Source organism: Balaenoptera borealis (assembly GCF_965194805.1).
Source record: "Balaenoptera borealis genome assembly, chromosome: 15".
Classification (NCBI taxonomy): domain Eukaryota; kingdom Metazoa; phylum Chordata; class Mammalia; order Artiodactyla; family Balaenopteridae; genus Balaenoptera; species Balaenoptera borealis.
The window spans coordinates 47,066,198-47,138,286 of NC_138871.1; the positions used below are offsets into that span (position 1 = coordinate 47,066,198).

At 38.6% G+C, this 72,089-nt stretch overlaps 1 pseudogene across 1 annotated transcript; it reads left to right on the forward strand.

The window, feature by feature from the left end:
- Window positions 1–14,510: 14,510 nt before the first annotated feature.
- LOC309612397 (microspherule protein 1 pseudogene) lies at window positions 14,511–58,088 on the forward strand (annotated as a pseudogene). Its single transcript, XR_014249766.1, has 2 exons — window positions 14,511–24,262; window positions 52,461–58,088. The product of XR_014249766.1 is annotated as a microspherule protein 1 pseudogene (transcript).
- The last annotated feature ends 14,001 nt before the right edge of the window (window positions 58,089–72,089 follow it).

The window sequence follows — 72,089 nt, forward strand, 5'->3', positions numbered from 1 at the left end:
TCCATGCTCTTTTCAGTTCCTTTCAGAAAGCTTGAATGGCTCCTAGACATTTTCTTGATATATGATACTCATTTCCCAATATGGATATAACAATGACTAGAGCATCCAAATCCTTTGCAGATAATTATTTAGTTTCTGTCATTTTAGTTACTAATGCATATATGTTTATAATCTATAGGAATATTAAGCATAGTATCAGCAATAAGTAGCTAATAATAGTACATTAATTAGTTCATTTTGACCATTCTGTAGCTTTTTAGAATGAATTACTAATAAAATTGGGACACAATTAGAATTTTGGGCATTGAGTCCACGCTGAACATTTAGAAACTACTATGTTCTCCTCTGACTGGTTTGCCTGAACATTATCCTATCTGAGACCTCAATTTGTTCTCTAATGAATACCTCTATAAAAGGAGAAATTATATAGACTAACTTTCTTTGTATGCTTCCAGCTTAGTTGTACAACTATATTGTTACAAATTGACTGAAACAGCCTATTTCAGTTTTTTCCCTTCCATAACCAGCTCTGAATAGATGAACAGAAATAGCTCTCTTCATGTCAGAAACTTTAATTAAACCATTCTGAAAATAAGCATGTGGAAGTACTGGCAGGACCTTAATTTAATCACATTTCCTGCTCAACTATTCCTGTTGCTTCCTTGAAGGGTTGGAGGTTAGGCTCAGCTGTGACCCCGCTGTTGGCATGGACAGCCAAAGTCTGCAGGATTCAGAAGATTGTGACCTTCGATATTTTGGACTCCCACACTAAATTAAAATCAGGGCCAGAGGAAGGCATATGGCTGATGGAATGTTCTAAGAGGTATTCATGTGACTGAGTCACATGAAATTAATTGATGATCCTTATTTACATACACATCTCATAAATCTTTTTTCTTTGATTTCATTTTATTGTTTAATAAAAATTTATGGCATCATATATTTGCAAGGGACTGCTTTAAACACTTATAAAAGTTACTCCTTTATTCCTTATAACAATCCTGTGGGATAGATCCTCTCATTATTCCCATTTTACATGTGGAGACTTAAGTAACTTTCTTGAGATCATTGCAGCTGGGTTTGAACCCAAAAAGCCAGCCTCCAGAATCTGGGTTGGTCAATACTATTTCTTTCATCAAGGTTTAGGAGTGCCTATTTGGAAGGAACCAGATTCTTCTTCATGTTTTTGCATATTACCCCAGCATCCTGCCTTCAAATAAAATCTCTCCGATGCGATTGTTCCAACTCATCCCACTGGCTGCACATGTGCTCATCTCCAGATTGCATGCAACATTCAGCTTTTCTGTGTATTTCATCCAGAATTGTCTAACTTTCCTGACTTTTTAAAAAATTGTTTTTTTTTTTCTGCTTCTTAACTCTTGGGCTTCTCTGCCCTTTTCTTCCCCACTCTCCAGCAGTCAGTTCTTCTGGAATGATATAACTGAGCCCTTTCACAAGTCATTCAGGTAGGAGAATACAGGTAGAAGTGAAATAGAAAAAAAAAAAAAGCATACTAATACTGTATTAAAGGATTATTTTGTTTTTAATCCCCACCCTGCCCCCTCCCATACACATAAATAGCTTTCTAGCAAGAGATACTGTATTCTCATCCACATATACATTGGGTGTTAGGCGACATGTAGTTCTGAGATTTTACATTTTTCAATTAGAGAAAAATAATGACATCTACATGGTGGGATCGATACTTCCATTAGAAATATAATCAATATTAAAGAATTTGTAATATGATGTTAAAATCAAATGCAGTGAAAATCCAGGGAGAAAAAGTTTTTCAATATAACTGAATTTAATTAGCTTATAAACTGTCCTACTGGCACACGAAAGCTTGTTCACAGAGCGATACTAAAATAAAACTACTGTAGGTGTCAGATATACATTGATAAAGATCAGAATCCTCACAGCTTTATTGAATTACAGAGGTCCCTCTACTCTTCTGTTCCCATCTATTCCCAGTGAATGTGAAGTTAGTTCAAATCAGAGGGTCATGAGACCATCGAATCCACTTTTTAAGATAGTTTGCTGGATTTTTCTGAAAACACCTTTTGTTAGGAACGATTCATTTATATGGCTCTGCAAGTCTAGGCCATTCATCTTCTTTTTCCTTAACCATCTGTGGTTATTTCACAAGCATTCAGTTGAGCCACTTCCTTAGGCATCTTTAAAAGAAAAGGTATGATGAGTTGCTTACAAAGAGTCTAAATTTCTGGAAGAGGTTTTGGCTATTAAAAGCCCTACCTTTAAGTAACTATTGATCAACATGTCTTTAAAAAAGATGTTAGAGAAGGTTTGACAGCATTGAATTAATTTTCTCACTTATCTTAGAATAATGGGGGAAAAACCCATTTTGATTTGCATTTCTCTAATAATTGGATATGTTGAGCATCTTTTCATGTGCTTGTTAGCCATCTGCATGTCTTACAACTGTCTTTTAATGTTGGGAATTTTAAGTAGCTTCTTACATGTTGGGGTCTTCATTTCTCTGATTTTTTGTCCATTAGGGTACGTATTTGCAAGGAGACATTAGTACGGTCATACTGGTTGTTAAGATATGGAAATCAGTCCTTATTTGGTGGTAAATAGCCATTGTCTTGAGCTTCCTAAGTGATGCCCATCATCTGTGGTCATCCTGACCTTTCCCCTGCCCACCTCCCCAGAGCTAAACAGCTGGAGGAAGAGCAGGGTGGTCCCCAGAACCGAGCTTGGGTGCTTCGGTCAACGTCCCCTCTGACTAATTGCTGCCTCGTACTATACTGGGTGTTAACAATTTTGAATCTTAACCCTGCAGATAGGAAGCTAACTTCAGGTGGAATTGGCTTTGGGCTGAACCAATCAGTGATCAGTGCAGATAGACACAAATATTTTGAAGACCAAACTGTAGTGAAAGTTATATGACTTACACATATTCTAAGAAGCAGTGTGAGAGTAACGACAAACTTCATAGCAGTCTTCTGGAGAGAGGAATTAATCATGAGACATTTATTTGAAAGAGACTAGGCTGCCCAAAACACTCTTCTCAATTGTCAGGTCTGTCTTTATTCTCTCATACTGTGTGAAAGTAGGGAAAGTTCTGTCCTGAATATAGATTATAATGAAGCATTAACAGTTTATGTCTTTTTTTTTAAAGAAATCTCCGTTTTAATTTATTTATTTATTTATGGCTGTGTTGGGTCTTCATTTCTGTGTGAGGGCTTTCTCTAGTTGCGGCAAGTGGGGGACACTCCTCATCGCGGTGCACGGGCCTCTCACTATTGCGGCCTCTCTTGTTGCGGAGCACAGGCTCCAGACGCGCAGGCTCAGTAGTTGTGGCTCACGGGCCCAGCCGCTCCGTGGCATGTGGGATTTTCCCAGACCAGGGCTCGAACCCGTGTCCCCTGCATTGGCAGGCAGATTCTCAACCACTGCGCCACCAGGGAAGCCCCAGCAGTTTATGTCTTAAAGAGATTCTTACTGATGAGTAGGTAGCTGGTGATTCAGAATGCGGCCTTGTCTTAATCACAAAATAGTACGTCAAATTCACGGCAGGTTGGAAGTTTTCAAAGAGAATTGCTATACTTCAGATACAGAGATTACTTAAGATGATGTTATATATCCACCTATAAGAGCCTGAATATAGTGTATAACACTCATATTTATACCTTTAATATATGACAGACAAATTTTTTTCATAAATTAATTAATTAATTTATGGCTGCGTTGGGTCTTCATTGTGTGCTGGCTTTCTTTAGTTGCGGCAAATGGGGGCTCCTCTTCGTTGCAGTGCACGGGCTTCTCATTGTGGTGGCTTCTCTTGTTGTGGAGCACAGGCTCTAGGTGCGCAGGCTTCAGTAGTTGTGGCATGTGGGCTCAGTAGTTGTGGCTTGCGGGCTCTAGAGCGCGGGCTTAGTTGCTCTGCAGCCTGTGGGATCTTCCCGGACCAGGAACTCATGTTCCTCAAACCCATGTCCCCTGCATTGGCAGGTGTATTCTTAAGCACTGCACTACCAGGGAAGTCCAACAGACAAATTTTGATTTAGACACAAATTTGAGGAAAGATGTTTTTATTAGCTTGCTAGTTATACGGGGAAAGCTTGAGGTTCAAGTCAACGATTTAAATTACGTATCACATACAGCCCAACTACTGTTGCGGATATTTTCATATTCTCTCATTGATATTTCCAATAGCATTGTGTAGCTGGTATTGTTAATTTAATTTTAGAGATGAAGCTCAGAGAGGTTATGTGATTAGGCATTCAAAGGCCTTTACACAGCAAATGTCTCGAAGCATCTTCTGTGTGTGTATCTATGTGCATCCATGTTGTAAAGATGAGTAAGTCCCATCCTCTGCTCTTAGGAAACTTCTGTCTTAACTCCTCTTACACCTTTGGTCTTTCTTTGATATTAAATGGATGTCTCAGCTCTATGAAAGGCAGAAATGTTTGCTAAAGTGATCTGCAGTAATGTATATTGCACAGGATTAGGAGGAGATGAGGAGCAGATTCAAGATGTGAAGGATAATGAAGTCAGGAGGTTGCCCTTCTCTAGGTCAAAAGAAATTCCTTGGCTTCTTACAGGTTGAAAGTTTAGAGCAGAAAGATTTAGATTTAAAAATCTTTATTGAATGAATGCTCACTGTTGTTAGGTTCCTTTACATGCAATTTCCTATCCAATCCTCAAAAGAACTCTATGAGAAAGCTGTTAAGCTTGTTTTCCTGATGAGGTGCCTGAAGATGTGTGATGTGTAAATTACATGGATAGAATTGGAAGAGATAGGGGTCCAGTTTCAAAACTGCAGCCTATTGCAGCATTTCTATGGAATGTTTCACTTTTACAGATATTAAAAACTAAGGAGCCAGTTTTGACTGGGAACCTGTTCTCCTTTCTAGTTTCCAATTAAGTTTAGTTTAGTACTGAGAGACGAATATTGGATTTCTAAATATTAATAGTTCATTTCACTGAAGGCAGTAAGCAACTATGGTGCCAAGGTGTTTATCATATTTTAAAGGTCTCTTACAATATGAATACATTGTCAACATTTCTAATGCTGGAGAGACGTATGTTAAGATAAAGCAATTGAAAAATAATTGAAGCAGTTATTAAGCACAGAGCCCTATGTCTGTGAGATAATATGCTAAGAAAAAATACTCTACAAATTAAAATTTTCATTTATAAATAAATTACAATTGTATAAGTTTAATAGTTAGACAAGTAATTTTTTCAACTCATTCTAGACCAAGCTCCTAGTAAACATAGCTTATCGCATTGACTGCACATAAGCAGCTGATTTATGTAAACCACTGACTCTGACAGGAACTTTCAAGCAGTTCTAATTCAGAGGTTGCCCCTGCAAGGTGATTCATTAGCTCCTTAATCATACAAATATGGCCAAAGCCACACTCCCCTGATACACATAATGGATATGGCAAACATGTTCTGTATGCACCACTGTTGCTGACCTTTGAAAGAACTCTACTATCCTTGAGGAGTGAAGCTCCTTTTTTTTTTTTTTTCTGTACCGCTGATGACCTTTACCCCCAAGGTGATACCTCCACTAAATACTGCTTTTATTCTAGTGGCTTAGTGTTGAGTTGTAGGCATTAGAAACAAACAGATGAGTCTTGCAAATTATTTTTAAAAGATTGGAAAATGTGATGGAGCCTGCAGAATTTACATGGGCCTTGCCGACACTTCTACTTTCTCAGCTTTCATGGAGTCATAGCTCTCATTGGCTAGAGAAACAGGAAATTCACACTGTCTCTCTTTTAAAAGAATTATAGACCCATGATGAGTAGGGCCCATGAGCCTACTGTATCCTCTTGCATGTAGCCATGGAGATACACCCAAGCCTGCACATGGCCACAAAGAACAGGGGAAGTGGGGCGCTGTTCCCTATTCTAACTGGTCAAAGGGACATGCCTCTTTGTTACTAAAAACACTTGAAATTCAGGAATTGATAATACTTCTACTGAGTATTCTCTCAGTGGTTTTCCATACTAATAGCATCTGTCCATTTGCATCTCCTTTTCTGTTCTCTGTGAATTTTCTTTAACTACTGTCTCTTCCTTTGTTAGATAATAGAAATATTGAGAAGAGTTGGAAAAAAGTTATCAGAGTTTCAAGGTTAAGAGGAATAACAGAACAATGGCAGTCCTGTCCCTCCTCCAAATAAGCATGTCTGCTGTATCAATACATCTGCTATATGACGGGGGTTAAGCATAGAGTTGTGGTCAGAAAACAATGTGACATGAGTATTGTAGAGGTGGCATTAGCCTCATTAACAGCAAGCCGTAGAAGGCAATGCAAGAGGCCTGAGCATAGAGGTTATGGGATTCTTCTTTCCACAAAGCATTCAGAGTTATAATCTGAACTCTGTACAAAATAAAATAGGAGGGGCTGCCTGTTTTCCACTTCTCTGAGGTCTGCTCCCAGAGTTTAATAACTCTGTACACTGAGGGTTGTCTTTCTGGGACACAGGAGCACAGAACTTGTCATTTGTAGGTGATGTCTGTCCAAAAGAAGTTATGCATTCTTTACTGTAGAAGTAAAAGGCAAAGTCAGGAGCATTCTTTTGCAGAAGGCCAGCAAACAGTCCTGTTTTCCGGCAAAAACCAAGGGAGTAAACATAGAAGTATGTTTTGCTTAGGATTATCTTTGATGGTTTAATGAGTCTTTATGAAATTTCAGGTGTATTCCCAATTCTCAGATTTGCCCACAACTGCATGTTTTAATTACTCTGGAGCATAGAGGGAGATTTTGTTAATCCTTAGCTATAAGACGCTTGAATGATTTGAATACTTCAGCCCCTCGGTCAATAGCATGCGTATTCTACGGAGACCACATTAACTATGCAAAGGGCCACATGAGGACCTGTGAGAATGGTGTTCAAAACATGGTCTCAGCAGAAGGGATGTATTATTGTTAAGACAAAACACCTTCACAAACTCTCAACGAAACCCACAGCCTCCTATAACCTCAAACCAAATATTTATGGCTAAGTCTCTCAGGATGTAAGCATCGTTACTAACAAGTTTTGAGGCATATTTGTTATTAAGTTTATTTCCTTAAAAATTTAAGAAAGAGACTGATGTAAATTTACTGTAGAGTAGAGGTGTCATTCACTGGGGTCTTTTATCTGTGAAAGATCAAAGTTTACATCATGAATCCAATTAAAAACTTTATCTTGGCATTCAAATGTCCTGAAATATGTTTTGGTGACCCTTTATCTGTCCCCATCATTATTTTTGCTTGGATTTGAAAGGCTATTCATATTAGTAGGGGATGAAGGTGAGAATGATTAGAAAGGGAGTTTAGAAATTAACATTAAGCTATTTGCAAAAACGATTGTATATACCCAATTCACGCTGTCTTCTAGCAGAGTTAGTTTGGGAATCCATGTTCCAAGTCCAGTGATGCTGCCGGAGCTAACATATTTCTGGAAGTCTCCCTTGGAAATGTCTGTAAATGTCAGTTTATAAGCCCCACAAGACTTCCTCATCTATTTATTTATATTAACTCCTTTTTGAAAAATTCTATTATTTACCAAATTTTATTTCAAATAATGTTTGGCTATTTATTTTTTTTATTTTTTAAATTTATTTATTTATTTATGGCTGTGTTAGGTCTTCGTTTCTGTGCGAGGGCTTTCTCCAGTTGCGGCAAGCGGGGGCCACTCTTCATCGCGGTGCGCGGGCCTCTCACTATCGCGGCCTCTCCTGTTGCGGAGCACAGGCTCCAGACGCGCAGGCTCAGTAATTGTGGCTCACGGGCCTAGTCGCTCCACGGCATGTGGGATCTTCCCAGACCAGGGCTCGAACCCGTGTCCCCTGCATTGGCAGGCAGATTCTCAACCACTGCGCCACCAGGGAAGCCCGTTTGGCTATTTAAAAAAGACAAACTTGGAAGAGAAAAAAGGTATTAGGAAAAACTGAAGAAATCTAAATAAACTATGGATTTTGTTCCATAATAATGTGTTGGTTCATTACTTGTGACAAATGTATTATACTAGTGGAGGATATTGATAACAGGGGAAACTGGGTGTAGGGCGTATGGAAATTCTCTGTAGTAACTTTGTCATAATTCTGTAAATGTAAACCTATTCCAAAATAAAAAAATTTTCAGAAAAGGACAAATCTTATACCTGAGATATGTTGCCTTTTTCTAATACCTCTCATTGACTGAGAAAAGAAAAGGAAATGAGGAATAAAAGAATAAAGAAACTAACCTTTTCTGAGTATCTATTATGTTCCAGAATCTTATGTATATGTTCTCATTTACTTCTCATAATAATCCAATGACAGTAATTATTATTTCAATCTTATAAAAAAAGAAAAAGACTCCTCAGAAAGGTAAATGATTTGGCCGAGGACAAATAGCTAATATGTGTTAAACATGAGAATTCAAGCCCATTTTTACGTAGGTCTTAATTCTCTCCACCGCATAATCATATTTCTGCCCTAAAAATTTGTCATAGGCTTTGAAACTAATGTCCAAAGAGCAGTTTCTAAAACAATGTCAAGTACAAATTTCCCAATACTAACCACCATGAACAGGGTAACACTAGATACGAAATTCCTGGTATATGTACTCTTCAAAGTTAGTTATTTTATAATTCAAGGTATTAATTTTCTGATAGAGTCCATAAGGATGACAGATCTTTCCCCTTTGTGGTAATTGAGTTTTCACTTCAGGGACAGTGGATCTCTTGGACCAAGTCCCATTCTGAACTTGTCATCATGCCAAAACATCCATTTGGTAGAAAGGCCTAAAGGGTGAAAATGAGGTTGGCTCTAGGAAATGTAGGCCCAAATAAATGCTTCTGTGTTGATGGAAGACCCAGGGCTTTTGCCAACATTATGGCTTATTCAGGTTACCATGGAGAAATAGAGGGACCGGCCGATGAGGCCAAAGAATGACCTGCTGCCAGTGGGTTTTCACACCTGTGGGGCACTGCCCAGATCCTCCACTCTTGCAGTTGCTGGGAGTGTTGACTGCTGGCAACTCACACGTGGGTGCCTTCCCAGGAACTGCCCTCTGATGGAGGGAGCTGCCTCACCCAAGTTTTGCACCTCCCTTTGGACTGCAGGCATCTAACGATGAATAGATGTTGAGGTTACAAAGGCCTGGTCTCCTTGCCTCAATATGGGGCATCTTTGAAGGACCTCCCCAGCTTCAGAGCTCCCTTTGGGATCAGCTGAGGTCTCTCTTGCAGCTGCCTCACACTTCCAACCTCACCCTTTGCTCATTTCTGCTTCCCTTACTCGCTTACAAGTATTGATCCAAGAGGGCTCCTCAGGGAAACATCCATATGCAAATCTCAGAGCGACTTTCCTGGGGAGAACAATCTATGCCACTATCTCAATATGCTACTGCCCTCTCCCCTTATGGGAAGAATCTAGTACTTTAAAATGCTGTCTTAAAAGTGTAGACATCACTCTTTCCAGGAGGCCTCCTTTGACTAGGTTAGTGCCCTCTTAGGAAGCCCCTCAATCTTAGTTAAGTACCTTCCCCAGTAGAGCATTTATGTCACCAAACTGTAATTGAATTGTACATAAATATGCCAAATTAGTCAAGCCCCTTTAAAGGATTTTTATTTATATTGGTTTTGCTCCAAAGATATTTTGTCATATAACCATAAACATTGATGGGGTTATCCTGGAAACTTTATTTCTTGTTTTTCAATGCCAGTTGATTAAAAAAAAATGGGCAAAGGACTGAAAGGATTGACATCCTGAAGAAAGAAATCCTGAAAACAGATTTGCCTATAGATAATTTTTTTTCCTATATTGTATGTGATTCTGAAACAGAGATGTACATACTACAGAATATTGATTCAGAATTCATGTTTCCTTCCAACCAAGAAATGTCTACTTAAAACTGGAGGAAATCTTACTATGCTCCAAACTATTTTTACAGATGATGGAATTGTCACATATGAGTAAATGTTCATAATGGCATCTTCTCAGATTCCTCCAGCTTATGATACCATTCCTTTTTTCTGACTCTCCATTGTCTGTTTGCGCCATCTATTAAGAGTTAACCATGGATGGGCATTGAGTACATTTGCAGACAGGCTCTTGGGGAGTCTCTGGCCATAGGCACCTTGAACAAAGGACCAACTCAAGCTAGATCCATGAGACTCTCCAACCAGAAAACATCTCTATGGTTTCCCACATAGAAGCAAAGCCTAAGTAAAGATGCAGACTTCATAGGCCCGTAAGGCCTTAATTTATAAGCTTTCCAGCTGCTTCCTACCATGGTCAGTGGGCTTGGAGTGAATCCCTTATATCTGTATTGTTTTTCTCTCATGATAGGTGTTTTATCTTGCCTCCTCCCTGTGAGAGCACTCTTATTTCTCATTTATTTAATGTCCCAATTTTGCTTACTACTTTACTTACTGATCTAGATTTTGCTGTGGTTTTTCTCTCTATAATGACCCTACAACCCAAGTGGAAGGGGAGAACTTACTCTGGAATGATGGACTGCAGCTGCACAGTCAATTGCTCTTGAAGATTTCACCTGGTTTGAGAGCTAGGTAGATCTTGTTGAAGTTGTGGGTCTGCTTTAATCCTGGAGAGTCTTAAATCCCCACTCAACCCTTTATACTAGCAGTGCTCTCTTCATTACGGGAATAGTTTGAGCTAACAAAGAGAAGCAAGTAGTTTGTGTCTTACCTAACACAAAGCCAATTTCCTCACTGCTAATCATTCTCATGAAACTTTATATTCAGTCCCATAACCAGTGGTCTCTTGTATTGAACACCAATGACCCTCTTTTATTGAAGTTTAACTCCTCACATATGTCTCTTCTTAGAATAAGTGCTCACTGAGGGAAAGATTCTTGCCTTGAATATTTTTTAATCTTTCAAGAAGCTTAGGATACTGCTTTGCACAGAAACTGCTGGGCTAAATATGCTTTATTACACTTAGCGTTCACTTTCACTTCCTTTTTATCCCTCCAACCAATTCATGTAAAAGGGGCTAGAAGGCTAAAAATGACATTTCTTGGACCTTTTTAGCTTTTTGATGGATGTGATTTACAATGCAATGTGATTTTCATGCAAAATGAGATGTAAATGCATGAGATTGCAAGGGAGGTAGAGGATGTCTTTCTACAGAGGTGTCAGCTGACATGCAAACTCCTAAGGATGGAGAGGTTTTCAGCATCCAGATGCCACGTTCCACTCTCTGGACATCAGCTTGTGAGTGTGGGGCACACAGGTGGTCACAGAAGTAGTTCAGTAACCTCTGGGTCACAGCTGAGGGAGCGTGATTTTTTTTTTTTTAATTAATTAATTAATTAATTAATTTTTGGCTGTGTTGGGTCTTCGTTTCTGTGCGAGGGCTTTCTCTAGTTGTGGCAAGCGGGGGCCACTCTTCATCGTGGTGTGCGGGCCTCTCACCATCGTGGCCTCTCTTGTTGTGGAGCACAGGCTCCAGACGCGCAGGCTCAGTAGTTGTGGCTCATGGGCCCAGCTGCTCCGCGGCATGTGGGATCTTCCCAGACCAGGGCTCGAACCCGTGTCCCCTGCATTGGCAGGCAGATTCTCAACCACTGCACCACCAGGGAAGCCCAGGGAGCGTGATTTTGAAGCGAAACAAAACAAAATCCAGGCTGTGGCAGCTCCCTGACTTTTCTGCTTCTCCAGCCCTTCCAACAATTTTGAAAATATCAAATTCCCTATTAAATCCCCTTCTTATAGAAACACTTAGAGAGTTCTCTATTTCTTGTATTGAACCCTGACCGACACAATTGCTCAACATCATTTGTTGGTGTGGTAAAAATATCTCATGCCCATCCGGATTATACACAAAATGGTTTCATATTATAGTTTTCTTTACTTTTATGTTTCTGATTTCTGATGAACTATGAGGGCTTTAAAAATGCTAAGGATTCACCTATATTCCTTCAGTCATTTTAAAGGTGGGAGAATGAGCCCCTGCATTCTTCAAAACAAGTGCAAACATGTTCAGTTTGTCAGTAACAAAGAATTACAGCAAATAGGATATTAAAGATAGTAGAAGTTTTGAGTTAAAAAAAACTCTATTATTTATTGGTAGGTGAACCTTTTCAGACTCCGCAATTATTTACTCAACACCCCAGTTTAACAGTGAACAATTTATTTCATTAGTCACTAGTTTTATTTAAGTCTTAACTAAATCTCACATGAGTGCTTTTGATTGTGTGGTACAAATCCACATTCTGAGGTTGAATATTGTGGACTATTTAATTTTCTGAATGTAATTTTGCATATAATAGGCTTATCTTGGGAAGAGCTCAAAACACATTGAAATATGAGGATTAATGAGGCATGAGTCATAAATCATTTGGCTCTCCCCAGATTACACTTCTGGTTGTGGAGTTAGGACCACATCCTAGCTGTCTTGATTCTAGTACACTGTGCTCTCCACTGGCCTTCATTTTGTCTGTGGTCTTTTGGGTCTGTGATTAACTGAATCCTTTAATTTGAGCTTTCTGCCATTCTTTCTCATGCATGTTTTCCCTTTGGGTCTGTAAATGAGAACTACATCCACTGGCTTGGCAACCTCAGCTCTTGTGAGTATAATGATGGCTGCTAATATTAACATGGCACTTTATAAATATCTTTCACAAATTTTAGTTATTTGAGCCTCTCAGAACCTTATGAGTAAGTAAGACAGGTATTATTATATTATTCTTAGTTTATAGACAGGGAGAGAAATAGCTGAGAAAGATACAAATATTTTTAAATGAAGGCTGGAATCAGTTTGGATTAAAACAAAAACTACTTCTGTAGTTTAAAAATATTTGCTAGAAACTTGAGCCATTGTGTCCAAAAATTTAAAGTCAATAGTTTTAAAATGCCTAAGCCTCAAGCTCATCTGTGGTAACGAGTGATGTGGTCTTTCACCACCTGACTTTTGCAAGTTAGCATAGTTTATAAGCCAGAGAGAAGGTAAGAAAGATACTTTGCAGGAGAACTTGTGAGCTTTTGGCAATGTTAGCAATGTTGATTTTGATTCCAAGGCAAAGGGGTTCTTCCAGTCTCTAGTTTCCTGGACTATTCTGGTCCTCTAGCTATGAATGACTCAAGGGCAAAAAGATCATGCCTTATTCAATTGTAAACCAAATTCCTTGAACAGTGCAGAGAACATAGTCAAATGTCCACTAAGCTATTCTAGTGGCTCTTATTCCAAAGTTCCTCTGAATTAATACATTTTCTTTTGAAGTACTGTGTTGAATGCATAACCTCAAATGCTAATGTGAATCTCCAGTCCTTCATTTGATAGTCTTTCCTAGTATAAAGCAATCAATTTTTCTTGTCATGATGGCTTTTTATAAATGTTTGCTGTTTATTGCATCTGCTTCCATTATTCTCTCTCCTTACACATTTAATTCACTCTTATACTTTATTTTCCTTTTGTTAGATGCCATGGGTAAATCAGAAAGTACAGATAGAATGTGAGTGGAACCTTTTGTCCCTCTGTTCTAGACAAATGCTCTTTAACCAGAGCATTGTAAACATTGAATTGAGCTGAATAGATGGAACACTGAGTCATTCCCCAGGGCTTTGAGAAAACCTGGTGCTGTGGCAAGGGCTCAGCTTTGCCCTCCACACCTGTCACGCTTGTGCTCACACTGGGGTATAACAGGGTACTGACTACATTGGCTCTTCCAGTGAACTAGAATAGTTGACAACTGGTTGACAATTCTTTTGTGAGAATTTTCAAGGGACAAGGGTATCTGAGGTTGGCTCTATCATCTTCCTGTTGGTGTTCCATTTTCATGTGTCCTCTTCTTTTCAAAGAAAAAAAAACTTTTTTCAAGAGTTTCACCCAGAATAGAATCCCTTTTTGGTACCTAAGTTTTGAGTATTTTTAAAAAAATCTCCTACTGCCACATCCTCCCAAAGTCTAAGAGGAACTGACTTGACAGTAAGTGTAGCATTTATTTGCTTCTTCCTTTACTAAGAAATTCCCAGAGGATCCTTTCCTCAGAAATACAAGCTTGAATTGTGCCCGGTCCTTGCTACTAACGCTCACTAAGAGAGATGGCGACACTAAAACAAGCAGCTGTTAGCAATGGCATTTGGGCTGTGAGTGGTTTGTAGATGTTGAGAGTGAAATATTTCAAAATGGAACTGAATGGAAAAGCCAAATTCAAATTGATAAAGGGGCTGTACATGTGCTTCATTTAACTTCAGACAGACTTTTTTTTAAAATAAATAACTGGATGGATACAGATGAATGAAATGGATGGCTAAATGGGTTTTTATTTATTTATTTTTGGCTGTGTTGGGTCTTCATTTCTGTGCGAGGGCTTTCTCTAGTTGTGGCGAGTGGGGGCCACTCTTCATCGCGGTGCGCGGGCCTCTCACTGTTGCGGCCTCTCTTGTTGCGGAGCGCAGGCTCAGTAGTTGTGGCTCACGGGCCCAGTTGCTCCGCGGCATGTGGGATCTTCCCAGACCAGGGCTCGAACCCGTGTCCCCTGCATTGGCAGGCAGATTCTCAACCACTGCGCCACCAGGGAAGCCCCAGACAGACTTTTGACTACTTGTGTCATATACAAATGTGTACAACAAAGCTTGAAATTGTATTTCCATTTTACTTAATTAGATTAGTGCAAGACCTGCATAATAATCAACAGTTAGTAGCCTCACTACTACTGGGGTTCAGAATCTCAAAATAATTGCTGCTTTTGAAGTTTGGTATGGCGTCTGGAATGAGGTCAATTGGTTGATTTTTGGTGTCACTAAGGTTGGTTTTACTTGTATTTGTGTGGTCCAACTAAAAGACCTCAATTTTCTTTAACTAGAGTAGGTAGACATAAAAATAGAATGTATTTTTAAAATTCTGAAGAAGTAATTAAGGATTTTTTTTTTAATTAAAGACTGCCCGCTTTAAGAAAAATAAGTTCAAGTACTATTTTTTTCCAAGTTTTAAAAGAAATGGGTAATGAAACCTCACTGCATGTTTTCTCTCCAACATGAATAATAGGAATTTGAAATCCATTATAATTACAATTAGGGTGTTTTCTCTCCAGGTTTTAGATATCTACAGTGTGTGGCCTGCAAAGAGAACAGCTTTACATAATTACAAAAGACAAGGAAGATTGGTTTCAGAAAAGCCAATAGTGGAACAGACTATTACACATAAAATTCTGGGCAAGAAGACAGTGACAATACCAAGAGAGAGAGCGCTCAAGAGAGCAATACTAAGAACCCATTCAGAAATCAAGAAAACCCAAATAGCATTTATCCAAGCAGAGAGCAGCTCTGCAGTTTTCTGTTAAGCAAAAGGAAGGCAGATGTTCCATTTTGTCCCTGTTGGGAAGATTTTCATTTGCAGCTGGGTGATGTTTTAAAATAAGACTTTTGTAAGTACTGCTTTGTAGAAGGAAGTCAAATTTCATGACAGCCAAGAGGAGTTTTGGGCCACTCTTGTAGCTCTCAGATGTGCAGTTCAGACTTTGACTTGAAAGGAACATGTAGGAATGGAAAAAGTTCAAGCCTTAGAGTTAAGGCCCTTATGCCTGCCTTGGCCATTAAGTCAGGCTATCTACCTTTTCACGCTCCAGTTTCTTCATTGGCTGAGCAGATTATAATAACACACTGTGTGAAAATGTTTGGTACACCTCTTAACTTCCCTGAATCTCGGTAGTTTTATCTGTAAAGTGAGATCGTTTGTGACTTTTGAGAATGTCTAGGTAAGGGGCCTTCATATTTCTTGTAAGCTAATTCTCAATTAACTCCATATTTCTCATATTCTATGGCCCTGCTATTTGCCTTTTATGTTTCATGGAGTGTTTATGAAGATGAAATAAGACCATGTACAGGTCAGTGCTTTAAAGGATATAAAGGGCTACCTAAAAATCAAAGTGGGACCCTTATTGTTAATACAACATCGGATTTTGAAACAAGTTCCAGTTTTTTGTTTATATGTTTATAAATCTTATATCCAATCTGGGGTAGAATCATTGGGGGAAATTTCTTACCCTAAAATTAGTAAACATACGAGATAGAATTTGGACCCAGGTCAGTCTGATCAAGGTCTATGTGTCTGATGATTACCTGTATTGGTAGGTAGATGACCACTGTTAAAAGATAAACTGAGGCATATTAAAAATTTTAAGTCTATTTGAGCAAGAATGGATTTGAATCAGGCAGCATCCAATCTAGCAGATACAAAGGAGCTCTGAATAGCTTTACAAAATGAATGACTTTTATAGCCAGAAAGGAATGGGAATGAGGAAGTTATACTAGGCAAAAAAAAAAAAAAAAGGTTAGTTATTGCAAGGTTACTTTCCTTTAGGGGATGACAGGGGTCTATCAGGCAGACTACCTAACTGTTGATTAGGTGATTGCTGGTTGACTGGCTTAAGATTCCATTTATGAGAGCTGTAAGTGTAATTCAGTCTTGGTTTGGTGATGTGGGTCTTGGCATAAAGAACTCTATTTTGGGCCTGTTGTCTTTTTTGTTTTTTTTAAACATTATCTATAATGGTGAGAATGCCCACTACTCAAACTGGTTTAGAGGGAATGCTGATAAAGGGGTTTGAAACTTCTTCACCCATTTTCTTTGGGTTCTTTCCATCAAGGGTAAAAAGTCCAAAAAAACACGTCCTTGCTTCTCTCAATAGGCCTCTGTTAACATCAAGAGAGAGGTGCTCTGAAATGTTTTGCTTTCACTGAGGGGTCTGATGAGTTACAGCTCTTATGATTAGGTTATTGATATTGGAAATATGCATTTTCCCTTACTGGTTATGTAAGATTTATGTAACTTGAGTTTTTTTTATTTAACAGGGCTGGGAGTCTAAATGTATTGTTAAAAGTCTGTGAATGGCTGAGGTTTTCTTAAATTTTATAGCCTAAATTATTGGTAATGTAGCTCATAAAATCTCAGGAAGGTAAGACTCTATGAAAATATAAACTTTATTATTAAAGACTTGAAGTGTTTATATGAGCTGTGAATTGTGGTGGTATGTGTGTGTGTGTGTGTGTGTGTGTGTGTGTGTGTGTGCTGTTCCCTGGCAGCCGACAAACACAGTGAGGTCATCAGCATGTGCTAAGATCCTGAGAGTCAGACTCATGTCTGTGCTCAGGATCAAGAAGCACCATGTATATAAAAGGGGGAATGTCTTGCTGTGCAACAGACTGGGTGTGGAATGGAAGGAAGTGGAGGGAGCCTGAGACGTAACAAAGGTTTCCAGATTGGGTGACTGAGATGGTGGGGACAGGAAGAGAAGCAGGCTTGACAAGAAACGTGATGAGTTCACATTTGGACCTATTGTCTGTGAGGTGGGTGTGAAATAGCCAGCTACAAATAACAATAGGCTCTCAACAGTACAGATGTGTACCTCAAAAGAGGGATCTGGACTTGATATGCAGAATTGAGATTAAGCAGCTTTGAGAGGATGGGATCACCTGTGGGAAGAGATGGACCCGGGCAAGGGGTGTGCCATGAGATTCCCTTCTCTGAGCTGGTTTTAAACAGAGGCAGGTACAGAATGAAAAGGAGAAAATGGTACTAGCAAATCCATTGGGGGGCAACATAACCTACTCCTACTCCAGGGCTTTAGCACATTTCGCACTCATTGTCTAAAAAATTCTCTCCCCATCTAACTCTGTGGGTCATTGCCTCATCCTTTTCAGAACTTGGCTGAAATGTCACCTTCTCAGTGAAGCCTTCAATGACTGCTGCATTTAAAACTGCAATCTCTCCCATGCTCAGCATTCTCCATCCCCCTGCCTTACATCATTTTTTTTCTAAAGCACATATCCCTGTATGCCATAATCTAAGTTTAACTGAATGGTTTGTTTGACGTTGGTCTCCATCCACTAAAATGACCAGCTTCAGGAGGTCAGGGACTCTTGTTTACTTTGCATCTCTGGAATCACTGAGATTGCCTGGCACATAGTAGGAGCTCCAAAAATACTTGTTGAAAGAACAAGTAGGCTCATAGGGACCTAAAGGCCCAGCTCTCATGTGATCATTAGCCTTGGAAATGCAGGAGGACCCAATTTTGGTGGGAGAGTGAAAAAAAGATTATACACTAAGACTTGATAGCAGGAAACTTGAGGCCACATTTTGTGACTAGAAAATGTATAAAGAAGACAGATAGCAAAGCAATTTGTCTTCCAGCGAGGATAATTCAGAATATTAATGGGGCTGCTGATAAATTCGTTGAGAAAATTAAGGATGCACTCGCAGTGTGTGTGCAGGTGGAGATTGATGACAAGAGAGCTGGTTTGGAGGGACGTCAGTGTGTCTGAAAATCAGGCAGGCTGTGATTTGGTTTGGGTGGGCATAATGATCTCTCCTGTATACTCAAGGTGGTTATAAGTGGTAGGTCAGTCTTGGTTTCTTAAAGTGCTTTTTAAAAATGATCTCTATAATTCAGAGAAGTTAAGGATTAGAACAGAGAAATTACCTGAGTTGATAAAATGAAGAGAATGAATATGCTGGATTCACTAGAACTTGAAATTAAGTTGTTGTAGAGAAAATGCAATTTTCAGAATGACATAACTTAATTTTTAAAAAATGATTTAAGGATACATTGAAATATATGGAAAACTCAGTTTAATGTGAAATTTTTTATCGCAGAGTTGTAAAAGGATGCAACCCAGTTGTGGGTCAGACCTTACAAGTTTCCCTCTTGGATTTTCAGAAGGTCTGGTTGGCTCATGGACTTCCTGGAAGTGTAACTTTGCACACTGGGAAGTGAAGTGAATGTCCAGGACCCCATCTGAGGTGGCCATTGCATGGTCCTAGGAAAAGACCTGTATGTGGTGTGAAGTCCAGGAGGCAAAGCTTGATTTAATTCTGTTCAAATGATGAGCTGACCAACATAATCTGTATTTAAAAGCTTATTTTCTAAGCACCAATGACTGCATACTGCTTGCATACATTCATTTACTTCTTTTTCTGGAAGGAGAGTTTGGATAATTGTACCTTCTCAACAGGAGTAATACCTGTCTTATCTTTCCATGGGCTTATCATTTTCCATGTTGCTTTCATTTCTGGGTCTTGTCAGTAACACAATTTGGTCAGTGAAGCTGACACGGGGCTGTTCCTTTCTTCCCTGGAGATGATCTTCCACTCTTCTCCCCTCCCTATTTTCTAAAAAAGAAATATCTGATTTGTCTAGCTTGGTTAAGGGAAGATAGGACCTCTGATCCAGTGGGGAGAGGTAATTCTCCCCAAAGAAATCAAGAATGTGAAATAGATAGTGGGCAATGAAAAAGTAGCCAATATCCAAAAACTGATGGATTAAGAGAGCACTAAAATGTAAGTAAACTGCTGTGCCCCTGTATGTGGCCATAGCAGTTTAATTTCTGTGCCTGACATTTAATTTTGGATACTTCTAGCCCCTTGATGTTTTCTTCCATAGTTTATCAGAGTGCTGGTAGACAATTAGTTGACTTTTTTCTTTGCTGTCTCATGTGATGAGATTATTGGCTCTATAAATCTCCTGTCTGCTAACCTGTATCCAGTAGGTGAATGAAAATAGGATTTGGAGTAAAACTATTTAGGTAGCAAGTTATTAAACAATATTCTAGAATTACCACTTCCAGTATGTTGTAGCTTTATTGGCGTATTTTCATCATGATACTTCCCAGTGGGAGATCTGTTTTCAGCTTGATCCGTATTTAGGAAGAGATGTCCTACCATAAGGTTTTTTATTGTTGTTGTTACTTTTGCTGTAATAATGCTGTGTAACAAATAACTCCCCAAATCGCAGTGGCTAGCAACATTTATTTCTCACTCATTGGTCTGAAGATCCAGTGACTCTGATGGGCTCTGCTGTGCTTGGTTGAGCTTAGATGGGATAGACTGTAAGAAGATGGACAAAGGTAGTATGAGGCTGGCGAGCTCCCCAAATGCTCAGGTGCCAAGCATTTGCTGATTCCACCCCGTGCCTGGCACGTGTGTCTTTCGGTCCTGGCTGGGCATTGCCACCTCCCCCTGGGCCAGCACCACCCACGTACATCTTGGCAGAGGCCACAATTGATTGACTTGCTGTTGAGCTCCCACTCTTTGGCATGGCTGCATTTTGATGGCAGAGGGAGCAGTTATGCCCAGAGCCCGGTGTGTCGGCATCACCAGTCTGACCTGAGCACCATGTGCTGCACGACATGACACGTGGCACAGGGAGAACTGCCCAGCATGGAAGATTCTCAGGGGCTGCTAGAGTCACCCCTGATGGCATCAGGCCTGCCAGCCGCTCAGAGGATGAGGAGTCACTGGCAGGGCAGAAGCGGGCCTCCTCACAGGCTTTGGGCACCATCCCTAAACGGAGAAGCTCCTCCAGGTTCATCAAGAGAAAGAAGTTTGACGATGAGCTGGTGGAGAGCAGCCAGGCTAAGTCCTCTACCCGGGCGAAGGGGGCCAGTGGGGTGGAACCAGGGTGCTGTTCGGGGAGTGAACCCTCCTCCAGTGGGAAGCAGGTGTCTAAGGCCCCCAGCACCCCTGTGTCACCCAGCCCAGCCCCAGCCCCTGGACTCACCAAGCATGTGAAGAAGAACAAACAGCCTCTCCAGGTGACCAAGGCTCTGGGCTGCTGGAAGCCTGCACATGACCTCCTGCTCATCAATGCCGTACTGCAGACCAATGACCTGAGATCTGTCCACCTGGTTGTGAAGTTCAGATGCCGCTTCACCCTGCGGGAAGTCCAGGAGCACTGGTCCGCCCTGCTCTACGATCCTGTCATCTCCAAGCTGGCCTGCCAGGCCATGAGACAGCTGCACCCAGAGGCCATTGCCGCCATCCAGAGCAAGACCCTGTTTAGCAAGGCTGAAGAGCAGCTGCTGAGCAAAGTGGGATCAACCAGCCAGCCGACCTTGGAGACCTTCCAGGACCTGCTGCACAGACACCCCGATGCCTTCTACCTGGCCCGTACTGCCAAGGCTCTGCAGGCCCAGTGGCAGCTCATGAAGCCGTATTACCTGTTGGAGAACCAGACAGCCGCTGCCCAAGGGGGACCAAGTGCTGAACTTCTCCATCGCAGAGGACTTGATTGATGACAGTAAGCTGAGTGACATGCGAGATGAAGTCCTAGAATATGAGCTGACAGTGGCCGACTGACGCCAGAAACAAGAGATTCGGCAGCGGGAACAGGAACTGCATAAGTGGCTGCTAGTAGATAACATAGCAGGCATGAGCTCTCCGGACTTTGACAACCAGACCCTGGCAGTGCTGCGGGGCCGCGTGGTGCGATGTACTTGAGAAAGATCACCCTAGGCAGAGCAACCGAGGATAACCAGATTGACGCAGGCCTGTCTCTGGAGGGTCCGGCCTGGAAGATCTCCCAGAAGCAAGGTGTCATCAAGCTGAAAAACAACGGTGATTTCTTCATTGCCATTGAGGCCTGGTGGCCCATCTACATCAATGGACGGCCTGTGCTGTGTGTTTCCAAATGGCGCCTTAGCAACAGCTCCATGGTGGAGATTGCCAGCCTGTAATTCGTCTTCCTCATCTACAAGGACCTCATTGCCCTTATTCAGGCCGAGGCTGCCAAGATCACGCCACAGTGAGAAGTGGTGGCAGGACCCATGGGCTCTCTCTGGCCTCAGTTTCCCCTGCCATCCCAGACCCCTGGAGCTGGGAACTCAGGCTCCTGGAAAAACCAGAGGGGGCTGAGGGAGATTCAGCTCCTGGCCCCTTGATCTGAGCCTCTGTGGGAGGGCGGAGCTGGCCCTGGGGAAGCCCCTAGAGGCTGGGACCCTCAGGCTTCCTTAGTGCCAGAGCCCCTCCCCTTCTCTCTCTGCAGAGGACCCTACCCTTTCCCCCAGATTCCCACCTTTGCCCCATGTCTCCAGCTGATTAGCTTCAGAATTTTCCTTTATTAATTTTCTTTTGTAAATACAAAGCACTGAGTTCTGAAGTAAAAAAACAAAACAAAACAAAAGGATACATTGAGAGTGATAATCCATACTCCAGAATATGGTTACATGTAAAACAAACATATAAAATACATATATATTATATTATTCACATATAAAATAAGCGAGATCACATATATAATAAACTGATATTTTGTGGCTCTAATATCTACCTTCCAACTTTGTAATGCAGTGAACGAAGAAAGTCCCACCAGGTGGGAATTGTCTCACTTCTAGGCTTGTCCAGACCGTCACTTTCATTGTCTTGGTTCTGTATGTGGACTGATCAGCACTTGATTCTTAGTGACCGTCCATAGTATTCAGTCTCTGCATTGGCAAGGTTGCCTCCTTATACATTAAGATTCTTATACTCAACGTAGATAATTCTCAATATATCTGTCTATAGTTTAAGGACATAAAGAGTTTACATCAGCTGTATTCTTTTTCTCTCTTGCTATCCTTGAATGGCATTTTACTCAGACATATTTCTTGAATGCCTATGCAGGGTAGTGTGCAAGCTAGTGGATGAATAAGATAGATATGGTTCTTGCACTTGTCACATTCACAACTCCTCCATAAATAAAGGCCCTGCTGGAACAGAATGCACGTTGGTCTTCTTCAATATGCCACCTTCTAAATGCCTGAGAATCACTTGAGAAATGATCTCTCTGTGCATTGGTGTCTCTTCTCTGCTTGTAGGGGGCTTGGGATGGGGAAATATTCCTCCCTTCCTAAGATAGTTTGTGTGGGACATTAATGATATTCCTTTGGTTTGTTTGAGATAGGTGATTGTTTATAGTTTAAATATTTCTTATGTGCCTATGTAGAATAGAATTCCTCTTTCTTCTCTGAACTTCAAACGCTGTTAATAAGTGGACTCCATAGAAAGGAAGATGACTTTTTGAAAAGCAGTTGATCCTTGAACAATGTAGGGATTAAGAGTGCCCACCCTCCCCACAGTTGAAAAACCACAGATAATTTATAGTCCCTTTCTGTATATAGTATGTGGTTCTTCCATATCTGTGGTTCTGCATCTGCTGATTCAACGAACCAACTATTGTGTAGTACTGAAGTATTTACTATTGAAAAAAAAATCTGCATATAAGTGGAACTGCATATAAGTACAGTTCAAACCTGTGTTGCTCAAGAGTCAATGTACTATGTCCTAGGTTGTCAATTATAGCTTGGCTTTCTCCTCTGTGCTAGAGTACAAATTACCAGGTGGAAGAAGGGTAGAGTAGTTCATTGAAATTCTTTTAAAGGAAAATAAAGCCCATGTGCAACCACTAGACTATTAAAATGTGTTCTTATTAAGAAAGGAGCATTTGAATAAAAATTCAACTTGTTTTTTTTAAAAAGCCAAATTTGAAAAATTGAAGGTAAAATGGAAGAGTATCTTCAAAAGTGTTCTGGAAGTTTCTAGTTGTATTATTCCAAACTGGTGATGTTAATATTTTAAAATAATAATACCTGCATGGTTTATTATTCTCCAGGGATACTCTGATCATTGGAGTTGTGCTATTTATTTATTAGATAGTGTTGGAAGTGAATTGAGAGGTACTGAGAGAAAATTCAAGAGTTGCTGAATTCTCCCTGAGGTTTCCAAGTTTGTGCATACATAATGGTTTTAGTCACTTATTCATTTTTCTCCCTACCTTACTGCCAATGCCTACTTTGTGTTTATACAAATTTTTGTTTCTCAAGGAAAAAAATCTATTTCTGAACAATATCATATTGTATCTCCAAACTTCTCTTAATGCTTTTTTGCTTAATTTTCAGTATGCATAATTTCACTTCTCTTTTTTCACTGCCAATGTCTTAATTAAAATTTTAATACTCTCTTAGTTTTTCACTGTTCATCAGTTTATTGTCCTAAAAAACATGGATTCGATCCCTGGTGCTCTACAGAAACTACAATTGATTCTTCCATTGCCTCAAACAAAACGTGGCTTTTTCTTTCAACAGTATTGTATTAATTGTCTATTGTTACACAGTAAATTATCACAAACTTAGTGGCTTAAAACAACACACAATTTATTATCCAACCGTTTCTGTGGGCCAGGAATTTTGAGCACTGCTGAAACGTGGTCTTTGCTTCAGGATGTCTCAGAAGGCGGCAGTGAAATCATTGGTCAAGGTTGGGATCTCATCTGAAGGTTCAACTGAGTTTGCATACTTATTGGCAGGATTCAGTTTCTTGAGGCTGTTGATCCAGAGGCCTCAGCTCTTTGCTGGGCTGTTGACCACTTTCTTTTTTTTTTAACATCTTTATTGTAGTATAATTGCTTTACAATGGTGTGTTAGTTTCTGCTTTATAACAAAGTGAATCAGTTATACATATACATATATCTGATATCTCTTCCCTCTTGCATCTCCCTCCCTCCCACCATCCCTATCCCAGTCCTCCAGGTGGTCACAAAGCACCGAGCTGATCTCCCTGTGCTATGCGGCTGCTTCCCACTAGCTATCTATTTTACATTTGGTAGAGTATGTATGTCCATGCCACTCTCTCATTTTGTCCCAGTTTACCCTTCCCCCTCCCCGTGTCCTCAAGTCCGTTCTCTAGTAGGTCTGCATCTTTATTCCCATCTTGAGCCTAGGTTCTTCATGACCATTTTTTTTTTTTTTAGATTCCATATATATGTGTTAGCATACGGTATTTGTTCTTCTCTTTCTGACTTACTTCATTATGTATGACAGACTCTGGGTCCATCCACCTCACTACAGATAACTCAATTTTGTTTCTTTTTATGGCTGAGTAATATTCCATTGTATATATGTGCCACATCTTCTTTATCCATTCATCTGTTGATGGACACTTAGGTTGCTTCCATATCCTGGGTATTGTAAATAATGCTTCAATGAACACTGTGGTATATGACTCTTTGAATTATGGTTTTCTCAGGGTATATGCCCAGTAGTGGGGTTAGTGGGTGGTATGGTAGTTCTATTTTTAGTTTTTTTTTTTTTTTTTTTTAAGAAATTCACGTTCTTTTATTTATTTATTTATTTATTTATGACTGTGTTGAGTCTTCGTTTCTGTGCGAGGGCTTTCTCTAGTTGCGGCAAGTGGGGACCACTCTTCATCGTGGTGCGCAGGCCTCTCACCATTGCGGCCTCTCTTGTTGCGGAGCACAGGCTCCAGACGCTCAGGCTCAGTAATTGTGGCTCACGGGCCCAGTTGCTCCGCGGCATGTGGGATCTTCCCAGACCAGGGCTCGAACCCGTGTCCCCTGCATTGGCAGGCAGATTCTCAACCACTGCGCCACCAGGGAAGCCCTATTTTTAGTTTTTTAAGGAACATCCATCCTGTTCTCCATAGTGTCTGTATCAATTTATATTCCCACCAACAGTGCAAGAGGGTTCCCTTTTCTCCACACCCTTTCCAGCATTTACTGTTTGTAGATTTTTTGATGCTGGCCATTCTGACTGGTGTGAGATGATATCTCATTGTAGTTTTGATTTGCATTTCTCTAATGATTAACGATGTTGAGCATTCTTTCATGTGTTTGTTGGAAATCTGTATACCTTCTTTGGAGAAATGTCTATTTAGGTCTTCTGCCCATTTTTGGATTGGGTTGTTTGTTGTTTTGATATTGAGCTGCATGAGCTGCTTGTAAATTTTGGAGATTAAACCTTTGTCAGTTGCTTCATTTGCAAATATTTTCTCCCATTCTGAGGGTTGTCTTTTGGTCTTGTTTATGGTTTCCTTTGCTGTGCAAAAGCGTTTACATTTCATTAGGTCCCATTTGTTTATTTTTGTTTTTATTTCCATTTCTCTAGGAGGTGGGTCAAAAAGGATCTTGCTGTGATTTATGTCAGAGTGTTCTGCCTATGTTTTCCTCTAAGAGTTTCATAGTGTCTGGCCTTACATTTAGGTCTTTAATCCATTTTGAGTTTATTTTTGTGTATGGTGTTAGGAAGTGTTCTAATTTCATTCTTTTACATGTAGCTGTCCAGTTTTCCCAGCACCACTTATTGAAGAGGGTGTCTTTTCTCCGTTGTATATTCTTGCATCCTTCACCAAAGATAAGGTGACCATAGGTGCATGGGTTTATCTCTGGGCTTTCTATCCTGTTCCATTGATCTATATTTCTGGTTTTGTGCCAGTACCATACTGTCTTGATTACTGTAGCTTTGTAGTATAGTCTGAAGTCCGGGAGCCAGATTCCTCCAGCTCCGTTTTTCTTTCTCAAGATTGCTTTGGCTATTTGGGGTCTTTTGTGTTTCCATACAATTTGTGAAATTTTTTCTTCTAGTTGTGTGAAAAATGCCATTGGCAGTTTGATAGGGATTGCATTGACTCTGTAGATTGCTTTGGGTAGTATAGGCATTTCCACAAGGTTGATTCTTCCAATGCAAGAACATGGTATATCTCTCCATCTATTTGTATCATCTTTAATTTCTTCCATCAGGGTTTTATAGTTTTCTGCATACAGGTCTTTTGTTTCCTTAGGTACGTTTATTCCTGGGTATTTTATTCTTTTTGTTGCAATGGTAAATGGGAGTGTTTCTTTAATTTCATTTTCAGATTTTTCATCATTAGTGTATAGGAATGCAAGAGATTTCTGTGCATTAATTTTGTATCCTGCAACTTTACCAAATTCATTGATTAGCTCTAGTAGTTTTCTGGTAGCACCTTTAGGATTCTCTATGTATATTATCATGTCATCCACAAATAGTGACAGCTTTATTTCTTCTTTTCCGATTTGTATTCCTTTTATTTCTTTTTCTTCTCTGACTGCTGTGGCTAACACTTCCAAAACTATGTTGAATAATAGTGGTGAGAGTGGGCAACCTTGTCTTGTTCCTGATCTTAGTGGAAATGGTTTCAGTTTTTCACCATTGAGGACAATGTTGGCTGTGGGTTTGTCATATATGGCCTTTATTATGTTGAGGTAAGTTCCCTCTATGTGTACTTTCTGGAGAGTTTTTATAATAAATTGGTGTTGAATTTTGTTGAAAGCTTTTTCTGCATCTATTGAGATGATCATATGGTTTTTATCCTTCACTTTGTTAATATGGTGTATTACATTAATTGATTTGCATATATTGAAGAATCCTTGCATTCCTGGGATAAACCCCAGTTGATCATAGTGTATGATCCGTTTAATTTGCTGTTGGATTCTGTTTGCTAGTATTTTGTTGAGGATTTTTGCATCTATGTTCATCAGTGATATTGGCCTGTAGTTTTCTTTCTTTGTGACATCTTTGTCTGGTTTTGGTATCAGGGTGATGGTGGCCTCATTGAATGAGTTTGGGAGTGTTCCTCCCTCTGCTGTATTTTGGAAGAGTTTGAGAAAGATAGGTGTGTTAGGTCTTCTCTAAATGTTTGACAGAATTCGCCTGTGAAGCCATCTGGTCCTGGGCTTTTGTTTGTTGGAAGATTTTTAATCACAGTTTCAATTTCAGTGCTTGTGATTGGTCTGTTTATATTTTCTATTTCTTCCTGGTTCAGTCTTAGAAGGTTGTGCTTTTCATAAATTTGTCCATTTCTTCCAGGTTGTCCATTTTATTGGCATAGAGTTGCTTGTAGTAATCTCCCATGATCCTTTATATTTCTGCAATATGAGTTGTTACTTCTCCTTTTTCATTTCTAATTCTATTGATTTGAGTCTTCTCCTTTTTTTTCTTGATGAATCTGGCTAATGGTTTATCAATTTTCTTTATCTTCACAAAGACCCAGATTTTAGTTTTATTGATCTTTGCTATGGTTTCCTTCATTTCTTTTTCATTTATTTCTGATCTGATATTTATGATTTCTTTCCTTCTGCTAACTCTGGGGTTTTTTTGTTCTTTTTTCTCTAATTGCTTTAAGTGTAAGGTTAGGTTGTTTATTTGAGATGTTTTTTTTTTCTTGAGGTAGGATTGTATTGCTCTAAACTTCCCTCTTAGAACTGCTTTTGCTGCATCCCATTGGTTTTGGGTCATCGTGTTTTCATTGTCATTTGTTTTTGGGTATATTTTGATTTCCTCTTTGATTTCTTCGGTGACCTCTTGGTTACTAAGTAGTGTATTGTTTAGCCTCCATGTGTTTGTATGTTTTACAGACTTTTTCCTGTAATTGATATCTAATCTCATAGCATTGTGGTCAGAAAAGATACTTGATATGATTTCATTTTTCTTAAATTTACCAAGGCTTGATTTGTGACCCAAGGTATGATCTATCCTGGAGAATGTTCTATGAGCACTTGAGAAGAAAGTGTATTCTGGTTTTTTTGGACGGAAGGTCCTATAAATATCAATTAAGTCCATCTTGTTTAAGGTATCATTTAAAGCTTGTGTTTCCTTATTTATTTTCATTTTGGATGATGTGTCCATAAGTGAAAGTGGGGTGTCAAAGTTCCCTAGTATGATTGTGTTACTGTTGATTTCCCCTTTTATGGCTGTTAACATTTGCCTTATGTATTGTGGTGCTCCTATGTTGGGTGCATAAATATTCACAATTGTTATATCTTCTTCTTGGATTGATCCCTGATCATTATGTAGTGTCCTTCTTTGTCTGTTGTAATAGTCTTTGTTTTAAAATCTATTTTGTCTGAAATGAGAATTGCTGCTCCAGCTTTCTTTTGATTTCCATTTGCATGGAATATCTTTTTCCATCCCCTCACTTTCAGTCTGTATGTGTCCCTAGGTCTGAAGTGGGTCTCTTGTAGACAGTGTATATCCAGGTCTTGTTTTTGTATCCATGCAGCCAGTCTATGTCTTTTGGTTAGAGCATTTCATCCATTTACACTTAAGGTAATTATCGACATGTATGTTCCTATTACCATTTTCTTAATTGTTTTGGGTTTGTTACTGTAGGTGTTTTCCTTCTCTTGTGTTTCCTGCCTAGAGAAATTCCTTCAGCATGTGTTGTAAAGCTGGTTTGGTGGTGCTGAACTCTCTCAGCTTTTGCTTGTCTGTAAAGGTTTTAATTTCTCCATCACATCTGAATGAGATCCTTGCTGGGTAGAGTAATCTTGGTTGTAGGTTTTTCTTCTTCATCACTTTGAGTATATCCTGCCACTCCCTTCTGGCTTGCAGAGTTTCTGCTGAAAGATCAGTTGTTAACCTTATGGGGATTCCCGTGTGTGTTATTTGTTGTTTTTCCCTTGCTGCTTTTAATATTTTTTCTTTGTATTTAATTTTTGGTAGTTTGATTAATATGTGTCTTGGCGTGTTTCTCCTTGGATTTATCCTGTATCGGGCTCTCTATGTTTTCTGGACTTGATTAACTATTTCCTTTTCCATATTAGGGAAGTTTTCAACTATAATCTCTTCCAATATTTTCTCAGTCCCTTTCTTTTTCTCTTCTTCTTCTGGGAACCCTATAATTCGAATGTTGGTACATTTAACGTTGTCCCAGAGGTCTCTGAGACTGTCCTCAGTTCTTTTCATTGTTTTTGTTTATTCTGCTTTGCAGTAGTTATTTCCACTATTTTATCTTCCAAGTCATTTATGCGTTCTTCTGCCTCAGTTATTCTGCTATTGATTCTTTCTAGAAAATTTTTAATTTCATGTATTGTGTTGTTTATCATTGTTTGTTTGCTCTTTAGTTCTTCTAGGTCCTTGTTAAACGTTTCTTGTATTTTCTCCATTCGATTTCCAAGATTTTGGATCATCTTTACTATCATTGTTCTTAATTCTTTTTCAGGTAGACTGCCTACTTCCTCTTCATTTGTTTGGTCTGGTGGGTTTTTACCTTACTCCTTCATCTGCTGTGTGTTTCTCTGTCTTCTCATTTTGCTTAGCTTACTGTGTTTGGGGTCTCCTTCTCACAGGCTGCAGGTTCATAGTTCCCTTTGTTTTTGGTGTCTGTTCCCAGTGGCTAAGGTTCGTCAGTGGGTTGTGTAGGCTTCCTGGTGGAGGGGACTAGTGCCTGTGTTCTGGAGGATGAGGCTGGATCTTGTCTTTCTGGTGGTTTGGTCCGCATCTAGTGGTGTGTTTTGGGGTGTCTGTGACCTTATTATGATTTTAGGCAGCCTCTCTGCTAATGGGTAGGGTTGTGTTCCTGTCTTGCTACTTATTTGGCATAGGGTGTCCAGCACTGTAGCTTGCTGGTCGTTGAGTGGAGGTGGGCCTTGGCTTTGAGATGGAGATCTCTGGGAGATTTTTACCATTTGATATGATGTGGAGCTGGGAGGTCTCTGGTGGACCAATGTCCTGAACTTGGCTCTCCCACCCCAGAGGCACAGCCCTGATTCCCGGCCAGACCACCAAGACCCTGTCATCCACACAGCTCAGAATAAAAGGGAGAAAAAAAGAAAGAAAGAAAAAATAATGAAATAAAATAAAATAATGTTATTAAAATAAAAAATAAGTATTAAAAAAAATTTTAAAGTAATAAAAAAAAGAAAGAAAAGACCATCCAAACCAAAAAACAAATACACCAATGATAACAAATACTAAAAACTATACAAGAAAAAAAAATACCAAAACAAACGGACAGACAGACCCCTAGGACAAAGGGTAAAAGCAAAGCTATACAGACAAAATCACACACAGAAGCATACACATACACACTCACAAAAAGAGAAAAAGGGAAAAAAAAAAATATATATATATATATATATCATTGCTCCCAAAGTCCACCTCCTCAAATTGGGATGATTCGTTGTCTATTCAGGTACACCACAGATGCAGGTACATCAAGTTGATTGTGGAGATTTAATCCGCTGCTCCTGAGGCTGCTGGGAGAGATTTCCCTTTCTCTTCTTTGTTCGCACAGCTCCCGGGGTTCAGCTTTGGATTTGGACCCGCCTCTGCCTGTAGGTCGCCTGAGGGCGTCTCTTCTTCGCTCAGATAGGACGGGGTTAAAGGAGCAGCTGCTTCGGGGGCTCTGGCTCACTCAGGCCGGGGGAGGGAGGGGTACGGATGCGGGGTGAGCCTGCGGCGGCAGAGGCCGGCATGACGTTGCACCAGCCTGAGGCACGCAGTGTGTTCTCCCGGGGAAGTTGTCCCTGGATCATGGGACCCTGGCAGTGGCGGGCTGCACAGGCTCCCGGGAGGGGAGGTGTGGATAGTGACCTGTGCTTGCACACAGGCTTCTTGGTGGCTGCAGCAGCAGCCTTAGCGTCTCATGCCCGTCTCTGGTGTCCGTGCTGATAGCTGTGGCTCGCGCCCATCTCTGGAGCTCATTTAGGCGGTGCTCTGAATCCCCTGTCCTTGCACACCCCAAAACAATGGTCTTCTGCCTCTTAGGCAGTTCCAGACTTTTTCCCGGACTCCCTCCCAGTTAGCTGTGGTGCACTAGCCCCCTTCAGGCTGTGTTCATGCAGCCAACCCCAGTCCTCTCCCTGGGATCTGACTTCCGAAGCCTGAGCCTCAGCTCCCAGCCCCGACCCGTCCCAGCGGGTGAGCAGACAAGCCTCTCCGGCTGGTGAGTGCTGGTTGGCACTGATCCTCTGTGCGGGAGTCTCCCCGCTTTGCCCTCTGCACCCCTGTTGCTGTGCTCTCCTCTTTGGCTCTGAAGCTTCCCCCCTGCCACCTGCCATCTCTGCCTGCAAAGGGGCTTCCTAGTGCGTGGAAACCTTTCCTCCTTCACAGCTCCCTCCCACTGGTGCAGATCCCGTCCCTATTCTTTTGTCTCTGTTTTTTCTTTTTTCTTTTGCCCTGCCCAGATATATGGGGAGTTTCTTGCCTTTGGGGAGGTCTGAGGTCTTCTGCCAGCGTTCAATAGGTGTTCTGTAGGAGTTGTTCCACATGTAGATGTATTTCCGATGTATTTGTGGGGAGGAAGGTGATGTCCATGTCTTACTCTTCCGCCATCTTGAAGCTCCTCCCTGTTGACCACTTTCAGTTCCTTGCCATGTGAACCTGTCCATAGGGCAGCTCACAGCATGGCATCTTGATTCATCAGAGCCAGCACGAGAGAGCTTCTGCTAGCTAGCAAAGTAGAAGTTTCAGTCTAACCTCCTGTAATATAATTATGGAAGTGCCTCTCCAACATCTTTGCTGTATTCTATTGATTGGAAGCCAGTTGCTAGGCCAGGAGACACTCAAGGGAATGAGATTACACAAGGGCATAAATAGCAGGAAGTGAAGATCACTGGGGCCCATCTTAGAGTCTGTCTGCCACAAGGGTCGTTTTTTTGGGTATTTTTTACCTGACAGTGATGTCATTATTTTCAAAGTTGTTCTGTCCTAAAACCTGAGAGTTCTTTTAGATTCTGGTTTTTCTCTCTGTCTTCCATTTTTTATCTGTTTCCATACTTGTGCCATAGTGGAATTAACGGTGAGAAAACCAACTTACAGTCCTAGCAATTCTACCAATCTCTGGGAAGTCACTTAAATTGTCCTGGCTACAGTTTCCTCATCTGTAAAATGAGGTCTGGTACTAAGTTACAATTCTCTTCAGTTATAACATTCTTTGATCTCAAGTATGCTGAGTTTTCCTATGTGAATCTGTTCTTTTCTTTTCTTTTCCCATTCCAATCCAACTAGACCATCATTTCATTTTCATTTTGCCATTTGCCAACTCAGGACCTTATAGAAACTTTCAGTCGCTTACAGGATAAAAGCCAAATACACCTTGGTCTGCTGTTAAAGGCTGTCTTCATTCTGACCCAAATTCTATCTCCAACTTTACCTTGGATTCTATTCCTTCATGGACTTTCTACCTATGGCTAGACTCAGCTATACACTCATCACATCTTAATTTTCTTCTCTTTTTTTGTTCACACTATACTCCTTGCCTGATCATCCTTCATACTTTCCCTCTGCTTATGTATTTCCTACCTACTCTTTGGAGTAGGAAAGATGAACTCTCATCTTTATAACATAGATATTAGTATATTGGTTTTGAATTTATAAAGACTAGGGCTCAAATTCTGGCATTCTATATATAAACTTTGTTACTTAAGCATGTTTAAACACTTTGAGCCTCATCTTTAAAATAAGACTATTAATACTTTGCTCATTGGTTATTGTAAAGTTTAGGTAAGATAACATATATCAGGTGCTTAATACAGTCCCTGGTACATAACAAGGGACACAAAAATTATTATTGTCCCTGATTTCTTCTAATCTGTATTAATTTTTCTTGATGTAATCTATGGCATGTTGTTGGTTGGTCTTAACACATTTTTTTCTGCCTTTCCTGGTTAGTTAACTATTTTTTCTTTTGCATAGGTTTTATTATACCCTAAATTGTACATTTTAAAAGGCAGTGACCATGCTTTATACCCCTTTATATTCTCTCATCATCTAGAACAGTGTTTTCCAGCACATTGATCACAGTCTCCTCCTAAGTATGTCATCCGTGTTTATACTGCTGCGACTATGTGCTTTTTCGTCAGCTCTTCTTTTCATTCTCACCCTATCAATTTTTTTCATTCTTTTTGGCTCAGCCCTGAGCATGTAAATTATTCATTCACCAGATATTTATTGAGAGCTTACAATATGCTAGCCACAGTGCCCTGCTTTGAGGTGCATTGATGAGCTAAAACCAATGTCTTATCTGACTCATGGAACATATAGTTTAGTTGGGGGAAAATGACATTTATCAAATATTCACAGACACAGATACACATGGCTCCATGAGAACACTGACCTGTTATCAAATAATTGTACAAAGTTACTTGGTGTGAAGAGCTACTATAAAAGGGAAATTTGACAGGGATATTTGATACCTGGAGAATGAATAAAAGTCATCTGGATGAAGAGCTGTTGGAGGAGCAACATGTGGGAGGCAACATAGTGACAAAGATCAAGGGCAGAGCGAGGTTCTAAAATTAGGGGAGTGAGCCTAGGGGTGGGTCAGGCCAGGAGTAGGCGAGGTGACATGGAAGAGCCACTTTTTGACCATCTACATTACACATATCATGATCCTGGTTTATTATGCTTTCTCTCGTCATAATCTTAATAGTTATGCTAAAATATTACCTTGAAATAGTTGAAAAGGTATCTATCTTCAGCAATCACACAATCTGCTGCCTCCGACTCCAGTTTTTAGCAAGAGAAACTGAAAAACGAGTGTAGGTACATGTCAGAGAGTAGGTGGGACCTTGAGAGTAAATGGGCTTGGAGGGGTAGCAGGGACCAGATCACACAGGGAATTATATACCAGGTTAAGGAGATTTGTCCAAAGGGAAATCATAGGATAGGTTTAAGCTCGGGAGTTATGGGATCAGGTTTGCATTTTGAAAGAAAATCTTGGCTACTGTGTAGGGGCAGAGTACTTGCCTGAATCACGTTTTGTCGCTTGATTTTGTGTGAATAGGATGTTGCTAGATAATTAATGTTTATTTTAATCTACCTCATATTATAGAATTATCCCCCATTCAACTATATGCTACAGTAATTAGGATTTGATTTTCTATTAGTACAGAAGCTTAAACAAAAGCAGCTTAAACACACAGAAGTTCATTTTTCTCTCACATAAAGGAACCTGGAAGTAGGCATTCCAGAGTGAGTATGAAAGCTTAGGAGTCATCAAGCAACAGTGATCTCCTTTCCTGCTGCTCAACCATCTCAGTGTACACTACCTCATGGCCCAAGAGGGCCATTTGAATTCTGGACATCACATTAATTTCCTTGTCAGAAAGGAGAAGGAATTGATGAAGAACATATCTTCTCCCTTTAAGGACACTTACTGGAAATTATACACAATGTTTCCATGTTCTGGAACTTAATTACATGCCAACACCCAGTTCCAGAGGATGCTGGGGTATATAGTAAACTTTCTGTGGTGCCATGTATCTAGCTAAAAGCGAACAATTCTATTCCTATGGAAGAAGGGGAACATGAATATTTGGGACAAATTTGGATCCCATATTTTTTGGCCATACTCTCTTCCTTCTTAGAGAGGTAGCCCTGAATCCCATTAAACTACTAATTCCAGTTCAAAGTCCAGGATCTCTGGGAGATAGGCAAACCTATCCATCAGGTCTGGATATGATGCCTTATGTTCTGGTGGCCCAAAAACTAAAAGACAAGTTGTCTTCCATAAACACATCCAATGTTCAATAGTGGAGGAGGAAAAGGCTAATTTCAATAAAAGCTTCCATTCAGAAATGGGGAGAATGGGAAACACCCATCAGTCACTGGTCCTTAGAAATTGCAAATTCCCTATGGGCTGTAACAGTATGGGATAAGTTCCTTGATTAGCCACCTGGACCCCTAGTTCTTTGGGAGGAACTCCCTTATCCATTATCCTCTATGGTTCTGGCTTTGCTCCTGGGAAGTTTTTTCACTTCCATTTACCTCCAAGGACACCTCTGAGGACAACAATGGGTACTAAGCTTTTACTGAGGGTCTTGAAACTTTTTCACATCACTTACTGTTTTTGCTGTCTTGGAGGGGGTGGGGAGCTCAGGAATTGTATTTTGAAGGCTAGACCGTTATAGACCTGTATTTTCCAAAGATGGTTGTAAGAATACCTCTCATCACACCAATTCTTCTTACAACCTTGCTATTTCCCCATCAAGAAGTAAAGTCTGAGTCCCCTTCTTCTTGAAACTTGGAACTTTTTGACTACCTCAACCAATAGCATAGAGCAGAATGGCACCATGTGACTTCCAAAGCTAAGTCATAAAAGATGATACAGCTTTTACCTGACTCTCTAGTGGACTTGCTCCTTGGAAACCAGCCACCGTGTTTTAAGGAAGGCCAGGCAACATGGAGCGGTCACATGCAGTATTTGGGCTCATGGACTTAACTGGAGGTTATTAGGCAACAGCCAGCATCAACCACCACCAGACACATGAATGAGGAAACTGTTAAGATGACCCCAGCACTAGCCACTGTCTGGTCACAACTACATGAGTGACTCTAAGTGTGAACCAGTCATCTCCCAGAACTGTGAGGAATGATGATAATTACAATGAAGGATTGTTGTAGTTCCACACCACTAAGTTAAAGGTGGTTTGTTAGGCAGCAAAAGGTAATTAATACGAGGCATATGCAGACTGGGCATGAAGATTTCGCCAATACAATTCTCTGAACACAAAACAAAACAGAAAAAACAGGTTTTCAAAGTATTCACTTTTGGTGATTTCCATGTATAAATGACCACAGTCCAAGTTCTTGAATAAACCTAGTTTTTAAGACTATGATATTTAAGACTTTTGATCTCCCCTCCCCTACCCCTCGTGTTAACGGTGGCTAGCTGAAATAATGCATCAAGGGTGAAGGAAACACCCTTAACATCATCTTTGCCACTATGTTCAGTCTTTATAGGGTGAGCATAAATGTAATCTGCTGGAGACTTTAACTTCTCAGCTACCCCACCTCCCAGTCTCCCTCTGCTGCTTCAAAATGAGATACTGAAGCTGTAAACTTTTTCAACCTAGCAATGTTCTGAATCATTGAACTCTCAATAAACCTAGATTTCAGGGCATAGGTAGAGGGTGCCTCCCATAGCAAAGTGATAAATTCCCTTCCATCTCTGCTTGCACGCTGGCTGGCTCTGGCCCGAGTTTAACTTTTTCTTGTAGATCTTTGCTAAAAGTGGAAAGAAGCAGCCAACAATCGCCAACCAGGATTCTGAATCTTTTCTATCATTTCCCCTAGAGCTACAGCATTGTTGGGCATGTGATCTGCCTTGCAAGGTGAACAAGTTTCAGTTTGACTAAGAATTATGACTGCCCAAAAGCTGTGCCATCATAAAACAGGGTCACTAAATTTTTACTCTGCAGTAACTGTATCCTTATCACCAGGTGTCTACCACATCCATTAAATCAATGTCCCCTCACCTTTCTTTTTTTAAAGTTCTATCATTTTCAGCACCCACTTCTAGGTACCTAACCTTCCAAATCATTTTGGATTAGATCCAGCTGTGAGTAACAGATAAATCAAAATAACAGTGCCTTACACAAAATAGAATTCTTTCTCTGTGTAACATAGAGGACCAGAGGTAGGAAATTCAGGATTTGTATGGTAGTTCCATGACTCTCAAGATTCAGCTTCATCTACCTTGATGCTCTGACATTCTTACCCTGCTGCCTCATGATCCAGAAGAGCTGCTTGAGCTCTAGTCATCATGCCCACTTTCTTGCCAGTAGTAAGGGAAAAGGGAGCAAAGAAGAGTATGCTCTTTTTCTTTAATGGTTATTATTATTGACAGAATTTGCATAAACAACTTCCACTTATATCCCATTTGCCAGCAGTTAGTCACCTGGCTATACTTAACTGGGAGGGAAGATGGGAAATGTATTTATTGTGGGTGGTCATGTACCCAGAGTAGCTCTTACTTACATCCTCTTTTAAATCACTTAGGTCTGTTTTATATTTCCTTTATCTAGTTTTCTCATGCATTTAAACTTTTAAATGAACTGTGCTATGCGAGGAAAACATTACTGGGACTTAATCAGAAAGGAAGCATTTTGAGATGATAAAGCTAAGAAAATCAAGCCTTTCCTGTGTCCTTGGGATCTGGACTCCCAGGACCTTACTCACCCCTGGTAACTAAATCCCCCATACCGACCCTCATTAACCATTCTCATAGAAAGCATTGGTCCTCCCAGAAGGATTTATTATTTAAGTTTTGTGGAGGCAATTAGAAGTTTATAGTAAGATTTAAATTTGATAAGAACCCCAGTGGCCTTTTCTATATTTCAGCTAAATAACCTGACCAAGGTTGTTTACCCCTCACAGTTTAACAAACTTTGTCAAATCTGACACTAGAAGAACAAGTTCTGTTTGCTCCAATGAAAGCTCCTTTTTGCTTATCAACAATAAGTTGATATGAGATAATGACTTTTCTCTCATTATATCTAAGAGAAAGACTAATGAGGTATTCAGGTGATCAAAACTCACCAAATTCGTTCATTTCAAAAATGTAAACTGAGGACTTATGTAATAGTGCTAGCTGTTGGGGATATAGAGTGATAAGCAAAGCAGTCACTGTCTTGACTGTGATAGGCTGAATAATGGCCCACAGAGATGAGTCCAAGTCCTAATCCAGGGAGCCTGTGAATATGTTACCTTACACGGCAAAAGAGATTTTGCAAATGTGATGAAGTTAAGGATCTTGAGACGGAAGATTATCCTGGATCGTCTGGGTGGGCTCTAAATGCAATTACAAGTGTCCTTTATAAGAGGAAGGGAGAGGGAGATTTGAGAGTAGAGGAAGAAGGTAATGTGATGATGGAAGCAGGGGTAGAAAAGACAACGTGATGCAGAGCCATGAGCCTAGGAGGGAACAGCCTCCAGAGGCGGGGAAAAGCAATGAAAAGTGTTCTCCCCTAGAGCCTCCAGTGGGAGCGTGTCCCTACCCGCACCTTGTTTGCAGCCTAGTGAAACCAACTGCTGACTTCTTGTCTCTAGGACTGTTTCTGTTGTTGTAAACCACCAAGTTTGTGGTCATTTGTTACAGCTACAGGAAACAAATACACTGCCTTTCAGAGAGTTGACAATCTAGTGGGTTAAAAGGCAATTAAAATGAAGGATGAAATGATACCTAATTATAACCTTATAAAAGCAATATGGGTTAGTGTTGGTAAGACAGTGGGGGAGAGCAAAGTGAGAAATAGATGGAAACCCTGAGTTTCTAAAAGTCATTCAGTCTCTATGAAGTGGAGAATGCTTTTATGGAGGTGAGGGATTGCGGTAAGAAATGAGGCTGAACGAACCATTAAGCAGGTGCTACATGATGAAGGCACAAGTCATGCTGAGGAGTTTGGGCTTTGTTCTTTGGCTTGTTCTTTGGCTTGGGGAGCCATTCAAGAGTTCTGAGCAGAGTTGTAGTATTATCAGGTCTGCATTAAAACAAAACAAAACAAATCAAAACAAAAAACTTCTCAGGCTATATAGGGTGGGTTATTGGAAAGTTCCTAATTCCATGTCACTCTTTTTGGGACCCATTCTTGGACCTTTGAGGTCCATAGCACACATTATACTTTAATACTATATAACTTCTTTCTTTATTACTTATTTATTTATTTTCTTTATTATTATTTTAAAGATATAGTTCTCCCCACCCCACTTTGGAAAGTAAGTTTTATGAGGGAAGAAATTTTGTCTGTTTTGTTCATTATTCCTAGTGCCTAAAACATTTTCTGGCACATAGTAGGTGTTTAATAACTGGTACTTGTGTGGATGAGTAAGTGAATGCTGTGTTGACGACAGTTTTATTTGGAGACATTTCTGTGTTTCTCATTCAGGTTTGGAAGCTCATTTGACATTCACAACTTGCAACTGAGAACCAATTAAGTCTGCTGCTGCGTTCCATTTTAGACAAAAGAAATATGTGACACTGAAAGGCTAGTGTGTAAGCAATGAGCGTCAGTACATCTAAATATATACTGAAAAAATAAACTTACATGACATACCTATTTAAAATGATTGTGTTTACTCTCTAACCTGGCGCTTCCTACTGCGTTTGCCATGCATGCTAAGATACTGATCCCCTCATCCCTTAGGAAGGCTGGGTGACTGGAACTCCCAGGCAGCTCTGTCTAAAGGGAGCAGTCTTGTCTGGGGCATCTCAGAGCGGGAGCCAAGAGCAGAGGGTCTGGCAGCACATTCCCTGTGTGTACTGGGGACGATGAAGGACCTCAGGTACTCATCTGGCGTGGCTGCTGTACTAGGGCATGCCTGTTGCTTCAACATCTCCTCCGTCAACCTGCTGCAGACCATTTTGCTGCCTATCATGCATAAGAAGTCCATGTGCTACTGGGTGGTCTTGTGCTCTAGGTGTACTGGTCAAGAGTGCAGTTTAAGGTGATGCCAGTTGGGGTTAAGGAGGCTCAGTGGGGGCTCCTTGTGACTGCACTTCCAGACAGGAATCCAGAAACTCCTTCTTGTCAAATACTAGCTACTTCTGTCCATTCTCCGTAGATGGGTCCTATTAGTGTGTCCAAACTAGCTGTAGGGATCTGTTTTACTAACATATGTGTTCTGCAAATCAGGGCTTCATCATTATTTTGAAATACTTGATATGAAAAGTTCAATTGGATTTAAAAATCTCTTCATGTTATAAGAAATTGTACAGTTAAATTTGTCAATGAAAGAGCTCTTAAATTTTTTAAATATAATTTCAGCTGTTGTAAAATTTCAAATGTTTGCATAAAAAGATTCACATTTAAAAAGATCATCTGGTAAGAATAAAATTTCTCTGCGGTGCCCATCAAAATTTTATAGAGATCATCATTAAAATGTCTTGAACAGGAATTGAATAAAACCATTCAAACTATAGAAATGCACATAACTTGTTAATTCAAATTTTGTTTTTTTTTTAATGGTTAAAATGGCTTCATTAAAAATGTTTAAAGATTTTAACTGGAAGTTTTATAAGAATTCTATGTTTAATACTCTCCCTAAATTTTTGCATTTTATTTTTCTTACCTTAATAATATGAGGAAAAAGTAATGACTTTTTAATCAGGACTCATATAGAGGTCTCTCAGTCTCCTTCAATTTACAGCAGTGTGCTGCACAAATATTATCATTTTCTTGGTGTTCTTTGGCTTGAAAAAAGTTGGGGAGTACTACTCTATGCTGTCTGTTCCTTCTTTTCTCGATCAGGTAGATCTCTCTGATCTTAACAAGGATCAACTCAACTCAGCCTATGAAAACGGCCAGGAGAGTTGGCTCTGCCATTTTCGGGTCAGAGATGATGTCAGGCAGGACAGACAAAGCCATTCTGACTTGTGAACTTTTGGATTATTCATACTATTAACAGGCTGGCTAATGGGAGGCAGATACCATGTCCCAAATTCTCAAAATTCACTGATACAATCCATCCTTTTAAAATTTCTAATTTCTAATGCAAATCTTTCCTTTTATGATCTTGCTAATTGTCCTCTATATTAACTTATTCTCCATTCTTCCTTTTTACTTGTGATTACAAGGATGTCAGAACTGAACACTCATTTCTTTTTTATCATGTCTAATTCTCCTTGTCTTACTGACCAAGACACTTGTTCTTCTTGAGGGTTGAATATGCTTATCTAATTCTCCTGATATAACACATCATAATTTTATAAAAAGAAACATGCAAACTATTCCCAAATGTGCATTTTCTTATAACTATGCCTATTCTTTTAAAAAATCTCTCATCAAATACATTTTATACATTCATTATTTCACCCAATATATTTCCCTTCCCTTGATCAGTACATTTCCCTTTGGTTAGAGCTGCCAATCAGACTTTAGGCCTGGGGAGGGAGAAATCTGGTTCCTGGTAATATTCAGAAGTCTAGTATATTACCCATCGTTTCTGATCTAAAATTGTGTTCTGAACTTGCTAATCCCAATCAAAAGAGAAACCAAGGCAGAAGATAGGTGAACAGTTAAGGCAATGTGTAGCTACTAAATGTTTTTTCAAATCCGAAGATAATCTCAATTATTCTCCTTTGAGTCTTATTTTTTTCTAACTACTGTATTGCTCTCTATATAAGACCTCATTCTTCTCGATCAGACTGACATTCAGTTTCATAAAACAGCCTGCCTCTAATTACACCTAAAAGGTTGACAAAATTATAATGCATTTTCTCTTCTCATTACCCATCTAAAAGGGAAATTCACTTTGTGAAGATGTAATTTTACTTCTCCTTTTGAGTAACAAGTGAAGGTTCACTGAAATGTGAGGAGTGGCAGCATAATTTTCCCTTATGTTATCTATACAGCATTTGCAGCTAAATTATTTTCTGGTTAAATTTTATTCACAAAGGAGACCATAGCTTGCTTTTCACATTTTTATGACCTAACATGCCACGAGTGTTTCCCAATGCATTGTTAAAGGAATGCCTGCAAGGTCCAATTCCTTTAGTCAGAATCCCACACTAAGAACAGTCCTCTGTGGAGGAGGCCCTTTGTCATGTTGTGCGGATGTTGGAAAACAGCTGATTGGTGACAGAGTTGGACACAGCAATTCTGATTCCTAGAGGTTTGGCTTTCTTCCAAGTACTCTTAGGAGCAGAGCTGATTTATAGGAAGCAATTTGATTGGAGGCATATTCCATCAAATCTGAGTGTTCCTCTCACTGCCGTCTATGGACCATGCTATCAGAATCACCAGGCGTGTGTTAAACATGCAGATGTCCGAATCCATTCCAAACTGTGTAAATGAGACTCTTTGGAGGTGGGATTGGGGAATCTGAACTTTTAAAAGCACTTCAGGGGATTCTTTCTTTTTTAACTAATTTTTAAATTTTTAAAATAATTTTAGATTGACAAGCAGTTGTAAGAAATAATACACAGAGACCCTTTGTATCCTTTCCCAGTTTCCCCAGTGGTACCATCTTGCAAAACTTTAGTATATTATGATAACCAGGATATTGATACTGATACAGTCAAGACACAGAAAAGTTGAGGATCCCTCAAATTGCCCCTTTTATAGCCACACCCACTTCCCTTCCATCCCCACCCCCTCCTTAACCTCTGGGATCCACTAATCTGTTTTCCCTTCCTGTAATTTAGTCATTTCCAGAATGTTATATAAAAGGCATCTTATGTATCCTTTTGGGATTGGCTATTTAACTCAGGGTAATTTGTAGATTCATCCAGCTTGTTGCATGTAACAATGGTTTGTTCTTTTTTGTTACTGAAAAGTTTTCCATGGTATGGAGCTTACTCCAGTCTGCTTAATTTTTGACCCATTGAAGGGCATTTCCAGTTTCTAGCTATTATGAATAAAGCTGCTGTAAACATTTGTGTAAGGTTTTTGTGGAACATAAGTCTTTATTCCTTTGGAATGAATGTCCAGGCATGGAACTGCTGGGTAGTATGGTACTTGCAAGTTTAGTTTTTTAAAAGAGAAAGTTGCCAAACTTTTCCAGAGTGGTTGTACCAATTTTACATTCCCACCAGCAATGTATGAGTGATCCAATTTCTTTGCATCCTTGCCAGCATAAGGTATTGTCACTATTTTATTTTAGCCATTCTGATAGGTGCATGATGACGTTTCACCGTGGTTTTAACTTGTATTCCTTAATAGCTAGATGTTGAACCTCTTTTCATGTGTTTATTTGTCATGTGTATATTCTCTTTGGTCAAATATCTATTCATGTCTTTTGCCTATTTTCTAATTGGATTTTTTAAGACTTTTTTTTTGAAAAAGAGAAGTTTACTGTTAACAGCAAAATTGAGGGGAAGGTACAGAGATTTCCCATGTACCTCCCATGCAAGCAGAGCCTCCCCCATTATTGACATCCCCCACCAGAGTGGTACATTTGTTATAATTGATGAACCTCCACTGATACATCATGACCATCCACAGTCCATAGTTGGCATTATGGTTCACTCTTGGTATGGTATATTCTATGGGTTTGGACAAATGTACAGTGACATGAATCCATCATTATAATATCACACAAAGTATTTTTACCACCCTAAAAACTTCTGTACTTCACCTATTTATCACTCCTCTCACCCCCCAACCTCTAGCAACCATTGATTTTTCACTGTCTATAGTTTTGCCTTTTCCAGAATGTTATATATTTGGAATGATGCCGTATGTAACCTTTTCAGATTGGTTTCTTTTGTTTAGTAATACGCATTAAGTTCCCTTCGTGTCTTTTCATGGCTTGATAGCTCATTTCTTTTTAGCACTGAATAGCATTCCATTGTCTGGATGTACCTCAGTTTATTCATCTTGTTTGCTTCCACGTTTTGGCAATTATGCATAAAGCTGCTATAAGTATCTGTGTTCAGGGTTTTGTGTGGACGTAAGTCTTTAGTTCATCTGGGTAAATACCAAGGAGCACAACGGCCGCATCATATGGTAAGAGTGTGTTTAGTTTTGTAGAAACCACCAAACTGCCTTCCAAAGTGGCTGCACCATTTTGCAGTTCCACCAGCAATGTATGAGAGTTCCTGTTGCTCCACACCCTCACCAGCATTTGGTGTTACCGGTGTTCTGGATTTTGGTCCTTCTACTAGGTGAGTAGAGTTATATTGTTTTAATTTGCATTTCCTTGATGACATATGTAGAGCATGTTTCATACGCTTGTTTGCCATCTGTATATCTTCTTTAATGAGATATCTTTGGATATTTTTTTCTTGTTGAGATTTGAAAGTTCTTTATATATTTTATACAGCAGTTTTTTGTTGCATATGTGGTTTGCACATATTTTCTCCCAGGCTGTACCTTGTCTTTTCACTTTTTTCCCAAGGTCTTTTACAGAGTAAATATTTTAAATTTTGATGAAGTTGAACTTGTCAACGTTTTCTCTTATGGTTTGTGCTTTGGTGTTAAGTTGAAGAAATCTGCCTATCTCTAGCGAGATAGCATAGTTGTATTTTTTATATTTAACTCTGTGATCTGTTTTGACTTAATGTTTCTATAAGGAACGAGACTTTGGTCAAGATTTTTGTTTTCCCTTTGGATGCACCTTTTGTTGAAAAGGCTACCTTTGCACCTTTGTCAACAATCAGTTGGATGTATTTGTGTGGGTCTGTTTCTGGGTTTTCTGTTTTGTTCCACTGATCATGTCTCTCTGACAGCACCACACAGTCTGGATTCAGGTAGCTATATGATAAGTCTTAAAATCTGTTGGACAGATTTCTTCCATATTATTCTCTCTTTTCAAAATTGTTTTAGTAATTCTAGTCCCTTTACATTTCCATACACATTTTATAATAACCTCGTCTACATTTACAAAAATCTTGCTGAGATTTTGATAGGAATTGCCTTAAACCTGTGTATTAATTTGGGGAAAATAGACATTTTTACTATTTTGAGTTTTCCAATCCATGAACACATCTCTCTGTTTGTTTAGATATTTTTTGAGTTCTTTCATCAGCATTTAGTAGTTTTTAGCACATAAATCTGTTCATGTTTAGTTAGACTTACACCTAGCTTATTATTATTTTTTGGTGATTGTTAGTGGTATTTCTAATTTTGTTGTCTACATGTCCATTGCTAGTATTATATAGACGTCTTCTTGATTTTTGTATATTTGTCTTGTATCCTGTGATCTTACCAAACCGACTTATTTGTTCTAGGAGGTGTTTTTGTTTTTGTTTTGTTTTGTCTTTTTTGTAGATCCCTTGGAATTTTCTATATAGACAAACATGTCATCTGCAAATAGGGACAGTTTTACTTCTTCTTCCTTTCCAATCTGTATGCCTTTTATTTCCCTAATATAATGACTAGAACTTCACTATTGTGAAGAGGAGCAGTGAGAATGGGCATCCTTACATTGTGCCCAAATTTAGGAGAAAAGCATTTTAGTCTTGCACCATTAAGTATAATGCTTTTTGTAGGCTTCTTGTAGATGCTCTTTATCAAGTTGAGGATGTTACCGTCTATTCCTATTTTTCTGAGAGATTTTGCTATTAATGGGTATTAAATTTCATCATATGCTTTTACTCTTCTTTTTTTCAGTTTAGATATAATTGAATTATATCTCAAATACTTTTTCTTCATTGAATTATATGATATTGTGGTTTATCTTCTTTAGCCTGTTTATATGGTAGATTACACTGATTAGTTTTCAAATACTGAAACAGCTTTGCATTCCCCTACAACCCCTACTTGGTCTTGGTGTTTAATTCTTTTTATATTTTGTTACATTCTATTTGCTAATATTATGTTAAGGGGTTTTGCATCTATATCCATGAAGGATGTTGGTCTGCAGTTTCCTTTTTTTTTTTGTATTGGTATAAAGGTAATACTAACTTCCTAAAATGAATTGGGAAGTATCATTTTCTCTTCTGCTTTCTGGAAGAGATCATGAAGAATTGGTATTAATTCTTCTTTTAACATCTGGAAGGATTCTCCAGTGAAACCATCTAGGCCTGGAGATTTCTTTTTTGTGAGTATCTGAATTAGGAATTCAATTCCTTAACAGTTCATAGGGCTAGTCAGATGATCTCTTTCATATTGGGTATGTTGTGATAATTTGTGCTTTTTAAGAAATTGGTCTATTTCATCTAAGTTGCCAATATACGTGTATAGAATTGTTCGTAGCATTTCCTTAGACATACTTTTTGAAGTCTTCAGGGTCTGTAGTGATATCCCCTGTTCCATTCCTCATATTGGTAATTTGTATCTTCACTTTTTAAAATTTGTCAGTCTTGTTAGAGGTTTATTAATTTTATTAATCTTTTCACAGAACCAACTTTTTGTTTCATTAATTTTCTCTACTGTTTTCCTATTTTCAATTTCATTGATTTCTGCTGTTTATCATTTCCTTCTTCCTGCTTGCATTCAGCTTATTTTGCTCTTCTTTTTCTAGGTTCTTAAGTGGGAGTTTAGATTATTTTCTAGTCTATGTATTTAGTATATAAATTTGCCTTTAGTACTGCTTTAATGATGCCCACAAACTGTAATATGCTAAATTTTCATTTTCATTCATTTCAATGTATTTTTTCAGTTCCCTTAAAACTTCCTTTTTACTTCTGGATTATTTATAAATGTGTTCATTAGTTTCCAGTCATCTTTCTGTTATTGATTTCTAATTTGATTTCATTGTGGTCAGGGAGCACACTTTGTATGATTTCAATTATTTTAAATTTGTTAAATGTTGTTTCATGGCTGGGTATATGGTCTATCTTGGGCCATGGTTACTGGAAAATAATGTGTATTCTCCTTTTATTCGGTGGAGTGTTCTGTAAATACTGATTAGATACTGTTGGTCGATGGTGTTATTGAGGTCTTCTGTATCCTTGCTAATTTTATGTCTAGTTGTTCTTTTAATTGTTCAGAGAGGATTGTTGAGCTATCTAACTATAATTGTGTATTTGTCTATTTCTTCTTTTAGTTTTACTAGTTTCACTTCACATATTTTGTAGCTCTCTTGTTTGATGCATACACATTTAGGGTTGCTATGTTTTCTTGGAGGGTTGACACCTTTATCATTAAATCTCTCTCTCTACCTTGATAATTTTCTTTGCCTTGAAGTCTACTTTATTTGATATTTATATAGCCACTTGTGCTTCCTTTTGATTACTGTTTTCATGGTACATCTTTTTCCATTCTTTTACTTTCAAACTGCCTATATAATTATATTTAAAGTGAATTTCTGGAGAAATTCCCAGCAATTTACAGAGATTCACAGCATATAGTTGGGTCATATTTTTAAATCCACTCTGTCAATTTATGTCTTTTAATTGGTATATTTAGGTTATTTACATTTAATATAATTATTGGTGTTAGGGTTCAAGTCTGCTATTTTAATTTTTGTTTTATGTATGCTCTTTTTTTTGGTTTCTTTCTTTTATTTTTCATGCCTTTATGTGGTCACTTGAAGATTTTTTAGAATTCCATTTTGATTCATCTATTCATCTAGTGTTTTTTTTAAAAAGATGTCCTTGGTATATTAAATATTTATTTATTTGGCTGTGCTGGGTCTTAGTTGCGGCATGCAGGACCTCTTTGTTGTGGCACATGGGATGTTTTAGTTGAGGCAGGCAGGATCTAGTTCCCTGACCAGGGATCAAACCCATGCCCCCTGCACTGGGAGCGCAGAGTGTTAACTACTGGATCACCAGGGAAGTCCCTATAGTGTTTTTTTTTGAATTGAAGTATAGCTGATATACTATATTATATAAGTTACAGGTGTACAATAAGTATAAGTATTCACTATAAGTATACTTATATAAGAAAGGTTATACTCCATTTATACTTATTATAGATATTGGCTATATTCCATATGTTGTACAATATATCCTTGTAGCTTATTTTATACATAATAGTTTGTACCTCTTAATCTCCTACCCCTTTATCGCCCCTCCCCCCTTCCCTTTCTCCACTGGTAACCAGTAATTTCTTCTCTATATCTGAGTCTGTTTCTTTTTTTGTTGTTATATTTACTAGTTTGTTGTATTTTTTACATTACACATATAAGTGATATCATACAGTATTGTCTTTCTCTATCTGACTTATTTCACTTAGCATAATACCCTCCAAATCCATCCATGTTGTTGCAAATGGCAAAATTTCATTCTTTTTTTGGCTGAGTAGTTTTCCATTGTATATGTATCATCATAATAATGATATTAGAACATTCTCTAACATGGTATACAAAAATAAACTCAAAAGATTAAAGACATAAACGTAAGACCAGAAACCATAAAACTCCTAGAAGAAAACATAGGCAGAACACTCTTTGACATAAATCATAGCAATATTTTTTTCAGATCCATCTCCTAAAGCAAAGGAAATAAAAGCCAAAATAAACAAATAAGACCTAATTAAACTGAAAAGCTTTTGCACAGCAAAGGAAACCATTGACAAAACAAAAGGCAACCTACAGAATGGGAGACAATATTTGTAAATGATATGACCGATAAGGGGTTAATAACCAAAATATATAAACATCTATAGTGTTTTTGAGTGTATCTCTTTATATAGCTCTTTTAGTGGTTGCTCTAGATATAACATTATACACACAAAACTTATCAGAATCTACTGGTGTCATCATTTTGCCAGTTTATGGGCAGTATAGAAACCTCACTTCCCTTTACATTTTTATCCTCCCTTGTTTATAATACATAAAAACAATTATAGTATAGATGAACTTATTATCATATAACACTTTATAATAAAATTACCTTAGATTATTATTTTATATACATTTAGAACCACATTAGACAGTTACAATTTTTGTTTCAACCATCAAACATAATTTAGAACTTTAGAAGAGAAGGAAAGTCTATTGTATTTACCCATATTTCTGCTTACCAAGTTCTTTCTTTATTCCTGATTATTTTAGTTCCCACCTGCTGTTGTAATAAATCACCACAAATATTTTGGAATAAACAACACAAATTTATTTTCTTTTAGTTCTAGAGGTCTGAAGTTTGAAATAAATTTCACTGGGTTAAAAGCTGAGGCATCAGTAAGGCTGCATTTTTTTCCTGAAGGTTCTTGAGGAGAATCTGTTTCCTTCACTTTTCCCGCTTTTAGTGGCCACCTGCATTTCTTGGCTTGTTTTGTCTTTCTACTCGGGCAAGGTGCAACTCTAAAATTTTGTTGTTTTCCCCAACCCAAGTTAGGATCTGTGCTGCTGGCTAATAAATTCCCAGGTAGATATCCATGAATCTTGCTCTATTTTCACTTTCCCTGGAACTCAGTCCCTCCAGTTATGATCAGTGACACTGCCATCACTTTCTCCTGAGACATAGTTTATCTCTATGTGTTCTAGTTCCTAAGACAAGATTTCTGGTTTTTGGTTTTTTGTTTTTAGTCCTGCTTCCTTGTTTTTCTCTAGTTACAACACAGGCTAATATATGTGGATGCATCTCCCTGACGATACCTAACTGTTGCCTGGACTCCTGGTTATGTCTAGCCCTGATGTCATATCTGTGCACTATATAGACCTTCTGGGACCCTAGCTTTTCCCTTGAAATACTGTAGGCTTTAATGTATCCTGAACATGACTCAGCTTCCTATGCCCTTTAAACATTTCCTTACTCTCACTGCCCAGGTACCATTTTGCTCTCATAGTTGAATTTCATTTAACATAGAATTTTAAATTTCAATGAAAATGGAAAATAATCTTGCAAAGAAAACTAACCTAAGGATGGCTAATTCAGCTCCATCAATTTTTTATACACCAAGTTCTCCCTTTTTAAATTTATAGTGGCCTAACCATGACACATTCTTGTGGTATAGTGTCTCTGGTATCCTGTACAATTCTGTGCCTACGTTCAGCTCGTAAATTATTTCATGCTTTGGTTTTAGAGTTTATAGTTTCACATTTGAGTTTAGAGTTTCAGATTATAATTTTTACTGCTGATAGTCATTGTGCCATTTACTCAGGAGACCATAGAATATGAGGCAAAATAAAGCTCCAACTCCAGAGTCAGACTTCCTGGGATGAAGCTTTCTTGCCTCAGTTACTAACAATGTGAACTTGGGCAGTGATTTCATCTCTCTAAGCACATTTATTATTATAAACTGAGAATAACAATAATAATGGCATTTGTATATTAGATTTTTAATGAAGATTAAATCAAATACTGTATATAAAGGTAAGTACCACAGTTCCTTCATGTAATAACTTCTCAATAAATGCTGTGATGTTTTTTATTACTTATTTATGACAAAACTGCAAACTCAGAATTTTAGCTAAGCTTAACACTATCAGTTAATTTTACCAACCATTAAGGTTTGATTAGTTTTACATTTAGCAAATAACCAAAGAGGTCTATTTATTAACTGTCCGCCACACACCTGAAAGAGTCCTCTATCAACAATGAATCTCCTTTTTGGTTACAAATTGCACATGGAGCTTCACTTCCAAAACCAGGCATAGTTGTGGTTCTCAGAGTGCATCGCCAGAGAAGGTAATAGAAATGCAAGTTCTTGGGTCCCTCTCCTGACTACTGAATCAGAAGCTTGGGGAGTGAGGTTCAGTAAGCTGTGCTTTCACAAGGCCTGCAGGGGATTCTGATATACAGTCAAGTTTGAGAACCACTGTTAGGTGAGGGTTTGAACTGCTTCATGCAGTACCTGTCTCACTGCTCTTGCTGTGGTGTTCACTGTTCTTCCTGCTGACATGCTCGTCATATAACATTAGCTGATTAGGAAACTAAAAGGCCCAGCGTAGAATTAAATGCTTATGTTAGATTTAGGGGGAAAACCATTTTTATCTAAAGGCAGGGGATAGCTAGATGGCTGAACCAAGCAGTCGTGTCTCCTGTGAATAATCACTGGAAATGCCTATTTCATTTGATTATCTGCTTTTCTGTTCAATAGCAACAACCAAGGCCTGAGGATCTTTATTTTCCTTCCTTGGAGATAATCCCTGAGAAACTGGGATTTGTTAGTGTCAATGACTGCCTTATGCATTGTTATTTTAAGGGGTCTCTTAATTTAATCTTAGTATAATCTCTTTTTTTTGGTTAGTGTTTCAGTGCTTATATCAACACATGAATAAACTTAGAGTGACTGCTTAAAAGCATTTTCGGTAGAGCCTGGGAAGTTGTAAATATAATTTCATTTATTCTGAACAGATAATTTCTGGATAAACAGTAATTCAGTTGCTAAAAGCTATCATTGTCATGTTTTCACATTTTCTAAGCATGCAAAATGAAGCATAAATATTACATAGAATTGAGAATGGTGATATTGAATCTTATGTAAATTGAGTATATGAATTCTCAAGAAATAGCATGTTCTTTCCATTTACTTTTTTTTTTTTAAAGTGATAATCCATTTATTTATTTATTTATTTATCTTTGGCTGCGCTGGGTCCTCGCTTCTGTGCGAGGGCTTTCTCCAGTTATGGCAAGTGGGGGCCACTCTTCATCGCAGTGCGCCGGCCTCTCACCATCGTTGCCTCTCTCGTTGCGGAGCACAGGCTCCAGACGCGCAGGCTCAGCAATTGTGGCTCACGGGCGTAGCCGCTCCGCGGCATGTGGGATCTTCCCAGACCAGGGCTCGAACCCGCGTCCCCTGCACCGGCAGGCAGACTCTCAACCACTGCACCACCAGGGAAGCCCCTTTCCATTTACTTTTATGGGAATCCTAATATATTGGAAAACCCAAGGAGAGAACTAGCCTTAGAGCAGACAGGCCTGCACAATATCAGGTCTGCCACCTCCTTGACGAGGAGTTTGGGTAACCTTTTTAATATCCCAAAACTCTGATTTCTCTTATTTAAAATGAAGACAAGAAGGCCAATTTCAGAGGGGATTAAGGATTAAATGAAACAATACAGGTAAAGGTCTGGCATAGGGTAAAATCTCAAGAAATATTGTCATTATTTCTGAGGCATTTTATACATTAGGTAGTTTTGGTTTGCATTTGGTAATCTTTGTAACTGATAAGACAGTTTATATACCTCTTCATTTTTGGTTCCATGTTTGAGTTTTCAGTTTTCCTATGAGTTATATAGGATAGATCTCTTTATTGGTTTTTTGTTTTTGTTTTTTGTTTTTGTTTTTTTTTAACAGAAGTGTTTAATGACACTGATTGCTAGCTTTGACACAGATTCATAAAACTTTAGAAACAGATCTAGGAGTGATTGATCTTGGAGGCTGTCTAGTTCAAGCTCCACCTTTAACAAATAAAGAATCTGAGGCCCTGACAGAGGAAATGACATACCCAAGGCTCAGAGCTAGTCGTAGGCACACTGCTATCTATTCCCTCTTAGCTGGTAACCTGTTATGTGGCAGGGAGAAACAGATCTTCTCAAATGTCCAAAGAACCTTAGCTTGTCCCATGAGGCCCTACCCGATGTGGCCTCCTCTTATTTCCAGCTTCATCTTCACTACTTCCTGCCTCACACATCATGATTCTGCAATATATATAATACTGAGCGTTTTCTTTATTCCAGTTCTGCTGACGTTATCTTCTTTTCCTGAAAGACTCTTTCCACCCTTCCCTATTTCCAACTCATTATTTCTAACTGTGAATCACGGAATAGGAGTCTTTGAAGCTCCCACAGTCCTGTCCCCATGTCCCACCCCCTCATACAGCAAGACCTCCCAGGCTGAGAGGTACCACACTGTGTTATAATGATATATTGATATGTCTCGTCACTTTATTACAAAACTCTCAAGTGCTGGGAACATGTCATTTATTTCTCTATTTTCAGTATCTACTGTAGGATCTGGCACATTTTTAAAATTTATTTTTATTATTTTTTTAACAACTTTATTGGAGTATAGTTGCTTTACAATGTTGTGTTAGTTTCTGCTGTATAACAAACTGAATCAACTATACGTATACATATATCCCCATATCCCCTTCCTCTTGCGTCTCCCTCCCACCCTCCCTATCCACCCCTCTAGGTGGTCACAAAGCACTGAGCTGATCTCCCTGTGCTATGCAGCTACTTCCCACTAGCTATGTATTTTACATTTGGTAGTGTGTATATGTCAATGCTACCCCCTCACTTCATCCCAGCTTACCCTTCCCCCTCCCCATGTCCTTAAGTCCACTCTCTACATCTGCATCTTTATTCCTGTCCTGCCCCTAGGTTCATCAGAACCATATTTTTTAGATTCCATATATATGTGTTAGCATTCGGTATTTGTTTTTCTCTTTCTGACTTACTTCACTCTGTATGACAGACTCTAGGTCCATCCACCTCACTACAAATAACTCAATTTCATTTCTTTTTATGGCTGAGTAATATTCCATTGTATATATGTGCCACATCTTCTTTATCCATTCATCTGTCGATGGACACTTAGGTTGCTTCCATGTCCTAGCTGTTGTAAATAGTGCTGCAATGAACATTGTGGTATATGACTCTTTTTGAATTATGGTTTTCTCGGGGTATATGCCTAGTAGTGGGATTGCTGGGTCATATGGTAGTTCTATTTCTGTTTTTTTAAGGAACCTCCATACTGTTCTCAATAGTGGCTGTATCAATTTACATTCCCACCAACAGTGCAAGAGGGTTCCCTTTCCTCCACACCCTCTCCAGCATTTGTTGTTTGTAGATTTTCTGATGATGCCCATTCTAACTGGTGTGAGGTGATACCTCATTGTAGTTTTGATTTGCATTTCTCTAATAATTAGTGACATTGAGCAGCTTTTCATGTGCTTCTTGGCCATCTGTATGTCTTCTTTGGAGAAATGTTGATTTAGGTCTTCTGCCCATTTTTGGATTGGGTTATTTGCTTTTTTTATATTGAGCTGCATGAGCTGCTTGTATATTTTGGAGATTAATCCTTTGTCCATTGATTCGTTGGCAAACATTTTCTCCCATTCTGAGGGTTGTCTTTTTGTCTTGTTTATGGTTTCCTTTGCTGTGCAAAAGCTTTTAAGTTTCATTAGGTCCCATTTGTTTATTTTTGTTTTTATTTCCATTTCTCTAGGAGGTTGGTAAAAAAGGATCTTGCTGTGATTTATGTCACAGAGTGTTCTGCCTATGTTTTCCTCTAAGAGTTTGATAGTGTCTGGCCTTACATTTAGGTCTTTAATCCATTTTGAGTTTATTTTTGTGTGTGGTGTTAGGGAGTGTTCTAATTTCATTCTTATACATGTAGCTGTCCAGTTTTCCCAGCACCACTTATTGAAGAGGCTGTCTTTTCTTCGTTGCATATTCTTGCCTCCTTTATCAAAGATAAGGTGACCAAATGTGCATGGGTTTATCTCTGGGCTTTCTATCCTGTTCCATTGATCTATGTTTCTGTTTTCATGCCAGTACCATACTGTCTTGATTGTTGTAGCTTTGTAGTATAGTCTGAGGTCAGGGAACCTGATTCCTCCAGCTCCGTTTTTCTTTCTCAAGATTGCTTTGGCTATTCGGGCTCTTTTGTGTTTCTATATAAATTGTGAAATTTTTTGTTCAAGTTCTGTGAAAAATGCCATTGGTAGTTGATAGGGATTGCACTGAATCTGTAGAATGCTTTGGGTAGTATAGTCATTTTCACAATGTTGATTCTTCCAATCCAAGAACATGGTATATCTCTCCATCTGTTTGTATCATCTTCAATTTCTTTCACCACGGTCTTATAGTTTTCTGCATACAGGTCTTTTGTCTCCTTAGGTAGGTTTATCCCTAGGTGTTTTATTCTTTTTGTTGCAGTGGTAAATGGGAGTGTTTCCTAAATTTCTCTTTCAGATTTTTCATCACTAGTGTATAGGAATGAAAGAGATTTCTGTGCATTAGTTTTGTATCCTGCTCCTTTACCAAATTCATTGATTAGCTCTAGTAGTTTTCTGCTGGCATCTTTAGGATTCTCTATGTATAGTATCATGTCATCTGCAACCAGTGACAGTTTTACTTCTTCTTTTCTGATTTTGATTCCTTTTATTTCTTTTTCTTCTCTGATTGCTGTGGCTAAAACTTCCAAAACTATGTTGAAAAATAGTGGTGAGAGTGGGCAACCTTATTTTGTTTCTGATCTTAGTGGAAATGGTTTCAGTTTTTCGCCATTGAGAACGATGTTGGCTGTGGGTTTGTCATATATGGCCTTTATTATGTTTAGGTAAGTTCCCTGTATGCCTAGTTTCTGGAGGGTTTTCTTCATAAATGGGTGTTGAATTTTGTCAAATCTTTTTCTGCCTCTATTGAGATGATCATATGGTTTTTCTTCATCAATTTGTTAATATGGTGTATCACATTGATTGATTTGCATATATTGAAGAATCCTTGCATTCCTGGGATAAACCCCACTTGATCATGGTGTATAATCCTTTTAATGTGTTGTTGGATTCTGTTTGCTAGTATTTTGTTGAGGATTTTTGCATCTATGTTCATCAGTGATATTGGCCTATAGTTTTCTTTTTTTGTGGCATCTTGGTCTGGTTTTGGTATCAGGGTGATGGTGGCCTTGTAGAATAAATTTGGGAATGTTACTCCTTCTGCTGTATTTTGGAAGATTTTGAGAAGGATAGGTGTTAGCTGTTCTCTAAATGTATGATAGAATTTGCCTGTGAAACCATCTGGTCCTGGGCTTTTGTTTGTTGGAAGATTTTTAATCACAGTTTCAATTTCAGTGCTTGTGATTGGTTTGTTTATATTTTCTATTTCTTCGTGGTTCAGTCTCAGAAGATTGTGCTTTTCTAAGAATTTGTCCATCTTTTCCAAGTTTTCCATTTTATTGGCATAGAGGTGCTTGTAGTAATCTCCCATGATCCTTTGTATTTCTGCAGTGTCGGTTGTTACTTCTCCTTTTTCATTTCTAATTCTGTTGATTTAAGTCTTCTCCCTTTTCTTCATGATGAGTCTGGCTAATCGTTTATCAATTTTGTTTATCTTCTCAAAGAACCAGCTTTTAGTTTTATTGATCTTTTCTATTCTTTCCTTCATTTCTTTTTCATGTCTTTCTTTTTTTGTTTGTTATTTTTTTTAACATCTTTATTGAAGTATAATTGCTTTACAATGGTATGTTAGTTTCTGGTTTATAACAAAGTGACTCAGCTATATTTCATTTATTTCTGATCTGATCTTTATGATTTCTTTCCTTCTTCTAACTTTGCAGTTTTTTTGTTCTTCTTTCTCTAATTGCTTTAGGTGTAAGGTTAGGTTGTTTATTTGAGATTTTTGTTGTTTCTTGAGGTAGGATTGTATTGCCTTAAAATTCCCTCTTAGAACTGCTTTTGCTTTGGGGTCGTCGTGTTTTCATTGTCATTTGTTTCTAGGTATTTTTTGATTTCCTCTTTGATTTCTTCAGTAATCTCTCCGTTATTTAGTAGCGTATTGTTTAGCCTCCATGTGTTTGTATTTTTTATAATTTTTTCCTGTAATTGATATCTAGTCTCACAGTGTTGTGGTCTGAAAAGATACTTGATACGATTTCAGTTTTCTTAAATTTACCAAGGCTTGCTTTGTGACCCAAGATATGATCTATCCTGGAGAATGTTCCTTGAACACTTGAGAAGAAAGTGTATTCTTTTGTTTTTGGATGGAATGTCCTATAAATATCAATTAAGTCCATCTTGTCTAAAGTATCATTTAAAGCTTGTGTTTCCTTATTTATTTTCATTTTGGATGATCTGTCCATTGGTGAAAGTGAGGTGTTAAAGTCCCCTACTATTATTGTGTTACTGTTGATTTCCCCTTTTATGGCTGTTAGCATTTGCCTTATGTATTGTGGTGCTCCTATGTTAGGTGCATAAATATTTACAATTGTTATATCTTCTTCTTGGATTGATCCCTTGATCATTATGTAGTGTCCTTCTTTGTCTCTTGTAATAGTCTTTATTTTGAAGTCTATTTTGTCTGATATGAGGATTGCTACTCCAGCTTTCTTTTGATTTCCATTTGCATGGAATATCTTTTTCCATGCCCTCATTTTCAGTCTGTATGTGTCCCTAGGTCTGAAGTGGGTCTCTTGTAGACAGCATATATATGGGTCTTGTTTTTGTATCCATTCAACCAGTCTGTGTCTTTTGGTTGGAGCATTTAATCCATTTACATTTAAGGTAATTATCAATATGTATGTTCCTATTATCATTTTCTTAATTTTTTGGGTTTGTTATTGTAGGTCTTTTCCTTCTCTTGTGTTTCCTGCCTAGAGGAGTTCCTTTAGCATTTGTTGTAAAGCTGGTTTGGTGGTGCTGAATTCTCTTAGCTTTTGCTTGTTTGTAAAGTTTTTAATTTCTCTGTCGAATCTGAATGAGATCCTTGCCAGGTAGAGTAATCTTGGCGTACGTTTTTCCTTTCCATCACTTTATATATTTCCTGCCACTCCCTTCTGGCTTGCAGAGTTTCTGCTGAAAGATCAGCTGTTAATCTTATGGCGATTCCCTTGTATGTTATTTGTTGTTTTTCCCTTGCTGCTTTCAATATTTTTTCCTTGTATTTAAATTTTGATAGTTTGATTACTATGTGTGTTGGCATGTCTGTCCTTGGATTTGTCCTGTATAGGACTCTCTGCACTTCCTGGACTTGACTGACTATTTCCTTTCCCATGTTAGGGAAGTTTTCAACTATAATGTCTTCAAATATTTTCTCAGAGCCTTTCTTTTTCTCTTCTTCTTCTGGGACCCCTATAGTTCAAATGTTGTTGTGTTTAATGTTGTCCCAGAGGTCTCTGAGACTGTCCTCAGTTCTTGTCATTCTTTTTACTTTTTTCTCCTCTGTGGTAATGATTTCCACTATTTTATCTTCCAGGTCATTTATCCATTCTTCCGTCTCAGTTACTCTGCTATTGATTCCTTCTAGAGAATTTTAAATTTCACTTATTGTGCTGTTCGTCATTGTTCGTTTGCTCTTTAGTTCTTCTAGGTCGTTGTTAAACGTTTCTTGTATTTTCTCCATTCTATTTCCAAGATTTTGGATCATCTTTACTATCATTACTCGAATTTGTTTTCATGTAGCCTGCCTATTTCCTCTTCATTTGTTTGGTTTGGTGGGTTTTTATCTTGCTCCTTCATCTGCTGCGTATTTCTGTCTTCTCTTTTTGTTTAACTTACTGTGTTTGCGGTCTCCTTTTCTCAGGCTGCAGGTTGATAGTTCCTGATGTGTTTTGTTTCTGCCTCCAGTGGTGAGGTTGGTTCCCTGGCTTGTGTAGGCTTTCTGGCGGAGGGGACTGGTGCCTGTGTTCAGGTGGGTGGGGCTGGATCATTTCTTTCTTGTGGGCAGGGCTGTATCCAGTGGTGTGTTTGGGGGTGTCTGTGAACTTAGTATTATTTAGGCAGCCTCTCTGCTAATGGATGGGGTTGTGTTCCTCTCTTACTAGTTGTTTGGCATGGGGCATCCAGCACTGGAACTTGCTGGCCATTGGGTAGAGCTGGGTCTTACTGTTGAGACCGAGAACTCTGGGAGAGCTCTCACTGATTGATATTACATTGGGTGGGTGGTCTCTGGTGCTCCAGTGTCCTGAACTTGTCTCTCCCACCTCAGAGGCTCAAGTCTGACTCCAGGCCAGAGCACCAAGACCCTGTCAGCCACATGGCTCAGAAGAAAAGGGAGAAAAAAAGAAAGAAAAAAATAAAAATAAAAGTAAAAAAATAAAAAATCAAAATTAAAAATTAAAAAAAATTATTAACATAAAAAATAATAATAGTTAAAAAGAAAAAAAAAGAACAACCAAACCAATAAAGAAATCCACCAATGATAACAAGCACTAAAAATTAAAACAAGATAAACATAAATACCAGAAACAAATCAGTCGCACACCGTAAACCCCAAGTCTACTGTTGCTCCTAAAGTCCACCGCCTCAATAATTTTGGGATGGTTCGTTGTCTATTCAGGTATTTCCACAGTTGCAGGGTACATCAAGTTGATTGTGGGGACTTAATCTACTGCTCCTGAGGCTGCACAGAGAAATTTCCCTTTCTCTTCTGTTTTCAAAGCTCCTGGGGTCAGCTTTGGTTTTGGACCCACCTCTGTGTGTAGGCCGCCCTCAGGCATCTGTTACCCACCCAGATAGGAGGGGGTTAAAGTAGCAGCTGATTAAGGAGCTCTTGTTCATTCAGGCCAGGGGGAGAGAAGGGTACAGTCATTATAATTAGAAGGTGTGGTGAACCTGTGTTGGCAGAGGGTGGCATGACTTTGCAACAGCCCGAGGTGCACTGTGTGTTCTCTTGGGGAATTTGTCCCTGGATCACAGGACCTTGGCAGTGGCGGGCTGCACAGGCTTCTGGGGTGTGTGTGCGTGTGTGTGTGTGTGTGTGTGTGTGTGTGTGTGTGTGTGTGTGTGTGTGTGTGTTGATAGTGACTTGTGGTGGCTGCAGCAGCAGCGTTAGCATTCCATGCCTGTCTCTGGGGTCCAAGCTGACAGCCGCTGCTCGCACCCATCTCTGGAGCTCATTTAGGCGGTGCTCTGCCTTCTGTGGGTAGACAGGGGAGGAATCCCCTCTCCTCGAGCACCCCGAAACAATGGTGTCTTGCCTCTTCGGCAGGTCCCTACTTTTTCCCGCACTCACTCCCGGCTAGCTGTGGTGTACTAGCCACCTCAGGCTGTTTTCATGCAGCCAACCCCAGTCCTCTCCCTGGGATCTGACTTCTGAAGCCCGAGCCTCAGCTCCCAGCCCCAACCTGTCCCGGCCAGTGGGTAAGCAGACAAGCCTCTAGGTCTGGTTAGTGCTGGTCGGCACTGATCCTCTGTGATGGAATCTCTCCGCTTTGCCCTCTGCACCCCTGTTGCTGTGCTCTCCTCCGTGGCTCTAGATCTCCCCACCCATCACATCCTCACCAGTGAGAGGGCTTCCTAGTGTGTGGAAACTTTTCCTCCTTCATAGGTCCCTCCCAGAGGTGCAGGTCCTGTCCCTATTCTTTTGTCTCTCTTTTTTCTTTCTCCCTACCGAGGTATGTGGGGATTTTCTTGCCTTTTGGGAAGTCTGAGGTCTTCTGCCAGCATTCAGTAAGTGTTCTGTAGGAGTTCTTCCACTTGTAGATGTATTTCTGATGTATTTTTGGGGAGGAAGGTGATCTCCACATCTTACTCCTCCATCGTCTTGAAGGTCCCCCTCTTGCACATTTTATATGTTCAGCCAGCGCTTGTTGAACCGAGCTGTTGTTTGGCTCCCATGAATTGTATTTTGGATTATCTTTATTTACATGTCATTGTGAGCTTCTCTAGTCTACTACTTTCAGACCTTAATTCTCCTAACTCAAGGTTTATTTCTACAAGTAGCTACAAAAATGGGACCTGTGGTCCAGAGACCTGAGTTCTCCAGCTTTACCACTTATAAGTTATGTGAAGACAGAAAACTTAAAAGGTCTCAGTGTCTCGGTTTCTTTGTTACCTAAATTTTTTGTTTTTGTTGTGGTAAAAAATAACACACAGACAGAAAAATGTGTAATATATAGATTTACGCTTAACAGATAGATATAATGCAAATACCCCTGTCTCTACCACAAAGGCTGGGAAACAGAGCATTGCCTGTCTGCCAGAAGCTACTGTCTGTCCTTTTCTGATCACAAGCCCTCTCTCCACACTAAAGATAACCTTGAATCTGACTTTATTGATAATTATTTCTGTACTTTTCTTTTCTTTTCTTTTACTAAATATACTTTCTTAAATACTTTAGATCAGTTTTGCCTCTTTTTGAACTTTATATAAATGGAAACACACATTGGACATTATTTAGTGTACGGCTGGTATATAGAAATATAATTGACTTTTTTTATTGTGGTAAAAAACATAAAATTTACCATCTCAGCCATTTTTATGTGTACAGTTTAGCAGTGTTAAGTACATGCATTGTTGTGAAACACATCTCCAGAACTTTTTCATCATGCAAATCTGAAACTTTATGCCGACCAAACAATTCCCCTTCCCCTGACCCCCAGCCCCTGATAACCACCATTCTATTGATACTTTCTGTTTTTGTGAATTTGACTACTTTAGATGCCTCATGTAAGTGGAATTTACAGTATTTACCTTTTCGTGACTGGCTTATTTCACTTAGCATAATGTCCTCAACCATGTTGTAGCATGTGATGGGATTTCCTTCCTTTTAAAGGCTGAATAATATTCCATTGTGTGTATATACCACATTTTGTTTACCCATTCTTCTGTGGATAGACATTTGGGTTGCTTTCACCTCTTGGCTATTATGAACAGTGCTGCTATAAACATGAGTATGAACATAACTCTCTGAGATTCTGCTTTCAAATTTTTGGTTATATACCCAGAAGTGGAAACTTTAATCATTTTCTTGGTATGGTTTAGTTTTGTAGTTTCTGCAGAAGTATGTGTTACAGATCAAAATAGCCACTAGTTTACTGATCAGTCTCATGATCTACTTGCCAGCAGTTAGGGTGGGGTGAAGTCAGCTCTGCTGGATTTCAGGCAGCTGAGAAAGCTAGGATCGGCTGCTATCACTTTCAACCTTGATGGGTTTTGTAAATAGACAGGAGAGGTGTTGGGGAAAACTAGGGAGATTTGAGGTTATAGGAATCATTTGAAGGACAGAAGGACTAGAACAGCTGTTCTTAAATTGTAGTCCACAAACCCCTTGGAGTCTCTGAGACCTTCTCAAAAGATGTTATCTGTCATTTTCACTGAACTGATATTTGCATTGATGGTGCAAAAGGAATGGTAAAACTACTGACACCTTAATTGCAAATCAAGGCAGTGGCTTTAAACTGTATCCTCCACCACCATACATGTACAATTATAAGAAAAAGTGACTGTCAACGAAGCAGTAAAAATTATTAATTTTATTAAAATTTGATCCCTGAGTACATGTCTTTTCAATATTTTGTATTAAAAATGGAATGTTTGCGTAGAGCACAATGAACTATGCTAGTTGTCTTTAGAAAAAGCATTTGAGTGATTGACGTGTCAGCTGAAGTAGCCACTTATTTATGAAACATCATTTTTACTTGAAAGAATTATGGACAGACAAACTATGGTTATTCAGACTTGTGCATTTAGTGGATGGCAATCCATGAAAATGAATGAAGTGAGGCTGTTTCTTCAATACACAACACCCAGCACTTACTGCCAGTGATGAAATTTGAGACTTCAAGTGAAAATTAGAATTTTAGAAAAGTTGTATTTGTCATTGTGAGCTTGATAGTTTCCCAATAATTAAAGATTTTTTTTGATGAGCTCACTAATATATTGATGAATTTGATTTTTTGTTATTATCTGATAAAATGTACCGACATTTGGGAGATATGCATAACTCATGAACCAATATTTTCCAAATGACCAAAGCATGTTATTCATAACCATGTATAGGTAAAAGACCCATTCAAAGCACAAGCTAGATCAATGATTTTACCATAACAGAGTATGAAAATTTCATTGAGATGGCTCCAAATTTCACATTGCAGCTAAACTTGAAGAAACTACCGTTTGTTGAGTTTGGATATAGTATAAAAATGTAATACCCAAAATTATTTGAAAATGCTATTAAAATACTCCTCCCCTTTCCAAGTAAATATCTGTATAAGGTTTGCTTCATAGCTTTTAACCAAAAGAACATAGTGCAATAGATTGAGAATCCAGTAGTCTTCTATTAACCTTTTATTAAAAGATATTTCAAAAATGTAAGACAATGCCTTTCTTCTCACTACTTTTATGTTTCAAATATAAAGCTACTTTTAATAAAAATATGTGTTTTAACCTGTCATGGGTTATTACGACTATTTCCAAATAAATTATTAAATAAATATATTTAAAATGTCTAGTATAGTAAACATCACTATATATCACCTACAAAACCAAAGCTCTCTTTGGTTGTTAATAATTGTTAATGATGTAAAATTGTCCTGAGACATTAACTGCTAGTCTAGGGAAAACAATACATTTCTGTTCCTCATTTCTTTCCAGATATTTCCCTGTAATCTCCAAAATTCTGAGAACCATGTCTAGCCCAGGGCAAAGATTGTGTGGACATACAATTTTGGATGTTTAGAATGGTAAACACCAAGCTTTCTTTGTGTGAGTGCAGTAAACATGCAAAACAGATATTATGGGCCACTGTAGAGCTTTTGTCAACTGTGTATTTCCTGGTGCCCATTTGAAAATAAGACCCTGCTCTCTGGCAGAGGACATGGTGAAGGGGAAAAGACCCGCTTGGATTTTCCACGTGACTTGATATATCAGCAGGGATTTTATACATTTATACAAACATACAGTGTCTGTTTTCAATTTAAAAAAATTTGGGGGGGAGGTTGATACATCTTTGCATCCTGCCAAAGTGGTTCTCAATTTTTATCAAGTAGGTAGCATCATCTCAAATATTCAAGAAAATTCATCCACTTCATCTTTCTTCTTGGCTTTCGGATTTCAGAGCACCTGGGCAGAGATTTGACCTTTTATTCTTTTCCCTCAGGAGTACTGATTTTGTGTTTAACCACCATTCAAGTAAGGAATATTTTTGTTTATGGCTTGAAGATATTTTTAGATGCCTCCAAAAAATTCCTGGAATATTTCATGAGTGTTGACAGGTGGATCATGCTTTTTATTTCTTGACTACATAAAAATGTGATAAAACTAAATGTGATGTAGTTCTATCCTAAATTTGAAGCATTGATAAGATGATAACTAGCACATAGGTAATGAATCTCACAATTCTCCTCACAAACTCACAGTTCCTTAAAGGGTCTATATCTGGATCATTATTTAAGATACGTGTTAAGCTTAAATTCTCCCTCTGGCCATTTGTGACAGGTTTCCTGATATATCGAGCTATATACCTCTGTGGCTAACATTCACAGTCCCATAGAAAGAAACTTGGAGAAATGAATGGGAAATACAATTAGTGTGTGAATGAAATATTGGTGTAAATAGACACAGGTTATGTCTATCATTCACAATTTTCTTTTCTGAGATTTAAAACAGAAACTTTGGAGTGATATAAAAATACTAAAATTCAAAGTTAACCATGTAGGTTTTACTGTTTGAGAAAATTGAAACTACCAATCTAATTATGTGCTTATCAGTGCAAGTTACTGAAATTATTACCTATCTGCAAGTTTAAAATATAGACTTAAAAACAATTCCTACACATAAAACCTACATTTTGGGGGGCATAATTTCTACATCTTACACCTACATTTCTTGTGCCTATAAGGCCTTTCACAGAAGCCCAGATAAATCTTTAAATCTTTCAATTATTTTAAACATGTTGCATGAAGCCTTTATAAAATGGCCTGTCCATCCCTCCAGGGCTATCTTTCCCCACTCCTCCAGATGTACCCAATATTCCAGCTATGTTAAACTCTTTGAAATGTCCTAAACACACCATTCTTTTTCTTTATATAAAAATCTACTTTATACTTATTGTTCCTTCTGCCCACTATACCCCAAATATTTTTCTTCTTGGCCAACGTCTAATCTAATTTACGTGTGTTCGTTACCAGAAGGGGGACCCCTTTCAGGGTCTTAGAGTGGGCTCTTGTCTAACACTCAGAAAGGAATTGTCCGAGGAGACACACATACTGACAAAGCAAAAGACTTTATTGGGAAGGGGCACCTGGGCAGAGAGCAGCAGGGTAAGGGAACCCAGGAGAACTGCTCTGCCACGTGGCTTGCAGTCTCAGGGTTTATGGTGGTGGGATTAGCCTTCTGGATTGTCTCTGCTCAGTCATCTTTCCTATGCCCATATGTGGTTTGATTCAAGTCCCTTCACGGAAGTGTGTGCATCTCTCAGTCAAGATGGTTTCTAGCATGAGGATTTCTGAGGGGTTGGCAGGACATATTATGGGCTGGCATCTCCTCCCTCTTTTGGCCCCTCCTGAATTCTCTTGGGTAGTTTTGGCGGCAGCACCATGTTCCTTATCGGGCGGGACTTCCTGTGGTGAGACAACTCAGGCAAGCGGTTATTATCGTGCCTGGCCAAGGCAGGTGGTTTTGATCAATGGTTTCCTAACATGCATAGTATGAACAAGGTACTTTTCTAAGCACTCATACATATTTTGATTCATTTGATCCTCACAACTACTCTATGAAATAGGTACTATTATTGCCCCCATTTTAAAGAAGAGGAAACTGAGGCACAAAGAGGTTAAACGACTAGTTCAAGGACACCCAACTCATAAGTGGTGAAATAATAATGTGAACCCAGGCTGTATGGCCCCAGAGTCCACACTTTTAATCATTATATAATGCTGCCATCTTTTCTAGAAAGACTTCCATGATGTATCTGGGAAGAGAAAATCTTTCATCTTTGTTCCTCATTCATACCTTGATTATAGCACTTACCTTGCTGCCATGACTGTTCACTTCTCTTTCCTTTACAGTAGTGAAACTGTGAAGAGCAGGAAGTGTGTTTTATTCAACTTTGTATCCTTAACAGATTACCTGAAGGTATGCTTGCTGAGTAAATGAAGTGGCCAGTTGGAAAAAAGAAAACACATTAAGTATGGCTTTCCTGCTTTGAAATTTGCCCCTAGAGTTCTAAATACTTTTACAAATTGACTGTTTGCAAAAGTATTTTTACAAACTTCACTTTTTTTTTTTTTTTCGGTGAGGAAACTGAGCCAGCCCAATGAAGAGACTTGCCCAATATCAGAGGGTTTTTTTTTAGCAGGTTAGGGATTAGAATCTGGACTTCCTGACCCCTAGAGTGACTTTTCCAGCAGAGAATGTGAAACTTCTTCCTTAAGCTCTACATTTGTAAATTAGATTAGTATTCTCAGTTTCTGTGCTCAGGGCAGGTTTGAACTCTACAACAGGGGTTCCCAACCCCCAGGCTGTGGACTGGTACAGGTCCAGGGCCTGTTAGGAACTGGGCCGCACAGCAGGAGGTGAGCGGCGGGCTAGTGAGGGAAGCTCCATCTGCCACTCCCAATGCTCCCCATCGCGTGCATTACCACCTGTACCATCACAACCCCCCCGCCCCCCTGCCCCCATCAGTGGAAAAATTGTCTTCCACGAAACTGGTCCCTGGTGCCAAAAAGTTTGGGGACCGCTGCTCTACAGTGAATGCAGTATGTGCATTTTTAGAAGATAGTTCTGAAGGATTGGATATTTCTTTACAGGTCAAACCAGCTTTGTTAAAATGCTTCCTTCTGTCAAACAAGTTCCACATTTACAAATGAATTTCTTTTTGATTACACAGAAGTGCTTCCATGCTATCTCATTAAAGGTGAATTTTTCTCCCTTTAAAATTTAAATATAACTGGAAGAAGAGCTGCCAAAACCCTGATATGCTGTTACAGAGCAGATTTCTTTAAATTCAGGGTAAAATAGAAAGTTATCCTTTTTTTTAAAAAAGGCTTTTATTCAAGTTACCATTTATAATTAATTTAATTAAAGTCTTCGCTAATAGGGATACTTTGGCAGCTAAAATATTTTTCATAAGAATGTGTAAAGAGTAGAAGGAAACTGGGGGTGGTAAGCGAGGAAAGCCTACGAGAGCTTTCTGTCAGTGTTGAAAGGAAAATATAGGAACAAATTGTAAATTTAGTCAGAGCATAGATTAGAAGGTATTACTTGAAAAGCTACACTTACTTGCTGTCTTTGAAGGCTACGGTCAATACAGTGGCTACAGTGGTTCAAGGTAACTTGATTAGAATTGGCAAAGGTATGATTTAAAAGTATTAAAATATTAAAGTGCTGTTAAAATATAAATGAGAGTTGGCTCACGGTACAACTCCTCCTCTTATCATTTACAATGATCCAAAAGACTTAAATTAACCTTAAAAATCTGTTAGGTTTTGATGCAATGGGAGAACCACTTCTCAAAGCCTAAAATATCTGAAGAGTATTCAGGTTCCTTAAAAAAATCTGCCAGTATTAAATCAAAGAAGAGAATAAAATCAATTGTAATGTAAATCCCCAATTTTTATGCACATATGCATATATTCCAGTTTCAATGAAGTGTGACTATTCCCCCTCCCACCCCCCAAGGCCCCAGCTCTCCTCAACTAAACTTTCAACTCCTGGGTATAAGGAGGTATAAACACTTTCCTTTTGTGTTCATTAAAATAACACAACAATTATAAATGGAAATCCACTCCTTTAATTAGGACTTGCAGTAGATAGATCTCTCTTTCATTTGAATTATTTAATGCTGTGAATTTTTAAAAGCTTTTTCCCTCTCTCTCTTTAATTTCCATTTCCTGAGGTAGATAGAATTGGAGTCCATTTTGGGATAAACCTGGTCTACATTTCAATGGAGAGTCTGCTATGGAAATTCTTACTCCAAACTATTTGGACAAGTTAAGAGTCAAGAGCACAGTCTCATTGCCTAGGGATAAGAGATAATATTTTCAAAAATGTTTTTGAAAGATGCTGTTTGAAGGAAGGATTGAGGTTTTCTTCACGTAGTGTACTCTATAAAAAGGCATGGCTTCTTGCTGTTTCAGATGAATATCCCTATAACAGGCAGAAATAAAGAGCAGTCAGAGATATTCTTGTAGAGACACACAGACAATAGGCAAAAGTCAATGAATCTTGCTGATTGTATAAATAATTCAAACTCATTTGTATTTATTGAGTGCTTTCTATCAAAGCATTGAATTAGGCATTTTAACCCCAAATGGTCTGCATTGAGCCAGAGAAGTATGGGAACCAAAATGAGGAATATCAATGTGGGAACCAAAGGAACAAGAAAAAGAAAGAACCAAACTAGGAATAGATACAATGTGTTAAAAACAAAATTCAACCAAGTAAATTTTAAGTCTCTTTGGCTTTATTGAATGATTCATAAATCATGCCGCATCCCATTTGGCAAGCAGAGGGGAGCTTGAAAGTCTACAGAAAGGGAGAGGTTTTTAAAGGGAAGACAGAGAATTCATAAACAAGACGAAAAAACGAGAGATTATTTCAGGTTAGGTCATCTCCTTTTGGGGACAAAAGGGTTTTATTAGATGTGCTACCTCGTCTTCCTTTGCGGGGTGCGGGAAAGGGCCCATGTGACAGATTACCTCATTGGTGTTGACCAGAAAATTCTGACTGACCACTTAAGACTACATTCCTTGGGGAGATTAAAGCATCAATTAGGTTAGGTATTAAGCCCCAGTTGGTGGCATGGCCTAGCGTAAGTGCCTCCATTTTGGGCCTGTGTTTTATTTTGGGGGGGAATGGTAACCAAAACAAGAAAAAAAATAATGAAAAGAAGTAAGGAGATTGGGGTTTTAATTCCTCTATTTTCCTTCACCATCCATGTGACTTTAGACCTGTCTGTGAAGTATAGATGGTCGTACTTAAGCTACTCATGCAATGGGATTACAAATATAGAGATACCTTGAAAAATGAATGATGGAGTGTAAATATAATACTCTTAATTATAATTTATTAGCTAGACTTTTTTCTTTACCTTTCAGTGATTCAAAGAGTGTGAAGGTCAGGTCCAATTTCATAAACGCTTTGAGCAACTAAAGATTTCCAATGCCTAGATAATGATCTATGACATAATTCCAGAGAAACCTTATTCTGACAGGATTTGAGCTGTAAAAGCAAAAGTGAACTGCACCCAAGAGCAGGCAAGCTTCACTAAGTTCAGTTCCGTGGTTGAGATGGACATGTCTCCTACGCATTATCTGTTCTATGCTCATCTATTTTAGGACATGATAAATGTGCTCGAGATTTCAGCAGCTTCAGCCTCTCATGCCTTATGTCATTGTTTCTAGCTGTCCTTGTTTAATCAAAGCCACAGATTAAAGTTGCTTCTGTATTAGAAGGCGATAAAAGTCAAGATCTTCATTCTTTAGGGACTCTGAGCTGTTATAAAACGGTAGAACAGGTAACCCAATGTGCTTTTTTATGGCCCAAAGCTAGATCATTTCTTGTTGATCTGACATGAAATAGAATCTGTTTTCTTCCTTTGAATCTCTTTAGATTTTAAGCATTTAAACCATGTGGAATTACTCAGAAAAGATTTTTTAAAAACATATAAGAACTCGAAAAAAGAGAAATGGAAAAAACCAAACATTCTCGAGAGAGTTGTATATACATCTTCTTATCATTAAACTCACCCTTTCTGATAGAGCAGTTTAAAGTCAAATTATCTAGGCAAGCATATCATTTCCAAGAACCAATGATGGAAAGTTATAAGGAAGGGAAGGAAATATATTACACTCTTAGATGAAAGGAAAGTTAATGTTAGTCTTTGTAATAAATAGTTTCTCTTCTTAATCATTTTATAGATTTCTCTCAAGAGAAATATACATAAAAGATAAAGGCTCAGGATCAATTATATGAACCCTAGATCCAGGGATTTGGGAAGGCTAGAAAGGAGGTCTGGAAAGGGAAAATTCTGACTGCCAAAATTAATTCAAATAGATTGTACTGCATGTCTGTCCTTAATGTGCTACCTTGTTATTCACTAACTGTATTAATGATTTTGTGAACTCAAGCAGTGCAGCCAAAGCACATTAGTACCAAGAACGAATTTGGAATGAGAGTACTAACATGCTAGATTGGAACAATTAGTGCTCCTGTAGGAAGATCGGGTTTTCAGTCTATTTTTTCTATGTAACTTCTTTTTTAAACTCAAGTTGCTTCATTTGTAAAATAGGAATGAAAACACATCACTTTTCTTAATGGAGGAGGCTGCTTCAGATGATGTCTTCAAGATAATGACTTTCATCTCTATGATCCATGTCTAGATCTGAGTAAAAGGCCATTTTTGTTATGCTAAAATTCAATCAGAAATATTGGAAACTTTTCCCCTACCTAGTCTGAGTAGAACTTGAGTTATTTGTCCTGACTAGAATGAAACTGGAGAAGATTTTCTGAGTGTTTACCTTAACCTAAACATATCAGGTCACTTTGGCTGATGCAGGACTTGTCTTTAATTTTATGTACTTGTGGAATGTGATTCTTTTTTTTTTTTTTTTTTTGGGCCACACGTGGCATGCAGGATCATAGTTCCCCGACCAGGGATAGGACCTATGCCCCCTGCAGTGGAAGCACAGTCTTAAACACTGGACCATCAGGGAAGCTCCTAAAATGTGTCATCAATTCCCAGACATTTTGTGGTTAAGACATACCCTAGTTTGACATTGTTTTTAAAGCTACCAACTACAGATTTGTTAATATGTTTATAATTCTTTGATACAGCTTGAGCTATCTGAAACTTTAAAAAACCACAAAGATGACTACTACTCTGATTAGATGTGTGCTCCTATTTACTGTAACAGAACATAGTTAGTCTGTTCATTCTTAAATGAATTATGCACAAAATATTCAGAAGTCTTATTCAAGCTCAACAGTTAACCAAGAAAATTGTATATCTTTTTACCTTAACCATTTGATAAAATCTACTATTTTGGTCACTGTACTTTTTACTGTAGCATTATCTTATGGTAATCTAGTGTTTCAGTGTCATCTCTTTATTGGTAATCATTGATATTATTGAATTGAGGCAGGATTCTCACCTTCATTTCCTTAGTAATTGATATATTCTGCTTCATTTTAGTCTTCCCTTGGTTCAGGATTTTATTGCCAGCAAATCAAATGATGTTTTAAAAGAAGAATGACAAATTCAAAAGAATAATTATTTATTTAGATGAATTTAGGTAGGGGGAATTCATTTTTGAAAGACTTGACCCTTTACATTTTAAACTTTCAATGTAGAATGTAAGAAGCAGAAAAGTGACTACCCTTAACCCATCTGAGTAGTGCTGGCGTGGAGATAGAGAGATGGGGCCCTGTGGTTCAGGTTGGTTTATTTCCTGTTTCACCCATATCCTTGGTTTGTTTCATTTATTTTTCAGAATGTTTTTATTGTCAGTCTATATTTACATAGAATTGATTATTTTTTGCTTATTATGTAAAAAAATGAGTACATTCTTTTTTGGGGGGGGATTTATTTATTTATTTATTTATTTATGGCTGCGTTGGGTCTTCGTTTCTGTGCGAGGGCTTTCTCCAGTTGTGGCAAGCGGGGGCCACTCTTCATCGCGGTGCGCGGGCCTCTCACTGTCGCGGCCTCTCTTGTTGCGGAGCACAGGCTCCAGACGCGCAGGCTCAGTAATTGTGGCTCACGGGCCTAGCCGCTCCGCGGCATGTGGGATCTTCCCAGACCAGGGCTCGAACCCGTGTCCCCTGCATTGGCAGGCAGACTCTCAACCACTGCGCCACCAGGGAAGCCCAATGAGTACATTCTTGTAAAAAAGAATTATGATTCTCCCTCATGCTTTCCTTACTAACCTAGAAAAACCCTGATTTGGGCTATATCATTCCAGTTTATTTATATATTATATATATTTATATTGTATTACATGTATAATTTTATGTATATATACATAAATATCAATATATAATTGTGTATCTTTACAAGCAAAAAATAAATACATCATGACTTGCACTTTTTAATGATGAATAGAGGAGCTTGGAAACATTTCCATGTTAGAACATACATATAGATGGTAGTTCAATTTTTTTTTTTAAGTAAAAATATAGTCATGTACACTGCACTGATATTTGTTATTTTGGTTCAGGTAATATATCAGGAATATCTCTTCAGGTTAATGCATATAAAATGAATGCCCTGTAATTTATGTAGTCATTCACCAGTTTAAGGGATAGTTAAGTTGTTTTCAAAGTTAACTGTTACAAAATGTGCAAGGACAATCTTTTTACGTACATCTTTGTTACCAGGTAGGATATTTTAGTATAGATAACTGTATGTAGAAATAAAGGACCAAGGGTGTGAACATTGTAAACTGTGTTAGTTAATGCCCTATTATTCTGAGAAGGGCTTTACCAGTTTACATGCCCACCTGCAAGGCATGAGACTGCTCGATTCCCCATATCCTCACTAATACCAGATATCATTAATCATCTTAATTTTTGTCCACTTGATAGGACAGAAGTGACATCATATTATTGTTTTAATTTGCCTTAACATAATTGCCAATGAATTTGATACTCTTTCTCTTTTTTATTTCTTCTGTATATTACCGATTCATAACATTTTCTCATCTTTTCTATTCAATTATCAATTTTCCTTTTGTTTTAGAGAAGTCCTTAATATAGTTCACATTAGTTTGCCACTTGTTTTTAGTTTTATAAATGGTGTCTTTTAAATCTCAAGTAGTCATCTTTTCTTTTTTTGGAGTTTGTTTTTGTGTATAGCATTAGAGGTCTAGGTATAGATATTATTTTCAGATGTGATTATTACTAAGTCCACTATGCTTTGTCCACAGGTTGATTCTAAAAATTAAAATCCGATAAATAGATTTTACAATAGTATGAGTACGTAAGTGTTGTCCACTGTAAAAACTAAGTATTACGTTTGGGCCCTTAGGAAAAGAAACGGAATCTACTGACATTAATTTCATGCCTCTCAAAGGAACATGATGCCAAGGATAAAACATTCTCTCTCTTTCTTTTTTAACACTCCAACACTTGCTCGAAAATGGTATCACATTTTAGTTTGCTTCATATATAGACCATTAATTTTTGTACAGTTTTTATCTTTTTGGTGTTTTTAATCATCTCTCATATGAAAACTTTACTCTGGTTATCAGTGGGATAGAAAGGAATGCCAGTAGTAAAAATTGAAACAAACTTAACTTCGAGATATCTGATTTTAATTTTTAAATGCCTGTCAATGACTCAATTTGTAGATGTATATGATGTATTTCATTTACTAAGATACT